This window comes from Daucus carota, chromosome 7 (genome assembly GCF_001625215.2).
Source record: "Daucus carota subsp. sativus chromosome 7, DH1 v3.0, whole genome shotgun sequence".
NCBI lineage: Eukaryota > Viridiplantae > Streptophyta > Magnoliopsida > Apiales > Apiaceae > Daucus > Daucus carota.
This window is the reverse complement of record NC_030387.2, coordinates 18,477,611-18,549,699: the sequence shown is the minus strand read 5'-3', so window position 1 is coordinate 18,549,699 and position 72,089 is coordinate 18,477,611. Positions and strand designations below refer to the sequence as shown.

Sequence of the window (72,089 nt, the reverse complement as noted above, 5' to 3'; positions counted from 1 at the left end):
TACCTTAATTAAGTATTTTATAATAAAGAATAAGTATTTTTAATGCATCAATTAGTAGAATCGTATATAGAAAATTTAATACATCAATTAGTTGAATCGTAAGTAATGTATCATTAAATTTAATTTTATTAAATTAAAATTTACTTTAAAAAACACATAAGAAAATCATATTATATATAGATATACATAATATATTATATATAACCAGCTAAATGAAACACCTAATAAAATATATTTTATTATGGATAAAATGCTTATAAGAATCTTAGTAAAAGAATAAATAATGTAAAGATTTTACAAAACATCTCCGAATATTTTTTACAAAATCTTCTAATATTTTAAATCTTGTACGAAATTTGAAAATAGTAATGAAGATATTTTACTAAGATTCCGTTAAGTGTTTTTTCATATTTTAATTAAAAGAAGAATATGAAAAATATGGAGCATTATATATAAGTTTCATATTTCAATTGAGAAAAAATACAAAAGATATAGAAGCATTAAATCAAAGATACGAAAGATATGAAAGCATTAAATATGAATCTTAATAAATACAGATAAAAAACTTAAAAGAATCTTAGTAAAATAATAAATAAAGAAAATATTTTACAAAATATCTCCGAATATTTTTTACAAAATCTCCTAATATTTTAATCTTTTACGGAATCTAGATATAGTAAGTAATGAAAATATTTTACCAATGGATATTTTACTAAGATTCCAATAAATATTTTTCCATATTTCATTTGAGAGAAGAATATGAAAAATACAGAGGATTATATATAATTTCCATATTTCAATTGAAAAAAAATAAAGAAGATACAAAAGCATTAAATCAAAGATATGGAAGATATGAAAGCATTAAATAAGAATCTCAATAAATATGGTAATAAATTGTGATTGATTTCTTGTTTTTTGATGGTACATAAATACCCTCAGTCTCGCTAGATTTGATTGATATTATAAAGATATTATTTTTGAATAGTATTAAATTGAGATTTGCAATCAACAGTGAATGGAGGAGTTCTCTGGTTCTCTTGATTATTTGGGTTCTCTCAGGATCCTACCCCAAGGTTCGAGGGAGAACCTCACTATCAAGAGAACCGAGAAACTCCTTAGATGCCGTTCATTCATTAGATAGAATATATTTATTACCATTTTTAAATTCAATGAGAATATGTCCAAATCTAATATTAACAAGGGCAATTTCGGACAAAATCTGTTTGTCAATATTTTCATATCTTATAATTTTGGTATTTTCCACATCTCAAGCTGTAAAGTAAATAACGCAAATTATTACAGAATCTGGAATCCAAATCTTGTATTTTTAAAATATCTTCTATTTTTGGTATTTCTGCCAACTCAACATATCCATCATTAACTTAAATCAATTCACATATTTTTGTTTGTGTAAATCTAGTCCCAATTTACAGATAACCTTAAGATATTCTAAATTATTTTAAATCAAATCCTACCTTATTTAAAAAGAACACATAACAAAATCGTATATTATATGTTAATAATTAAAGAAAGATCTAATAAAACTTTTAGTAGAATCTTGTATCTATTAAATAAACTTAATCAAATATTTGATTTATCTTACCCCTAAAATTTTTAGTAGAATCTTAAAATATTTATTAAAAACTTAATCATATAGTTAAAAAAGTTATATTAAATTTTATATTGTTAATGGAACCTTTATTACAATATCAATAAAATTACTAAAAAAATCTCTAATACACATAAAATATATTTAATATTAAAATAGTAGAATTATAGTGAAACACTTAATAGTATCTTAATATTATCAATGTGACACTGAGCAGAGTATCAATAAATTTTTTACTAGAATCTTAATTTACTAGAATCAAATACACATTAGAAATATATCATAAATCTTGATTATCAAAATAGAAAGTTTATTACATCAGTAAGTAGAATCTTCATTAATGTATCTCTAAATGATTTTAATTTAAATTAAATTTTATTTGAGAAGATCACATAACAAAACTATATAATATATATGACCAAATAATGAAACACCTAATAAATTTTTTAAATAGAATCTTAATGTACTTATTAAAATACATCTAAATTATATTCAATTAAATTTTTTATTGATGTACCACCTAATAAATTTAATAATGAAACACCTAATAATTTTTTTAGTAGAATCTTCGTTGATGTACCACTAAATTATATTCAAATAAATTCTATTTTATTTGAAAAGAACACATAACAAATTTATATGTTAAATATGATCAACTAACGAAACACTTAATAAATATTTTAGTGGAATCTCAATGCACTTATTACTTACACTTATCACGTAATTTACAGAATTATATTAACTTTTATATTGTTGGTAGAACACTTATTATAATTTTAATAATATAATATTAAAAATGTCTCACACACAATAATATTATATTAAAAAAATCTTACTAGGTGTTCTAATATGTTAAATCAGATAATAAAAAAAATCTATTAACTATGTTCGAAAGTGTTTAAATGCCTTTTACTAATATTAATTAAGTATTCTATAATAAAGAAAAAATATTTTTAATGCATCAATTAGTAGAATCGTAATTAATGTATCATTAAAATTAGTTTTATAAAATTAAATTTTACTTCAAAGAACACATAAGAAAATCATAGTATATTATATATAACCAGCTAAATGAAACACCTAATGAAATATATTTATTAAGGATAAAAAACTTAAGAGAATCTTAGTAAAATAATAAATGGTGAAAATGTTTTACAAAGTATCTTTGAATATTCTGTACAAAGTCTTCTAATATTTTAAATCTTCTAGGGATTCTGGAAGTAGTAAGTAATGAAAATATTTTACTAAGATTCTGTTAAGTGTTTTTTTATATTTCAATTAAGAGAAGGATATATATGGAGCATTATATATAAATTTTATGTTTTAATTCAGAAAAAATACAGAAGATACAGAAGCATTAAATCAAAGATAAGGAAGATAAGAAAAGCATTAAATATGAATCTCAATAAATACGGATAAAATACCTAAAAGAATCTTAGTAAAATAATAAAAAATGAAAATAGTAAAATATTTTAAATCTTTTACGTAATCTAGAATTAGTAAAGAATGAAAATATTTTACCAATGGATATTTTACTAAGATTCTGTGAAGTGTTTTCCATATTTCATTTAAGAGAAGAATATGAAAAACACATAGAAAGATATAGAAGCATTAAATTAAAGATAGGGAAGATATGAAAGCATTAAATAAGAATCTCAATATATATGGTAATAAATTGTCATTGATTTCTTGTTTTTCGATGGTACAGAAATACCACCAACATCGCTAGATTTGATTGATTTTGTAAAGATATTATTTCAGAATATAATTATAGTAAGATTCTTAATCAACGGCAGATGTAGGAGTTCTCTCGGTTCTTTTTGATAGTATGAGTTCTCCCAGGATCTTACTCCTATATATATATATAGGGAAGATGCTAAGAAAACTCAATTTATCAACAAAACTTAATCACCGTTGATCATGTATGTGTATTTAATGATATACTGTATTGTACTGTATTGTAATAATTAATTATGTCAATCAAATCTAGCGTAAATAAGGTAATTTTGTAACATAAATATATACCAAATCATTCCCACATAAATATATGGATTCTGCATATTTGAGTGAACATTTATTAGAATATCAAGATTAATAACAAAGTTGGATCAAAATTATATCATTTTCAAAAATTTGTCATTTCAACATAATCTATCCATGTACAATAATTATAAATAAACTAGCATAATAGCCCGTGCGAGGCACGGGCAGCTAGTTTGAAATGTTGTATGAAACAACCAAACAGGTGAAGGATTGTCGCTCAAACAGTTGAAGGTTGTTGCTCAACGAAATTTTATTTGTAAAGTTTGTTGTTTAGGTGTGTGAAGTCCCGTGACTACTATTTTGTCGTTTTTATTTTAACCCTGTCATTTTTTGCGTATACAGTGAAAATGTAAAAATGTAGAGCTTGTAGATCTACATACATTTGTTTGTTGCTAACAGAAATATAGTCTAAGAAAGCGTTGCACTGACAGGAAGGAATCAATCCTCTGATGATACGAATCATATTTCCAGGCTCGGCCAAAAGCAGACTATTTCGAACAGGTAGTTTTGCACTTCGGTGAAACAAAAAACAATTTGAAACCTCTCTAATTTGTAAAGCAGAATCTTGTATGAGGCACCTCTCCAGGTTGTAAGCATTCCATGAGCTATTTGGAGGCGCTTGTCGACATATTAGGATTGAAAATGTGATTAACCACTTGACCCAAAAAATTGGGGCCCTTTTTGATGTGAAATCCAACTTCTGACAGTGTTAGTTTGTTATTTTGTTCATTTGTCGCAAATGTTATCATATTTAAATGGTCACAATATTCTTAAATTTTCCGCGAGACTCATTGGTTTTTATGAAAACCCAAACCAGCAATTTTAGCGTGGAACTGGGATATACCTGCAGTAATTATGGATCATAGTTATATCGAAAAGCATATAATAAAAGGTTTTATAGATCATAGGTGCCAAAAATAACATATAAAAAAGTTAGAAGCTATATATTTAATATATTTACCCGGTAATGTGGTTGAATGATTGAATCATCGGAATTGGCGGATGAGCTTTTATTATCACTCAAGCTCCGCCGAAGGAAATAGAGATGCAATATCAGACAATATCCATATCCTCTTCTATGAGTTAGCGGTGAGCATTGACACGATCATTCTCTTCCTGAGTGAAGGACAATGAGGATGAAAATTTAGATTAATTAGGCTGATCACTGAAGTTAACTCTGCTACAAGATATTTGAAGTGTTGTTACCTTTAGGATAACATCACCTTCTTCGTCTGAATGTCAGTTCTTAGCCTCAGATACTGACGATTCCCTAGAATTGTTTCACTGGCATTCCTTGTCTGAAATTGCTCGTTTTGTTCATAAGTTTCCTCGTAGTCGTCAAAATAGTCGTCAACTGTATGATCTGGACTTTCTCTGGCCGACCCTTGTATTTTTATCTGGAAAGGCCTGTGATGCTGAGCTGTTTTGTACTCGTCCATTAGGAGCACGTTCATGTGTGAATGATTCAGAAGGCTCCATTTCAGTTTGCTTAGAGCACCTGAACCTGTTGAAACTGAAGACAAAGGCAAAGCTGTTGAGCTTCTTATGTTTAGTGATGAAGACAGTGTATCTTTCCTGAATCTGCTGGTTCCCATGCACAGACTCCTCACCCTAAAATGATGTATAATTGATCAGCAGATGTCATCAACAAAATTTAAAAATCTATTCGGGAAAAATGCAAACCAACTAATATTTTCTAACCGAACTCGCATTACCTGTTCTGTCAAAAAAGAAAAAAGAAAAAGAATTCACATTACCTGTCAGCATATCTTAATGTGTTGAGAGTACGTTCACATGATCCTGAGTTTGGGAAAATGCAAAATATCATTACAGTGTGTGGATCACTAAAAAATGAGTCTCTAAGAACCTCAGCTAGCTTACTCCCTCTGAAGGGAATATGACCCTGATCGCTGTCAAGTGCTCTAATGCATTCATTTAGTGCACATAAACTTTTACTAATCTCAGCGCCTTCCATTCTACAATAGAAATTGACAAGCATTGTTACTCCGCAGAGCATTTAGCCCACATGATACTTTAAGGGAAATATTATCTTCTGTATAACTTTTATCACCTTTCGGATGATGATATCTACTTTCACGAGTACATGGGCAGCATACAAGTGTTCCACCAGACCAAATCCAAGGAAAAGGGTAGATTCTGACTTCTTCAGATTTTTTCTACGACTTCCTTGGCAGATTGCTATCATCAACAGAGGCACATCTGTACATACTTGCCAACAAGACGAGCAGGCTTTGATTCCATTCCCTCAACAATTTTTTGATAGCAAGCCGCAGTATAGCATGATCATAGAAACCTACTCCAATTATAACCTGGTACTTGTAACCTTGCACTATCGAATGGCAGTAGCTGGCATATTTATCATGTGATTGAGAGGATTCCTCATTTGCACCAGTTGTGCCTGTACTTCTTGTTGAATTGCCTCTCTCAGTTAAGTCCATGACTGTATTTACATGCAGTACTCCAAATTCCTGGAAGCCCACAATGCGGACCTGTTGTTTCCCATCTTCCCTTATACAAAGCTTTCTGCAAACATAATTTTCAAGGTTACGATGCTTAGTTAGTATGTAATTATGTAGAGTCTCAAACTGACAGGCTCAGTTTCGATCATTGACAAGATCAAATAGCTTTCCTCCATATATTTCAAAGAAACTGACAAAAAACTGATATGCCTGGTTCTAGTCATTTTTGTGCATTAGCCTTACTATATCTTCGAATGTCTTAAGTGGCAGCGGTTGCGTTGTAAAGGTCTTTCCACTCCTTGAAACATGTCCAAAAAAAAAGGAAAATATATTTTATTGATTAATTTGATGTTGATAAAGATTATACATTGATTACACAGGGTTATCCGGACAAGCTAGTAAGCAGGAAAATACAAAATAAGATCAGTGGCCAAACATGTACATACGAAATTCATCCATTCAATAAGGAAACGACAGAGATACAATAATCAAGAACACTGTCACTAAACTCAGCAGTGCTGTAAAAAGTATCATAGAGGTGGACAGCAAGTAGGAAGAAGAAAAAGAGGAAGGGGAGGAATCTGAAAAAACCTGACATCATGCCTGTCCGGCCAGAACATGTCAAAGTAAATGAACAAAATAAACAGTATGAGAAAAGTCATGAATATTATTAAAAGCCATTTTGAATAGCTGATATTTTTTTTTATCATTATTTAATAACAGTAACTATTTTTCTTCAATAAGTTATAACTTATTTCAGGCGAAATATTTTTAACCATCTCCTAGATAGAGCTCATATGTATGTGAATAGGAGTAATTTCATAACATGAAACGAAACAAGAATAAAATTAATCAAATATAATGCAAGTCCTTTACTCCGATCAAATTTGTAGATTTCAAAAGCCTTTCATCAGTAAATATTACTAAATTTCTACACCAGATTGTTTGCTTGATTCATGAGTGGTGTGTGGTGGGCGTGTAGTACGAAGAGGATCTCACATACATAGGCCGAATGATCCATGTCATGTTACAATAAGAACATTATGGGAGGGACTTTTATGTGCTTTTAAGCCTATTTTTGTGGCAAACTCCCCTGGTTAGCAAATGAAAGAAACCCGGCAAGTGTTGACGAAAAAACTCGGGGCTTGTAAATATGCACGTGTCAAGAGATGTATTGCTTGTATCTTTAGACTGCAGAGATATTACCATGCTTATGAATTCACAGTTATTTTGATGCACACTCACTGATATCTGTTCACTTTAGGTTGATTTTCCCACCTTTTAAAAAATATAATTTTAGATAGCGTCCATTTTTAACTAAATTTGATTATTTATGTACAATGTTTCTTTAAATTTGTCCCAAATATCATGTCCCCAGTGTATCCGGGGCAAATTTTATGCTCCAACAAAGTAAGGTGTGAGGTTTAGTTGTACAAACCAGTAAGATAAACGAAATTGGGTAATCCCCGGGCCAATCAGCAGAGAATGGAAAAACTGCTGCCTTGTCTTCTTCTGGCAACTCTGAAATGCTTTGCAGCTGGTCCATGAATTATGTTGCTATAATCCTAATTAGTATATTACAAAATAATATGTATAATATAAAGTTGAGGCAGTATCTAATAAATGACATAGTATCACCCCATTCTGAAAGCAAGAATACCCACCCTCCTCATTCATAAAACCAAACAAATTCAAATTAGAAACCGCAACTCTTATTTCGTCAGGAAAAAACATCTTAGGTTGCACTCGGGGCTATATATAAAGTAAGAGACAATCACTTCTTTCATTTTATGAGCTTGATAACCTACGTGAGGGGTCCTACAAATACAGCACTCTAATCATGTAGCTACCCAGGAACAACCTCACCCTGTGGACTTCTGACATTCGAGAGGATGGAGTATCACAGGAATTGTCAACACCTATTTAATCACAATCATATCCACCTTAACGCTTATTATAATATATGGTTACAAGTGTACGTACCTAGATCCTGAAGACAAAGAACTATGGTTCACAAACTTGCAAGAGTATTAGGCTTGTCCGCTTAGAAGCTGGAATTGGAATTAGCATTATTTTATAAATAAATATAAAAGCAGCACTATGTTATTATTGTAATGCTAAGGTTTTTTATCACATTCGTTTTAATTCTTTAGGGGCTGTAGAATTTTAGTGATGCTGGCTGATTTTTATGTTTGACACTCTACTACAGAGCCTTAAATTGTATGTCAAGCTATTATCCTCTTCTTAATTCCCTTATTACAAAGTGGTGTCGATACATACCAATCCTAATATCTATTAAAATTTTGGTATGTAAAATGCAATCTAACACAAGAAATATAAATTCTAGTCAGTTAAATTTTTTTTCTTACCTATTCGAATTATAATTGAGGAAGGTACACTTTTCAAACTAAATATTATTTTTGTTGTTGTCAGGGAAGAATTTCACAAAGGTCTAAATAGGATTTTGCTTCCTAATCTATAAGCCTCTTGATAAAATTAACTTGTACTCCGAATGGATGGTACTTATACGTCCAACTTGCCTGCACAGCTATATAGTTTATACCAATAATGCTTCCTCTATATGTGCAATAAGTGAACATTTACACATGGAGAACATGCAATTTTAGCATACAAACCTTGTTGGCCAGTTCGCCGAGCATTTTGCCTCCACTTGGATAGCCTTCTCCTTTCCACAACATCCTCGGAGATGGTGACCTTGGGCCGCCCAATTTTTCTAGTAGTTTGGTCAATGAAGTTCAAAGGGCCATTCTCACAGGCACCTTGGAATGTAATACGTCCTTCTACAGATTAAAATCAGACCTTTATTAAACAACTCACTGATCATTAACATGAAATCAGTTTTAGTTTTAACCTGTATCTTGGAAAATAAAAGATATTTTTTTCTGACACACGAATATAGCCACAAGGCCCAACAAAAGTTCCACTAAAATGAACAACCAGCGAGAAAATTAAGCCAAACACTTCCTGAAAACATTAACGAAAAGGCAGGCATACAACTAATTGCAACCTGCAAAATTTAAAACATTGTCTAGTTGTCTTACAAGCAAACTCAGACAATTCTATTGGACACTATTGCATGCAATATATACATGGAAATTGTATTTAGCCATCAAAATCAACATTTTTTATGGTGCCTGAATACAGGACCGAGTAAATTTATAATTAAGAGAGGCACATGTGATTTTTAATCATCAGCATGTGATATGCACAAGTGATTTTTGAATGAACATCCAACTTACAGTTTTTTTTTTTGAAAATTCCGACTTACAGTCTTAAGTAGACCGCACAATCCTCTTTCCTCGCACATAAGTATAACACAACCAAAATAGCTCACAACAAATAACCCTGTTGGAATTTTCAGTAAAAAAATAAAATAATAATATGCCAAACAAACAAACATATTTATCAAAGCATCAACACAGACTTCTTCGTATCAATTGCCACGTATGTAAAAGTCAGGATACCCACTGTATTAAGCCTCACTGAACGATCAATCACTACTCATTCAGTGCAAACCAATAAAGCAGTGCAAAAATAGAGATTAAAAATCATGTTCACCATTCATTCACAATCAAAAAGACCAAAAAAAAAAATGGAACTGCAGCAAGACATCAGTGTGTGCAATATTAGTTCAACCTACGAATTAGGAAAAGACATAAACTCACAAATTTTCAGAAGCGGCCATGTTAATGGGATGAAAGAAGGTTCCCGTGCTTTATGATCTCAGAAAGAGGGGCATGGCCGGGGCGTCATTGGAGCGGAGGGGAACCCGCAGGAAGGGGAGACGACCCGCCACACTTGAAATCGATTACATGAACATAAACGAGATCTTTAATTGCCCATAGAAGCGAAACGGTGATCTGAATTGAGAGAATTAGAAGGCTTGGACACAGCATATAGGCGACACTCCACCGCAAGCAATGGCCATTGTACAGGCACGGTTGTATAAGTTTGTTAATAAACTGAGGTTTTCATATAGGCTTGTAACAGATATTTGCTTTGGAATTTGCATCGGAATCAGGTAATTTATTTGCTCAGGAGTTAGGTTCGACATGTACCTATTCTGCTATAATATATATAAGTAGAAGTAGATTATGTGTAATTTCATATTATTATAACTCCTTTTTCATATTATTCTATTATTTTTATCATAAAAATATCTAATATTTACGGGAACACTACTATAAAATTATCTATAACAACAAATTATGATATTATTTTTAGAGAAAACTGCACTTTGTGTACCTGTATTTTAGGGCATCTTGCACTTTCAATACTCGACTTCTAAATCTAGCACTTGCAATACTAACATATTAAAGTTTTGATTTTTTGTGTACATCCGTCAATTTTGTCTAACAGCGTTAAGAAAGCTTGGGGAAATTTTGTCTTTTACCATCTCCTTCCCTAATAAAACTTAAAAAAGCGCAAGTTCAGATCAGTTACCAAAAGCCAGACTATATCTCCCAACTTGATCCGCATACACATACATGTTATATACATAAAAAAGAGCACCAATATAACACTCATCATCCACTTTTCTCACCCTTTTTCTTGTACAAAAAGTTAACCCACCCGATTCGGTCGTATCCAGGGTTCATTCCTCTACTTTTAATTAGTTTAATTTAGCCCCCAGATTTAAATATGTGTGTGTGTGTAGAGAGAGAGAGAGGGGTGGGGGGAGGGGTATATATATAATAATTAATTAATCAGAGGGGTGATTGAAGATCAATGAATTTCATGATGAAGTTAGTGTGATTCGCGAGGTTGATGTTTGTGACGGCGAATCTTGGGATTTACCTGGTTTTTTTTATTCATTCATGTGTTTTTTAGGCTTAATTAGTTATTGATTTTTTAATGTGCTTGTTTTTTATTTTGAATTTGGGGGTTTTTTGTGTGTATATGTGTATTGAACAAATTGCTAGAAGTTCAGTTAGTACAAAGCTACGGTGATTAACAAGAGGAAGAAGACATTAGTCTTCTACGTGTCGGGCTCGTAAAGATGAGAGAACTCATTGGGTGATTCATGAGTATTGGCACACGTCCGGACCAAATTCACATTTGAAAGGCCTGTAATAGGTATCTGGACTAAGCTTTTTTTGTTTAATTAGGGGAAGGAATGTTAAAAGACAAAATTACCCCAAGTATTCTTAACGCCGTTAGACAGAATTGACGGATGTACACAAAAAATTAAAATTTTATTATGTTAGTATTTCAAGTGCTAGATTTAGAAGTCGAGTATTGAAAGTGCAAGACACCTTAAAATACAGGTACACAAAGTGCAGTTTTCTCTTATTTTTATATTATATTAGATACATTGTAAATGAATGTACAAATGAACACTTACCAGAATCTTAATTCGAATTATTCGTCAAGTAGACTTATATTAAAGCGAACATTTTGAAGAATCTTAATTTTTAACTAATAAAATTCTCAAATAATTTCATATTAAAACATGTGAAATCTCTAAATATAAAAAGTCTTTAAATGAATGTATTAAAGAATCTTAATTTTTTTATCAAATATCAAAAGATTCTCTAAGATATTTTTTTATGATAATAATAAATATTTGTGCCATGCAAGATTCTTTTAAAATTTGAGATTTTTCTTGAATAAATTATCTACCTTGTGATATTTTTTTGACCGTTCTAATATTTTTAATAATTGCATTGAGCGATATTCTTTTGACCGAATTCCATTGAGTGTGAAAAATATAATTCATATCAATGAGTATTAAGACCTTATTAAGTTTCAAATTTTTAATATTTATTTTCAGAAAAACATTTAATAGAACAGTACGAGTGAAAGACTTTAAATATTATATATAATTTTCATCAAAAGAATCTGCATAAAAATATGCATCAAAACACATAACGAAATATGGTTAAATCTTATTAGTATCTATATAATTCTTAAAGCATGAGTCATTTTTTAAGGCTGCTTTGGTAATTTCACATTCTCTTGGATCAACCCGTTAAGCTCCGGATCGACCCAGCAGCTTTCTCATTCAAATTAACACTATGAAAGCATATTTCGGGTTTTTATCGACCCACCCGATTTCCACTGGATATGCAGCATGTTCCTGCCATATCAGGAGCGTTGCATTTAATGTTGTTCCTTCGATCATGCCACTCATTACGCTTTTTGTATGACAAGACTAATTATTTTTGGTATGTTTTCAAAATAAAATTTATACCTAAATTTCAGTATATTCTACAAGGAATACAAAAAATCATATGTGACAGAAAACAAATGATGTCCTAATCATAATGAGATGAGATTTTTGGTATGTTATCAAACAAATTTCTATATAGAAAATCATGTTTACTGATATTATTGACTAGAATATCCATTAGTGATACGGTGTTTTTATTTGTGAGTTCCTTTTCATTGAAAAGAATATCAATCATCAGTGATCTTCTTCAACATTCCTTCTAATTTAAATACTTGATATCTTTGTTATTATCAATTAGCACGACAAAATTATCAAATTATGAGCTGCTTCTACTCTAAATCTTTCTTTACATATCTTTATACAATTTAGTTGAAGCAGCTGTGATATCCTTCCGATTGAATACAGAAGGAATACATGATCAGACATGCAAAATCAGTGGCTTTGACCGTGTTTCCTCCTTTAATACATCAATGCTATAAATAAAGATGCAGAATTGTCATCTTTCTCCAAGGCTCCTGCAGGACACGCCAATCATACAGGTTGTGTTTTCTTTTGTCATAGTTACTATGTTCTTGAGTGCTTTCTTTCATACACACTCCTCAATGTGCTGACCCCGTATTTTTACATATAATCTCTTCCAGTGATGAGCTTCCACGAACATATCTTCTCTATTGACACAAGTAAGCTGACATGGACACTAAAGGTGAGGGTTACAAGGATGTGGCCGACACTTGATAATCAAGGCAACGTTGTTAGGCACAATATGATTCTTCTGGATTTTTTGGTAAGCGTCTTTTTCCCTTTTTTTGCATGGTCGAAGTGTTGCTTTACATTTGAAAACTATCCCAAATTTGCTGGACATGCACATTCACGCAATTGTAAAGCCAGAAATATGGAATCAAATCAATCCAAATGTGCTTGAGGGAGATTTATTGTGACAGTCCAGGAATCCGGGGGTCTGGATTCTGACGTCACCACACAAAACCATTTTAAACACTTTTGAAAACCTGTATTTTTGAAAAGGTAATAAAAATCAAAGGATTTAAATTTTGAAAACTTTAATAAAAGATTTAAAGAAAACACTTTAACCCCCTAAAAACAGGATCGCATCCAGGTTACAGCATTGAAATTAGAATCAACCATTATCAATAAACAATATCTTACAATCACAGATCATCTTCGATAAAAAGAATCACTGTCAATCTATTTCAATTATGACTTACAACTGAATCTCATCAATACAATTATATCTAGAACCAACCTAGACAATCTCCCTGGACATTCCACTTGTCCTCTGGATATTCTATAACTCTAACTCCTCGCTTAGCCTTAGCCATACTCGCAATCTCAATCAAGCAATTCATCTTTAAGCTTTTTTGAAATGGTTAAAAAGGAATAGCAAGGGTGAGCAACAATGCTCAGCAAGTGTATATAAGCAACAATCGTCTTGAAATATCTTATCAGGGTTCACAAGTTCAGGATATGTAATGAAACCTTCACAATTTTTATCAGCAATTGAAATCAGAATTCAAACTTATAGAAGAATTGTCGAATTGGATTCATCACATTTTTACTTAAAAACCAAAGGTTAGGCTGCTGATCAGTCACGCACTAACCCCGAACATGGCACACAGCCCTGTTCTCTATACTGGATCCAAGGCACACATTGGCCTATACTTGACCACGAATCTGGTCCACATATTTTATAAAAACTAATCCAATTCTAACAATTTAAATCATTAGACAATTCAATCAACAGAACAGAGTCATAATCATTATCAACAACAGAATTATTCCAAATCAACTTTCGAGAATCAACATTTCATAAACCACGGTCCGACTTTTGATAAATCATAGTTCAGGAAATTCCTAACTATTCAGTATCCTCCATTATCGGCTAAGCAACTGAATTTAGCCTGATAAACCAGCATGACAATGGCGGGTTGAATAATCAAGAAGATCCCAACTCATTCTAGGTTCTAACTATCACTGAGCAACCCATGCTTCAATGACGGTCTGAACTTCGAATTAATTTGTAAAGCTGATATTTTTAAAATCTTGAGGATTGGAAAGAATGGATCAGAATACTTGTAATAGAAATTGAGAGTATTTGGGTGTTTGGCTTTTCAAAAACTTGAAAGTAGAAAACAATCATGGGTTTCATTCTCAGAAATAAGAGTTTATTTGAGAAGGGTTTTAGTATAAACAATATCATAATCTGGACAGAATAATCAGAACCTGCAATATATATATATGAGGAAGGATTTAGGAAAAACTTGCCTTAAATCCGATTCCACACACAGCTTAGTCTTATCTTTCCATCTCACAATCTATGCATATCATAACCTCCCGACCATCTCTGGATATACTCTATTCGTAATACGACTTTGTTTCTTCGATTCGTTTCTTATTCGCTTTGCAACATCGTTTGATCTTTTGAACGTCTTCGATCGTACACGTTTCGTCCGAATCCTTTACGAGAATAAGATAATACCATAATCACTAAATAATCTATCGCATATACATATCACGTATATCGATACCCACTTATATATATCCCTTTAAACCTATCACATATCAGTTAACACGTAATTATGCTTCAGCTTTAACATGTATTCAAATCATATTTCACATATCGTATTTCAGTTTAGTAATCATATAAATCCTATCGAAAATTCGACAGCGCCTCGTCTATTTATAAGACTTTCCACCTGTCAACTTATCTCAACCAACAACCCAATCAACCATTCTAAATTCCACAATTCATGTGCTTTTACCCAATATCAATCAACTCATAACACTAAGTCATATAGATCGTTCATTACATGTGTATAATATTAGGAATAGACACGTACAGCACGTAATAATCAATTGATAGCAACAAGTCACATATAACATTATAATCACATTCTAAACTCGACCATATTGTCATATTATATTAAAATAGACTTTATAAGCTTTCACCTCTTTTTCGTTTCACTCGATTCTGAATTACGGATCAAAAGTTATGATCAAAACCGTTTCATGACTCTCCTATCAGCACATAACACGTCAACAGATAGCAGACAACATATTTCACACAAGTCTTCCCACTCCAATTGATGTCAAATCCAGTCTCAGGTTAAAAATGATTTTTCGGAAATTTTCTGGAATTTCTAGACATTTTTCCGAATTAAAACGGGTAAAAGAATCCATTTTTGAATAAAAAATCAAGTCCGATTGCTCAATATCGGATCCAAAAATCTTTTGGAATTAGTTAGCGAGCCTCGAACATATTTTAGAACAATAATTCAAAGCTCGAAACTATTTTTTGGAATTTTTAAATAAGAAGGAACAATTAAATCTAATTAATAAATCAATTAAAATCAATTAATAATTAATTAAATAATTAATCAATTAATATTCAAATTAATTGACAAATTAAAATAATTAATTACTAATTAAAATTAATTAATAAACTAATTTTGATTTATTTTTAAATAAAGGAATAATTAAAAACTATTTTTGAAATTTAAAAACATTTTTAAAATAAAAAGTTTTATTTTGTAAACTTTTGAAAGTTTCGGCCAGGGTTTAAACTGCAACCTTTTAAAGTTACAGGGGGTATTTTGTAAGATTCAAAACTTGGGTACAACAACTTTACCATCTTCCAAAAGCTCCAGATATGGTCTAAAGCTTCCCAGGAATTGATTCCTTCAATCCATCTCGCCAGAAACCACCCGAAGCAGCCGGAATTCGGAAAGAAAGGTTCGCCGTCGGCGAACTTATCCCAGATTCCGGCGAACCTATATCGACTCCAACACACGATTTAAAGACCTGAATAGTTTCCCCTTAACATAACAAACGTACTGGTAAGACCAGATTCTACTCAGATTCAGCGAATCAAAAAGCCGGCCAAAACATGAATATTCCGGCAAGCTTCATTAAGAACAGCAGTTCAGAATCAAACTTACTTTTAACCATGTTATCGAGCTCGGTTTTTGACATATAATATACCAAATTGATGAGCAAAACACGTACGACAACATGAAATCATCAAATCAATCAAACAATCACGTTCGCAAAAATTCATATTTCAAATTATTTAAATTCGTAATTAAAAAGCTTATTTACCAAAAACCTGTCGATTCAGCACAGATATGGATGACTGCAGTAGATTCTACGCGTCGAGAGCTTCGTTTTGACTATTCATACGTCTCCATCGGATTCCAATAACGCCTTCAAATCCTCGTTTGATTGTGAAGAACACGAAGAACACCCGTTCGTTTTCTCTCGGTATTTGTGCAGAGAAACTGACGAAATGATTGTACGTGCGAAAAACTATAGAAAAGGCTATTTATAGAAGAAGATAAGAGAATATTCCTTGAATATGCTTTGAAATATTCCTAGAATATGTTTCACGTATTTCGAGACAACCAGATAATTATTAACTTTAAAAATATTAACAAAATCGTACCGGACCATTTACGGGGCAAACCGTACTCCGGATTGAAAAAGTTAAAACACGAAAAATGCTCAGAATGTCCCAATAGCTTAATGGCGAAATTTTCCTGAACGCCCGCGGGGTTTAAAATGCTAAATAACTATTTTAATATAATTAATACTCAAACGAGATTAAATCCATAAATCGATTATAAAATCACGTAGCAATCCAAAAATCGATATGAACATATCTAAATAAACTATATTTTATCCTGATCATATAGAAATTGAAATATCTTGTTAGGCCGAATTAACTCACTATATGAATCAATATAGTGAACACAATCAATAACAAAATACTCAAACAAGAGAATCAACAAAGTAAACTCTTATTCACAATACTCAGTAGGTTACAAAAACTCTCTTAGTGATTTATATCTTATTACTAAGAGCTGCTGGGTTACAAGAATAATGTTCTCGATGTTCTAACTCTTGTAGAATAAACCCTAATCTGTGTTTATATACACAGTTACATGATATCTACTGATTGATTTATAATTATCTGCTTCCTAAAATAATCTAATCAGTAGCTATCCTTCTGCTGTCCTGATTTGCACAATCTCCCTTGATCTTTATCTTCCTTGTTTAGCCAGATCTGCTCCTGAAAATCAGCCGCCTGCAAACTCTGATCATCGATAAACTCTGATCCAGCTGGCAGTCGTTAAACTCTGATTTCTAGCTAAACTCTGATATTTGCTTATGCACACTAAACAAGTTAGATACCTGTGACATCATCAAATATGTAACAATCTCCCCCAACTTGTACATTAGACAGAATGAACAAGTTATATATATATATATATATGTACTGATGATGTCAAAAACTATCAAGGACAAATGCATAAGATAATCAATTTACAGAATTAATTACAACTTACAGAACCAGCAGAACTATCTATCAAATCAACCTATATCCATAGCTTTCTCTGACAAACTGGTTGATCAGATTTTCTTCCTTCAGCTTTAAGGTCTGTATCAACTGGGCTTTAACATTTCTGAGTTCTTCAGTTTCATCCCCAGTCTGATAGATAGCTGCTCTCAAGGCATTCACCTTGCTTCTTTCCATTGCCTCTCCCAGCTGAATCACCCTTGGTCTGTCTGCATCATTGTTGTAACCCAAGATTCTGGTGTTTGCAATAGTCTCCATCACAGAGCTATTCTTCTCCATACATATTTCAGAACCATCATCTTGAGCTATCTTTGGAATGTATTCTTCATCAGACTTTATCCCATAGAATCTTCTTTTCTCATTAATAGTCCTCTTCATCAGATCAGACCATCTCTGAGTAGCTTCATTCTTGATTTCCAGCATATAGTGAAAGTGTTCAAGCTCTCTCAGAGATTTCAGCAACAAATCAGCTTCTGAGACTCTGTAAACTCAGCCAGACTCTAGAAATATAGCAATTTTCTCTTTGTCTCCTGTGCCATCATGAGTATCCATGAGGATCTGCACTGATTCTACTTTGTCTAAGTCCTTCTGAGTGACAGCTTCCCCCACTTTCTCAGTCAGAGGATAAGGATCTCTGAAGGTGGTTGCTGAACTTGTTTGTATCTTCTCCTTTCTGTGACCTAGACCAGCAGTATCATAAGCTTCCTTTCCTCTGGTTCCATGAGTTCTGATCCTGGTGAGCATTGGGCTTTCCTTGTACAGACTTGTACCAAGGCTTCCAAAGAGACTCTTCTTTTTCTGGTCTTGAGTTTTCTCCGACTTTATCTTCAGCCAAGAAACTGCAGCATCTTCAGTCTTAGTCTTCTCTTCTGTTACTGGAACTTTAACTTGAGCATTGTCAGAGGTTAAAGTTATATCAGAGATTGATTTGTCTTCACCCTTTCTTCTTCTGGTCAATCCAGCTTCTTCTTCTTCTGTTTGATCAGAGACATCAGTGATTATATTTGCATTCCTGCTTAGCTTTATCATCCTCTGAGAAGGATTCTCTGATGCTATCTTGATCATTGACTTCTTTATCACAGGAGGAACAGGAGGAACTCCATCAACAGGTTTCTTCCCTTTGTCTTTTGAATCAGTCTCAGGTAGAGTTTGAGACCTGGTTCTTGGTCTGTTGATATCAGTGTAGTTCACCTCACTAGTTACTATCCCTTTTTGCTTTGGATTCTTCTGTTTCTGTGAGGGATCAGTAACTTGTTTTTGCTCATCAGACTTTGTCTTGCTGATCTTCTTCTTCTCAGCAGCTAGTCTTTCTTCCTCAAGTCTGATGGCTTCTATATCCACTCCTGGATTTTCCTTTTCAAATATTTTCCTTGCTACAACTTCGTCAATAGCTTGCAAAGAAGGAGATTTGTAGAATAGGGTGGTTTCTCTGCCTCTGAACTTCAGAGTTTGGCAGAACTTCTGAGATTCAGGATCTCCAGCTTCAATCAACTTATCTGATTCAGGAATCAGATCTTCTTTCTTCTTCTTCTCAACCTCAGAGTTCACAACTGCAAGTTCTTTAGATATATCATCAGAAATTCTGACTGCTTCACTTATGCTCTGAACTTGAGACATAACAGTCAACTCCATAGACTTGTGTTTTTGTTGAGAATCTCTGGGTCTATCAGAGTTTGCTTCATTATTACTCCTTTCCTTCTCTTTGATTTGTAGCAGCTTTAGCTGCTTGTCAGCCATCTCCCTATTGCCTTCTTCATCACCATCTGGCCTTCTCTTTGTCATTTGCTGGTCAGATTTGCATTTGTCTTTAGATATTTTCTTCCCCTTTTTGACATCAGCAGAGGTAAGAAATTGAACCAGCTGAGCTACAGAGGAGCTCAAATCAGCCAGAGTATGCTGCATTGATGTTTGGGTGGCCTCAATAGAGGTCAGTCTGTCTTCCACAGATGGAGGTGGAGCTCTGCACATTCTCTTGAAATATGACATTTGACAGACTTTTCTCTGTGCAGAAATGGGATGTTGGATTGGAGATGCATGAACTGGAGTAGGAGTAGATTCTCTGACTGGTGACAGTGCATGTACTGGAGAATCAATTCTGACTGGAGTTGATTCTCTGATTGTATCAGAGATTGGAGAAGCAGAAGCTAGAATTGGAACAGAGGTGACCTCCGTTGTATCATCATCATCATCATTGACAAATATACTCAGAGTATGAGATGCCAGAGCTTCTGTGGCTGCATCAGAAATTTCAGCTGTAGGAACCTCCTGAACAGGAGCTGCAATATTAGCCTTAGTTTGAATCAGAGAGTCTTGAATCATTTGCAGTACAACCTCTATATGTGCATCTTCTGATTGGCTTGGAATATCAGGAGTTTTATCTCACACAGGAGTGTCAGCTGCAGTGATGTCTTCATGTTGAATCAGAGATTCCTGATTCAACTTCAACACTTCATCTGATTTGGCCACTACTGGTTGATCATTACATGCAGATATTGATTCTGACATTTTAATGTCAGCTGCCAACAGTTCAAGTGGAACTGCAGAAATAGGTTCAATCATGACTGGCTCTGCACCTGAAGGTTGATCAGAGAATTGGATCAAGGCCTGTATGAGATCCTCTGACTGAGGTGTCTCAACAGTCAGGTCAGTTATATCAGTTGGCTTGATCTTCTTCCTCTGTTTCTTAGCTGGTGGAGGAGGTGGTGGTGCTTCATCAGAGTCAGAGTCTGATATTTTCTGCAAGAATCTTCTTTTTCTTGGAGGAGGAGATGGTTTACTTGGAGACTTTGAAGATCTGAGAACCCTTTTTGGTGAAGTTGTTTCAACTGGCCCTTTTTGGGAAGGACCAGAGGTTAAGGTTTGAGCAGATTTTACAACTGGCCCTTTTTGAGAAGGACCAGAGGTTGGATGAGCATCTGGTTGAGCAGATGAAGAGGGAGGATGTGGTATATTCTCATCAGAGAATAATGGTTCATACTTATCTGGCATAGCTACCCTTAACTTATCCTGTACTGTTACAGGAATAGCAAACACTGGTGCATTGGGTTTCTTGCTATCCTTTTTAATGAGATCAGTAAAGGCACGCTTAGTAATTTTAAATGGCAACTCATTTCCAGATTCAGGCATAGGAACATTAAGGAAGCAGTAAGAAAATATGAGCTGACAGAATCTAGCATAATAAATAACATTCATATTCTCTTGTCTCCTATCATCCATAAATCTTAATATTGAAATAGCAATATCAAATTTAAGATTGTGGATCAGAGAATACCCAATCTGTTGACTGAAACTAGGAATGGCATCAAAGTTGCTGCATTTGTTGCCGAAGGCCCTGGTGATGCAGTCATAGAAAAAGCTCCACTCCTTGCAGAGATGTGGACGCTTGAGTTCCCCCATCTTATCTGTACTAGCTGAGTACCCAAGAAAGATTATCATATCTCTCAGAGTTTGAGTGGGTACTGCGGAATCGAACTTATTGTGTTCAGGAAGATGAAGAGCCTTCCTGATTGTCGCTGGTGAGACAAAATATTCTTCACCCTCATAATCACAGGTCAAGGATGGAGAGCCATGGTCACGTCCATCATCATAGCGTGCCGTCCTCCAGAATGTGAGGACCTGTGAGGGAGAAATAGACTCTGGTTGAGTCAGAGCGTACATTAGCTCGCTGTGAGCCAAAAAATCTTGAATCAGATGAAATTCCTTGGGAGCTTCATCATTATCAAGGATGGCAGCATAATTGTTGGTGACAAACTTCGCCCCATTGAACTCAAATGTTGTTGTCGACATAATTTCTGAAAGAAAATGAGAGTTTGAGAGAGTGTATATAACGTGTTTGATGAAATGCGTAGAAGAAAATGAGAGTAAAGTTTGAGAGAGAGAGGGTAAAAATCGTGTGATAAAAAGTAAAAAAAACTTTTTAAAAACTGATATATATCTGTGTGTGCACGATTCACCGAGAGGAGACAGTAGTGGGACACGTGTCATGTGTCTAACGGTAACAAGAAAGATAGTACCTGAGATAACCTCTTCTTTCTTTTCTTTTGTTTTCTTTTGTTTTGTTTTGTTTTCTTTTCTTTTCTTTTCTTTTTTGAGAAGAAACACATTTTTGTTGATCCATATCTGAGACTTATTCACTCTTAGCTCATAAGGGGAGTAAATCAAATTCTTCACTGAGTACATGTCTAATATTTAAGAAGTAAGGCAGTCTAGGTAATAGCTTTAAATCATGTTTTGTGTATCATAGATTTCCACATATGTAATATCACAAAAATCAGACTTTAGAGATGTTCATGACTTAATTCAAGTATTTGCAACATATTCTTCCCAGGAAATTCTCTTATCAGTGAAAATTCATGTCATCAAAGTTTGTCAGGTCAGAGTATAAACATCAGAGTTTGTCAAATCAGAGCATAATCATCAGAGTTTAGATCAGAGAATAACAGATGCAGATGTGGATCAAGTATATAAAAGTAATTAATAACAGATATTTTATTACGAAATGTAGCAGAGTTTAGAGAGGACCAGAGATCATCCCTAATTCGTTTACAAGTCTTGTAAATGTTGCTTCAGCCAAAGGTTTGGTGAAGATATCTGCTAACTGCTGATCTGTTGGAACAAAGTGAAGTTCTACTGTTCCTTCCATCACATGTTCTCTGATGAAATGATATCTTATGCTGATGTGCTTGGTCATGGAATGCTGTACTGGATTTCCTATCATGGCAATAGCACTTTGGTTATCACAGTAAATAGGGATTTGAGTAAGAGATAACCCATAGTCCAACAGTTGATTTTTCATCCATAAAATCTGAGCACAGCAGCTTCCTGCAGCAATATACTCTGCCTCTGCAGTAGATGTGGAAATTGATTTTTGTTTCTTACTGAACCAAGACACCAGTCTTCCTCCAAGAAATTGACAACTCCCACTTGTGCTTTTTCTGTCTATTTTGCACCCTGCAAAATCTGCATCAGAGTAACCAATCAGTGTAAAGTCTGATTCTCTGGGATACCAGAGTCCCATCTCAACTGTACCCTTGAGGTATTTGAAAATCCTTTTGACTGCTATCAGATGTGGTTCTCTTGGATCTGCTTGAAATCTTGCACAACGACAGGTAGCAAACATGATATCAGGTCTACTAGCAGTTAGATATAGAAGTGAGCCTATCATACCTCTGTAGTTAGTAATTTCTACTGGTGATCCAGTATCTTTATCTAACTTAGTGGCTGTTGCCATGGGAGTAGTAGCAGCTGAACTATCCTGCATACCAAATTTCATTAGCAGGTTTCTGGTGTACTTAGACTGATTAATGAAAATTCCCTCATCAGTCTGCTTAACTTGTAGTCCCAGAAAATAGCTCATCTCTCCCATCATGCTCATCTGATATCTAGATTGCATAAGCTTTGAGAATCTTTCACAGAGTTTAGGATTAGTAGATCCAAAAATGATATCATCTACATAAACTTGAACTAAAAGCAGGTCATTACCATGGTTGAGATAAAACAAAGTTTTGTCTATTGTACCTCTGTTGAAACCACTGTCCAAGAGGAATTGAGCCAGAGTTTCATACCATGCTCTTGGTGCTTGCTTTAGTCCATACAGTGCCTTATCCAGTCTGTAGACATGATCTGGAAATTTTGTGTCCACAAAACCTGGTATACTTCTTCCTCCAGCTCTCCATTTAGAAAGGCACTTTTCACATCCATTTGAAAAACCTTGAATTTCTTGTGTGCTGCATAGGCCAAGAAAATTCTGATTGCTTCTAATCTGGCAACTGGGGCAAAGGTCTCATCATAGTCAATTCCTTCTTGTTGAGAGTATCCATTGGCTACCAGTCTGGCTTTATTTCTGGTGATTATTCCATCACTGTCTGTTTTGTTTCTGAACACCCATTTGGTACCAACTATTGATCTGTTCTTTGGTCTTGGTACTAGTGTCCAGACTTTATTTCTCTCAAATTCATTTAACTCCTCCTGCATTGCTGTTACCCAATCAGCATCCTTTAAGGCTTCTTCCACTTTCTTTGGTTCTGTCTGAGATAAAAATGAGTGAAATAAGCATTCATTTGCTGTTGCAGTTCTGGTTTGTACTCCGGCATCTGGATCTCCAATTATCAGATCTGGTGTGTGAGACTTTGTCCATTTCCTTTCATGTGGCAGTTGACTTCTGGAACTAGATCCTCCCCCATAATCCATGCTGTTTCCAGTGTCATTCTGATTCTCTGATGCCTCTCCCCCATTATTCATGCTATCTCCATGAGTATTCTGAGTTTCTGATGCTCCCCCTGAAGATGTGTTCTCATGATTCTCTGATGTAGAATGATCAGAGTTTGAGGAGTCAGTATCAGAGTTTGTGTTTACTGCTGAGTCTTCAACATTTTCATCCAGATTTTCATTGTGAAAGTGCTCCCCCTCAACATGTGCTTGAGGTTGGTGAGTTGGAGTGACATACTCTGATATGATCTCAGAGTCAGAGTTTATGGAGTCAGAGAATGCATCTTCATCTTCAAATCTCAGTTGCTCATTGTCAGCAAAATCTTCCATTCCAGTAATTTTCTTGTCATCAAAGGATACATGAATGGATTCCATGACTACCTTTGTTCTCAGATTGTAAACTCTGAAGGCTTTTGTTGACAGAGGATAGCCAACAAAGATTCATTCATCAGCTTTTAAATCAAATTTGGTTAACTGTTCAGGATGATTTTTCAGAACAAAGCATTTACACCCAAATATGTGGAAGTATTTGAGATTTGGTTTTCTGCCTTTGACCATCTCAAATGGAGTTTTCCCATGCTTATTTATCAGAGTTGCATTCTGTGTGAAACAAGCTGTTTGCACAGCTTCAGCCCAGAAGTAAGTTGGCAGTTTTGCTTCCTCCAACATGGTTCTAGCAGCTTCAATCAGAGTTCTGTTCTTTCGTTCCACAACACCATTTTGCTGAGGTGTTCCAGGTGCTGAAAATTCCTGCTTAATTCCATTTGCTTTATAGAACTCTTCTATCTTAGAATTCTTGAACTCAGTGCCATTATCACTTCTGATGATCTTGACTGCATCTTTAGAAATTTTGTCCAGTTGTCTGACATGCTCAATTAAAAGAGATGATGTCTCATCCTTGCTGTGTAGAAAATATACCCAAGTATATCTGGTAAATTCATCAACAATGACTAGAGTATATCTTTTCTTTGCAATGGACATTATATTTACTGGTCCAAAAAGATCAACATGAAGCAGATGATATGGCTCAAGAATTGAGGACTCGGTATTACTTTTGAATGAGGATTTCCTCTGTTTTGCCTTCTGACAGGAGTCACAGAGTCCATCTGGAGTACAAACTGATTTGGGAAGTCCTCTCACAAGATCTTTCTTCACTAACTCAATTATATTGTTGAAGTTCAGGTGAGATAGTTTCTTGTGCCAGTTCCAGCTTTCTTCAATACTAGCTCTGCCAAGTAGACAGATTGCAGAGCTTTCAGAGTTTAAAGAGAGCTTGGCTTCATAGATGTTTCCATGTCTATATCCTTTCAGAACAACTTTCCCAGTGCTTTTGCTAACCACTTCACAGTGTTCTTCAAAGAAATCAACATGATACCCTCTGTCACAGATTTGACTTATGCTGAGCAGATTGTGCTTAAGTCCTGAGACCAGAGCTACAGATTGAATGATGACATTTCCAAGATTGATATTGCCATATCCAAAGTTTTCCCTATGTTGCCATCTCCATAAGAAACATTTGGGCCAGCCTTCTCCACAAAGTCTGATAGCAGGGCTTTATTTCCTGTCATGTGTCCTGAGCATCCACTGTCCAGAACTAGGATGTTTTTCCTGTTGCCCTGCAATCACATACACAACTAATGATTAGTTTTAAGGACCCAGACTTGCTTGGATCCTTTGTTCTTGTTAAGTTTGTTAACACTAGCAGCGGAAGATTTATCAGAGTTTAAATCAGAGTTTGTGCTAACAGACTTTTTAACAGAGTTTAAACCAGGAGAATCAATCTTTTTCTTCAAAGAAGGTTTCAATTCATAATAATCATAGTATAAACTATGGTATTCCTTACAAGTGTAGATGGAATGCCATAAACTACCACAATGAAAACAAGGATTTTCTGGTCTAAATCTAGTATTCCTAGTCTTAACTTCTGATTTGGGAGACATAACATTTATCTCCTTATTCTTCCTGTAAAAAGAAGCAAGATGATTAGGATTACCACAATTATGACAAGTTTTCCTAGGAGCATTTGGAATAGGCATATAATTATTGCTTTTGTTTATTCCTACCTTCCCATTTCTATTTTTCCTAGGTTCCTTAATCCTGTTTTCTTTCTTAACCTCCTTGAGCTTATGCTTAAGCTGTTTCTGAGTCATTAAACCAATATTGACCTGTTTAGGTTTATCAGTCTTTGATTTGTCCTGAGCCTTTGATTCTGCAACAAATCTTACTCGAGCTACCTTAGGTCTCTCAATTTTAATGGTTTCTTGTTTTTGTGATTCAGCTTCATTTTTATCAGAGTATCCGAAACCTTTCTTCCAGTTTCCACTTTCTAAGATATTCTGAGTAGTCTTTCCTGAGTTAGTCCAAGTTCTGATTATCTCTCTTTCCTTAGCAAGTTCTGATTCAAGAGAAGCTTTTTAAGAGTTCATTTTTAACAAAAACAGAGTCATCTCTTTCCTTCTGAACTTCTAGCATCTGAACTAGTTCTTTCTCAAGATAATCATTCCTTTTCTTAACTTCTAAGATTTCAGATTTTAGTCTCTCATTTTCTAAAGTTTGATCTCTATAACTAACATGCATATTTTTGAGAAACAATCTTAACTCAGTTATATCTTCAATGTCAAAAGCAAGAGTGGAATGAGGTACCTTAGATTCAACAGCCTCAGTGCTGTTGTCCATGTTTGCCATCAAGGCATAGTTGACTTCTTCCTCTGATTCTGATGAGTCTGCCCAGCTTCCTTTCTTAGTGATAAAGGCTTGTTCCATTTCTTTCTTTGCTTTCTTGCACTCAGTTGCAAAATGACATTTCTCACCACAATTGAAGCAGGTGTACTTAGACTTATCAGCTTTTCCAGATTTTTCTTCTTTGCCTTCATTCCTTTTGAAGACCTTCTTATCAAAGTTTCTATCTTTCCTTGAGAACTTCTTCCCTTTATTGAAGTTCTTGTAAGCCATCTTCTTGAAACTTTTAACCATCAATGCTGCCAGCTGCATCATCTCAGTATCACTGTCATCAGAGTCTGAAGGTATATCAGTGTCTGAGTCATCATCAGAGTTTGATGACTCAGCATCAGACTTTGTGACATGTGCTTTTCCCTTGCTTTTCACAGCTGTTTCTCCTTGAACTTTTAGAGCAACTGGTTTGGGTTTCCCACCATGTCGTTTGTTTTTTTGCTCCATCTCAAGTTCATAAGTTTTAAATCTTCCAAAGATATCATCCAGAGACATCTCTTCAAGATCATGATTATCTCTTATAGTGGTTACCTTCAAATCCCACTTTTCAGGAAGAGCAAGTAGAAATTTGAGATTTGAGTCTTCCAGGTCATATTCTTTATCCACTAGAGATAAGTCATTCAGCAGCTTAACAAACCTGTCATAAAGATCAGTCAATGATTCACCAGTTTTTGAATCAAAGTGTTCATACTCTTGAGTAAGTATGGTCCTTCTGTTCTTTTTGATGGCTTTGGTTCCTTGACACCTGATTTCCAAAGCATCCCATATTTCTTTTGTAGTCTTACATCCAATCACCCTATTGGACATAGCATTATCTAGAGCACTGTGCAACAGGTGTTTTACTTTTGCATCCTTGCTGATTGATGAGATGTCCTCAGGAGTGTAGTCCTTCTTTTCTTTGGGAATCATCTTCTGGGGTTCATCTCCAACTGCAACAGAGAGCTTTGTGGGCATATGTGGACCATCATAAATCTTGTCTAGGTACTCTGGATCTGTGGATTCCAGAAACATAACCATCCTAACCTTCCAGATAGGATATTCAGATGCCCTGAGGACCGGAACCCTAAGTGATTCATATCTACTGTTTGAAGCTTGTGATTTTTCAGACATGATTGTGTGATTAAGATCTCACTGTAGGTATATCAACAGAGCTGGCTCTGATACCACTTGTTAGGCCGAATTAACTCACTATATGAATCAATATAGTGAACACAATCAATAACAAAATACTCAAACAAGAGAATCAACAAAGTAAACTCTTATTCACAATACTCAGTAGGTTACAAAAACTCTCTTAGTGATTTATATATTATCACTAAGAGCTGCTGGGTTACAAGAATAATGTTCTCGATGTTCTAACTCTTGTAGAATAAACCCTAATATGTGTTTATATACACAGTTACATGATATCTACTGATTGATTTATAATTATCTGCTTCCTAAAATAATTTAATTTTCTGCTGTAATGATTTGCACAATCTCCCTTGATCTTTATCTTCCTTATTTAGCCAGATCTGCTCCTGAAAATCAGCCGCCTGCAAACTCTGATCATCGATAAACTCAGATCCAGCTGGCAGTCGTTAAACTCTGATTTCCAGCTAAACTCTGATATTTGCTTCTGCACACTAAACAAGTTAGATACCTGTGACATCATCAAATATGTAACATATCTCAAATCCGAACACATATGAGCAGTCAATTTAATAAACCAGATAACACAAATCTCACAATTATTCATATAAATATCACATACTATTCATAAATTATTAGGAAAATACCCAAATGTTCCATATTTTATTCTGAGAATATGAAAATTGATTGCAACATATATAAGCAATCAAAATAGAAAACTAGTTACCGTATAATTTACCAAATATTCATATAATATTCGGAAATAACCATAACTAATTACGCGACCATTACACACGTAACACTTAATCATGTAATACATATCTTCACATATCGACCATCTAACTTTTGAATAACAAATCTCTGTATTTCCAGAAATAATACTTGGAATGAGTTTTGAAAGGACAATCATTTTAAAATATATAACTCATTCCGATAATATCAATAATTAAACTCACAGTGCTGGCACGTATAAATAACAATTACAGAAAACCAATTTACACTAAAATTCATCCAATATTCACATTTAGTTATCATAACTAATTAAAATCACAATTCACATGCAACACTTAGCCATGTAACAATTATAATCACATACCAATCTTTTAAATCTTTAAAATCAATTATATGAAATATAGTTTTGAAAAGACAACCCTGTGTTGATAACACAATAAACCGAAATTTAAATATAAAGTTTTGAAAACACATTAAACTGGAATAAAATATTGAACTTTATTCCTTTCTCTCTAAGAATATTACTTTCATAATGATAAACAATTTATTTAAAATCCGGGTCGTGAAAATATACGAAATCACAGAAGAAGAATGCATAATGTGTTTAAACCTTATAATTCCACACCACAATTATGCTCATACTACACAGACCATTCATCTTATCTAGAAAAAAGTCAATTAAAGCCAATAATAATATTCAAAAACTTATTTCTATATTAATAAACTAATTCTGAAAGTCTGGGATATTACATTTATACATTATAAGGAATTTCCAGGTGCTTCCTGCACAGGGCCGTCTTAGGCCAGTAAGAATTAACAAATGTATTTTATTGATCCAGACCACCACCATTAATGCTATTCCCATCGACGACTTTGCTATTCGTTTGCATAAGTTTGAAATTGCACCACTCTCCATTCTAGAGGAACTTATTGAATCTGATGATCCAGAGTACAAGCCATGTTATGCAGCAGGTATGAACAATTTTATACATTATAATACCTTATGTACTATATCAGGTAAACAATATATTGATGTTTCGAGCAGACGTGGTGGGAGTTCTTCATGCGCTACAACCTATCCGGATTATAAGGTCAAGTAATATTGACAAGCATGTCGTCTGTTTCTCTATATCCGATGGCAGGTTTATTTTTTTCGAAAGCTCTATCACGTGCTAATTACTATCATTTTATGTCAACTATACTATATTGGACGAATTAAGTTTTTCACTGTAACATGTAGTGATTCGTTTGGGATTTTACAAGGATCTCAATCCCGGTTCATTTCTTTGGGCCACCAAACGAAAACACTGAACAACTATACGGCCATGATCTTCAGAATTAGATAATAGTTATTCTTGCATGTGTGAGAATTAGTCATTTTGGAGGTAAACATCTTTCACTCTTGAACTTTATTTTCAATCCATATATGATTCGTTGATCACATTCATGGGTGTAATGATCTGTCACCATTTTCAAAGAGAATCTACATCACCAACTTGCCTGGCTCAAAGATTTACATTAATCTCCAATATCATGATGTTACTGAATTGAGGCAGAGGTTCAATAAGTTATTTTTTTTTAATTAGAAATTTATTTCATAAATATCACAATATCACTAATATAAAAAATGATCATACTAAGTCGTGTTGTTTTCATGTCTTAGGTTGGCAGAAGATGAAGACCAGAATTTGTAGATAAAAATCTGCAATCGCATGTTATCTGCTTCTATATAAGATTACATTCCTTGAGTCCTGGAATATTTCTATAGGTTGCCCTTTTAAATTAAAAATAAATATATTATCATTTTGTTAAGGAGTTGTGATGATTCTGTTTCCTTTGAATAAGGATATTTACCCAACGTATTCTTAATCACAATTTTGATGTAACAGTTTATCAACAAATCTATTGGAGATAAATTGTTTATTTTAATATTTTAATTATCAGTTCCAGGTTCGTTGTTATTGTTTCTCTTATTTTGTTCTCCCATAATCTGGGCCTTGATTTTAGCACCTCATCCTACAATATAATTGATAAATTTCAACCAAGTCACTGAGATTGATACAGAATCTTCCTCTTCTAAATTATAGCCCATGATCAAATAATATATTTAACGTATCAATTATCAAAATGTCCACATCAAAAATTTATATTTACTTATAAGTATTTAATTCTATAATATATAATATATAATTATTTATATTTATTTATTTATATAAATATGTGATGTATATATGTATTTATTCCTAAGACTAATTTTCATTGAGTTGAAGGTGACTTAACACTTGATCATTGCTATATTTATTTGCTTTAACTTTTCAAGTACGTTTTCAATATAGAAAAAAAAAGTACTTCTACACGTTATTTTTAATAGGTAAAGTTTATATCGAAGAATATAAAGTTTATTGTTATAATTATAAAAAAAATTAATTTTAACTCAATTATGTTGAGGATTCTCATAAATCCATTTGGAGAAACATATGATCCACTTAATTATGGTTATTGATCAATAATATACATATATCCATATCCATATTCTAGATTTGTTGAAAAGACACCACACACATGACTTCTAACGACCAGATTCATTGTATCTTTCTATCGCACATGTTTTTTCCTACATTTTAGGCCTTAATTTTAGCACATCAACCTAAATTTTTTTTATAAACTTCAAGAAAACCATTGAATTTTATAATTGATCTTCTTCTCCGAAATTATGGTCGAAGATTAGAAATCGAGATTATCTGAAATGTTATCACAAGCGTGAATTATAACAACCAGGTTCTTTTTTTAATTCTATCACCTATGTTGTTGTCTTACATAATAAGCCTTGAATTAAGGACATCATCCACAAAAAAATAATTGACAAATCATTGTATTTGATAATGCATCTCTTTCTCCTAAATTATAGCCAAAGATTGTCCCTTAAATGATAACTAAATTAGAGAGTTAGAGGACTAGATCAAGTTATATATCTTACGATAAATTATTCAGAAATAAATATAAAATTTCCTAAAAGTTTAAAATTCGAGATATATTTTACAATTTCTCTTCAAATCAAAATAAGATTCTGAGTTGGTTTTTTTCGTAATGCGCGGTTTTACTATGTTTGTCTTTTGAAAGTTGAACTTCTTGCTTTCAATTATCATGATGTATCTTTACTATATCTTTTTTTCTTTGGTTGCTATGTTTGCATATCTCGAATAAGTTACAGATTAGTGCTTACAAGTTGCAAAACAATGGTGACAGCTACGAAATATGCATATTCAGTAATTTGAACTCCAAAATTTTTATATTATTTTATTAAATTTTATAACTCCAAAAATGTGATTTTTATAACCATGTTGTTGTCCTACGGCCTTGATTTGACCACATCATCGACGAAATAATTGATAAACTGCAAAAAAATCATTGTATCTAATAATGCACCTTCTTCTCCTCAATTATAGCCCAAAATTATGTACACGTGTATATACACTTTACTGATTGTGAATCATCTCTTGACTCATGCACTTGCATCATTTAAACACTTGCATTATTTGAAAAACTATGATATAAATATAGGTATCTTGGTCTTTATTTTTCATCGATCTTCTGACAATACACATCCTCTGTAATTATCTTATATTTCTAGTAAAATTCTTTAAGCTGATCTTTTTCTTTGCTATGGAGGACCATCAACATATTGCATTGGTCAACGAGTCCCAGACAGATTGGATCATAAAAGTACGAGCAACACGAATTTGAGCAGCGAAAGACAAAATGGTGACATTAGTTTGCATCATTTGATTCTTCTTGACTGTCAGGTATGAAATGTGCTGATACGTTTTTTCATAAATTTATTATTATTTATACGTGTTATGCGTTATTCTATACAAATTATTTTACAATTACAGAACAATCACATGAGTGCCACTGTTAGGCCGGATGTTTGGGAATTGTTTCGTGATATATTTCGCGAAGGCGGTTTATACCTTATAAACAAGATGGTTGTGCGACCGGCATTTGGTTATTATCGGTCTGTGAGTTCGGAAAAAAGGATCATTCTACTTCCATCAACCATGGTCACTGTGTTGAGCGATGATGGTGTGATTCCGGATCATAAGTTTGAATTTGTTCCTCTTCAAGATCTGAATCCGTATTCAGTCGATCCTTTTCAGGAACATACACCAATTTTTTCACCAGGTTGTTATACTGTCGTAAGCATAAAAATTACATTTTATGATATTGTAACACGAATTTATAAATATTGAAATTTCATGATTAGTTAATTATTACAATTGGTTTTGATTGTGATGATATGACAGTTTAAAAATTATTCTGCAGACATTATTGGAGTTCTTGAGAACCTTCAACCAATACAGACTCTTCAGACCATCCATGTTCCGAGAGAAGTTGTAAAGTTTGTAGTCTCTGATGGAAGGTAGTATTTATTTCTATGTGTTATTATGTTACCGATACCAGTAGCAATAATCAGGCAATGATAATTATGTTATATGTTCCATATGTTGTGTAATTATTTAAAATTATATAAAATTATATATTTTACAACTGTGTAAAAATATATATTTATATAATTATATAACAACATAACAACATATATTAATATAATATATGATTTAAGAAATAGGAAGTGGAAGTTGTGATTCACACTAATCCTTAATATTGTTAATCCTTAATATTGTCACAGTACCAGACACCCGGTAAGCTTTTTTGGGCCACTTGATGCAAACACGGCGCAACTGTATAATCACCCGCCTACGGAATTGCCGAGGATTCTAATAATATCAAGTATTAGGATTACCAACATCATGGGTATCAATTAGAAAATTACTGCTAAAAATTATTGCTGGGTGATGCAATTATTCATATAAAAGTCTATTTCGCTGTATTTTTTAGGTAAAATGTGTATATCCAATTTACCGTATTCGCGTATATACATCGATCTCGATCTTCCAGAAGTTTCCTACTTCAAGCAGAGGTAATTCTTTACTATTCAAATTGTTTGTTTTCCTATAGGTTGTTAGCACTTCATTAGTGTGTAATGGTTTGCGTTTTTTCGGTACTTCAATTGTTATTTTCAGGTTGGTGATGGAAGGATACCAGCCTCTGATCTTTCACGGATGATGATGATCAATGTCAAGAGATTTGGAGATTTTAATGTGTAATTCGAAACAATCTTTTTGATTATAACAGTAATGGTTTCTTATGCATATATTACTGCATCTAATCTTTCGTTTTACTGCTTCAAGGTTATTTTTAAATTGTATTTTTGTATATTTAACACCTTAATTTTGTCAATAAAAAAAATTGCATAAATATAATGCCAAGTCATTAGTTTTATATACTTTGATTACTCATACAATAGCAAGATTACTCATTGCAATATGAATTTTATATGAGTAACAAGATTTAAAAAATTATAGCCCATGATCAAATAATATATTTAACGTATCAATTATCAACATGTCCACATCAAAAATGTAATTTACTTATAAGTATTTAATTCTATAATATATAATATATAATTATTTATATTTATTTATTTATATAAATATTTAATGTATATACGTATTTATTCCTAAGACTAATTTTCATTGAATTGAATGTGACTTAACACTTGACAATTGCTATATCTATTTGCTTTAACTTTTCAAGTACGTTTTCAATATAGAAAAAAAATACTTCGACACGTTATTTTAATAGGTAAAGTATATATCGAAAAATATAAAGTTTATTGTTATAATTATAAAAAACATTAATTTTTAACTCAATTATGTTGAAGATTCCAATAAATCTATTTGTAGAAACATATGATCAACTTAATTATGGTTATTGATCACTAATATACATATATACATATCCATATTCCATATTTGTTGAAACGACACTATGACTTAAAACGACCAGATTCATTGTATCTTTCTATGACACATGTTTTTTTCCTACATTTTAAGCCTTGATTTTAGCACATCAACCTAAAATCTATATAATTCTTAAAGCATGAGTCATTTTTTAAGGCTGCTTTCGTAATTTCACATTCATTTGGATCAACCCGGTAAGCTCCGGATCGACCCAGCAGCTTTCTCATTCATGTTAACACTATCAAAGCATATTTCGGGTTTTTATGCGACCCGCCCGATTTCCACCGGATATGCAGATGTTCCAACCATATGAGCGTTGCATTTAATGCTGTTCCTTTGATGAAGGCATTCATCACGCGGTTTCAATCGTACCAAGTGCCACTGATCAAGACGCTTCCACGATATTTGTCTCCGCGGCATCGTAGGTATATTCACCGGAATTCTTGGAACAGAGTCCTCCTTCTTCGCCTCCAAGATCATCAGGTATTGTTTGCTCCTTTACTTTCAAACTGATTTGTATCTTAAGTCGGATGAAGCTGCATTGTTATTGGTTTTGGAATGCTTTGCAGGATGTTCGATCTGTGCACGGGTTTCTGGCCATACAGTGTTGTTTCAGATTTCTGCTGGTATTGCTGATCGACATCGGTTCACTGAGTCCAGGTCAAGATCCTTTTCCATCCGGTGATTCTGATGTCTATTTATATCATAGTTTGAATTCTTCATTCTATATCTTTATTAATGCATGGGTTGTTAATCTATAATTGATAGTTTTCATTTGTATTTAGCATTCCTACTGTTTGATATAAGTTCAGAGGGAATTTTTCATTATTTTTTCGTGTTCAACTTCATCATTTTGATTCTTTGAATACAATTCAGCTGTATATATTATATATATTATTGACCAATTATATTTTTTTGATTGAATGAATAAATGATTTGTAGGTATGGATGGAGTAAGTTATGCACATATAAGATATACAAGCATAATCACTGTTGCATATTATGCAGCCTTCCTAAAAAGAGACTTTGTGGGAAGAATTGAGCCTACATTAAAATTTCTCAGTTCTTCACCTGGACAGATGAGTATATGCAGAGAGAACGAAAATGTCGTAGGCAGACGGGAAAAAGGTATTTGATTCATTCCTCAATTATTTCAATTTCTTATATTTGTAAATTATAGATGCATTTGTTCCTCTTCATATTGGTTTCATATTGTGTTGAGCACAAATTTTTGAAGTAAATTTTGTTTAACGTTAACATCCTTATATTGTTTTATTTTAATATTATGCTTTAAATTGGCTTCATATATTGATGTATCATTGTTTAATTATTAGGTTAATGGTTGCTTGATTGATATTCTTTCATGAAGTACTGCTGTTGATTTGGTCAAGAAACTGAGGGATGAGTTTCAAAATTATGATATGGCAAGTGAAGATCTTTTTGATGGGGTATTTCTATGATTCTCTCTATTATCAGTCAAGCTATTATTATGATTTTATAATAATCTTAATCGGGATAGCAAATAAGTTGTTGCTTATTTCATGATCTTGATCATAGGATATGTTTTTTTTTTGTCAAGTTGCTGAGACAGAGCCTGTATATTTGCAAATCGTTCTCGATGTAGTTCAGGCCTTCAAAAAATATTTGATATTTGATTTATGTCCTTCACGAAAAAGTCTTGACTTCCTCCTCACAACTTGGGCCAAAGCCAACGGTTTACAAAGTTGTTACTCAATGTGGCAAGAATATGAGACAGTAGGCCTTCCATGTAATGTCCTAAGTCTTTTAAAGTAAAAGAAAGCAATCGTCTTATTGTTTTGTCATGTATGACATAGTACCATTATGATTGGATTTATGTTAGCAGCTCACCTTCAAGTAGAAATTAGATTAACTTTTTAGCATCATCTTACCAATTTTCCACATTTTTGTTGAGCTTATATGTTATGATTGCTTTTACAGGATGTACCAAGCTCTTTTGGCTTTGGGAGATCATAAATCTGCCAGAAAACTGTTGAGGAAGATACTGATATTTGATCCGCATGTCTGCTGTGTCATTGATTCATCACAGAGACAGCCTATGTACGCAGGGCAACCAACTCTAAGGTGCCTACAGCGAATACTAAAGCGAAAGAGGAGACTGTGACAAGACGACCAGGAAAAAATCTAAGAAAATGAAAAAGAATAACCCACTACAATCTTTTGTAGATCTCGGAATGAGGCAGCAAGAGACAATAAATTATGACAGTTGCAATTTCTATTCTCTTTGCTGATTTTGATAATCTTTATAGGATTAAAATACTTCAAACACAAACAAGACATGCTGAAACGAAGGTCAGGAAGCTTATATATGTACGGACCGATGTTACAAGAGCTGGCTATAATTGGAGTGAAGCATTTAAAAGAGATTACAAAGGTAGGTTTTCTTCTGCTTAACAATTAAAAAGTTCTTTCTGTTCTTGGTTTCATGCAGCATGTATATTAAAACCTTTACCTTCACTATAGTCTGTCACATAAATATACCAGACAAGCATGCATGCAACTTCGTAACATGATATCACTGTTGAGTATACAACAACGAAAGCAAAACCCAAAAGCGAATAAACAAGAACAAGAAAATAAACGACAATCACACAAGACAAAGATATTACGTGGTTCGGAAAATCCTACTCCACAAGCCACACTAATTTTATTGATCTCTCACAATTTGTTGTGTTGTGATTTTACAATTACATGGGATTATTTATAAGAGAAGAAACTGGCCTAACCAAAATAGGAGTCTAACTTTGAAATATCTAACTCTAATAGGAGTCCAAATATTTCTAACCATATCCTATTCCGAATCTGACTCCACAAACCCAACAATCACATGCCGCAAGGCACACCCTCTTTGTATAGTGAAAGACAAGGCGACTTGATAGAGGTGTGAGCCTCGCCTACCGAGACACAAGCTAGGCGTCTCATTGAAGTGAATCCCATTTTGACCAGCTTATTATCTACATATTTTTTGTTGGAGTACATTATAAATTCAATTATTTTTATTGTAGTAGGAAATATATTCAAAATTTCGTCGAGAATTTATCCGATAGAAATTTATCTCTAAAATAGGACTATAAATTTTTTTACTTTAGTTTGAGTACTTTTGAGCAGGAAGTTATTATTATTGTTTGTTGAGTGCTTACCCTAAATAAATTAATTTATTTCTATTCTCATTTCTGATCTATTTTGGGAATACTATCTTTTTTTATACTGGTGTTAGATAAGTGAACTTAAGCTGCCTGCAAGAGAGAAATCCTGGTATATTCAGAGCCGTCTGTCCAGAGCCATCTACAAACTAAGAAGTAGAGCAGGACAAGGGAGCCTCGGTCCTTGACATAATGAAATTTGAGCATGTTCTACTGGATATTGGGCTGCTTGAGAAATCGGAAATGTTGAAAGGATGCAGGTGATCCTTCTCTACTTATTTCCTTTTTATTTTGGGAAAAAGTAGTAATGACCCCAGCATTGTTAGGTTGTAGTTACATGTAGTTGTTTGGTTTATTTGCTTTGGAAATTTGTGTTAAAAACATAATGATACCAACATTAGAATGCTTTCTGCACTTCTTAACAGAAAAAATATGATGACAAGTTTACCTCTTCTGCCAATTAACAGAACACGGGCATATCATACCACACATATATCCACTTGATGACATACAATGTGCATAATTTACTGCATTTTCTTCTATTCCATTTAGGTATGAATAGTAATTACAATATCAATATATTTTGATGACAAACAAAATGAATTGATATAGAAGTGAGGGAAGAAAGACTTACTTTGATCCAAAGTAGGTACTGGGATAGGCTTATTAGTTTTTATCTTTCGAAACAAACTCTGAGTCATGGCTTAAATCTTCTGTTAATTTCTGCAGCTCACCAGATATGTTTATCAGGGCACCATAACAATCCAGACACACTTTCAGGATCACGTGCACAAACGATCCTCACGGCAGAGTTCCAGAATAGAGCAGTCAAACTATCTGGCCTGAAAACAAACACTAGAGTCTGTAAGCACTGATCTTGATTCGAATTGTCTACTTTAATGCAATCAGATTGGTGTATTTTATAAAAATGCTATTGTCACCAGCAGAGGTATTGCTTTAAATTTATTTTGTATTAGTTCGATTTTAGATGCGTCCAACATAGAAGATAAAGTTTGTAAGCAAATGACTAATCAGTCTTTATAGAGATTTATGTTTCAAACAAGAATAAAGCTTAGGTATTTGGAAATTTACGGGTTATTCTGTTCATGTTCTTCAATTGTATGCATGTTCTAGAAACTCTTAACTACATACTGGCTTCAATTCTGTGTGTAGATCCTAAGAACAGAATAAGGATCATCTTCCCACTGAATATTCTCTAATGATCTCATTCTATAAGGGATCCTCTGGTCATTGTTCTTGCACCTATCGGCTGTATAATTCCCTTCACAGCCTGTAGGCCAGCTGTCAGGACTAACATAATCAAATCCGGGTACACATTCACATTTAGGTTCATTATCAGAGAGAGTACGAAATCTGTTTAGGCTACATATGCCTTTAGGATCACATCTGTCTGCCAAAGATTGCCATACAATTAATGAGCCGTTTCCTTTCGTATCGAAACTCAGTGAATATTGGCGAAGGATACCATCAGGATCAATTTTCATGAGGTAAACTCTCTGCTTCTCAGAAACCCATCGGTTAGATATTTTACAATCTGCATCTTGCGTCTAAATATTCCTGTGGCATAATCAGATTTTGACCTGCTTGAAAACAATTCCTGACCATTTGAAAGATTCTGACCAGGTAAGATTGCCTCTGTTGGGTGATCAAAACTCTGCCATATTATCTTTTGATCAGAATTATAGAGCACAAAGTTGCCGGTGTCTAGCATGGAAACATAAGAAAAAGATTTATCAGGTGAAACATTATCCGTACTTGAGTCTGGGGATTGCTGTAGGAGGATGAGCCTTCCATTTGCAGTTAATCGCAAAGTTACATTATCAGAGGACAGGAGGATCATCTCTGTTGAAGAATTAAATCTTTTACAATTCTCTCTAATCAGTATAGTGGCTTGATGGTCTATATATTAGGTAAGTTTCTTCATTTTTAAGTTAGTGTTCTTATTTCAGAATGATTAGAGTTTTGGCTTTTCTGGTATGCATATTCTAGCTAGCTCTACCATGTGCCCTGGGGTTTATACAAAACAATTACATGTGTCAAAGTAAGGTATGAAAATATTATAATTTCTCCATTTGTAGTACTATACATATTTAAGTATATGGAAATGAAATGTGACAGAGGCATTTTAACTCTTTAACCCACATGGTCCTGTTTTGGGGGCAATTGGATGATATGAACAGAAAATTAGCAACTATTAAGCTAAGCTACTGGATCAACAATTTGCGTATAATATATGGTTGAACATTTTGTGGAATCATCAATATTAAGAAGCTCAACTGTCCACAAACAGATATGACAAAAGAATTGGCGAAAACAAAAGGGCTAAAATCTTGCTGCATAGTAATAGGAAAATGCATCCTTAACAATAATATCATTATATCAAGGTGCAGTATTATATATGAACCAAGATTACTTCACAGGTAAATAGCATTACAAACCTGTCTTTGAGCTACATATTTTTTACCAAATTCCTCATCTTCTAACAAATCTTTTTTGAGATCTGCCTTCACATCTTCTCTCCACTTTTTCCAACTATATATGATGTAAATGGTTGCTATAGCAGCTCTCGGGGGAACAACTTCTTTATTTCCAAACATCCATTTTGACTCAATTTTTGGGTAAACCTTGACAATGTCAGCTCCTGGGCTATTGACGATAAAACGTTTCTCATCACCAAACCTTTTCATATTTTTGCTGATTCCAGAATTTAGATTCCTTTGCACATCTCTCTCGAGTCTTCAAGTACTTTCTTTATACGCTCAACAAAATCAGTAGAATCTTGATCAAAAGGAAGTTCATTATCATCATTTTCCATGACACTTGGCAAAGTCATTTCTTCCCAGAGTTGCCTTTGAGTGGATTTCAGCTCATTCTGAATATCAAGTCTAGAGAGCTTTGTAAGAGAGCTTTTTGATACACTGCATGCAAGGACACAAAACGCCAGCATAAATACAGAGATTGTAGGAATCTTGACATGTTAAATTACTGACAAGGAACCTAGCTAATTGAATCCATCTTGAATATCAAAATTTCCAGAAAATTAATATATCGCTTTACTCAGTCCATGCATATGGAATCATTATACCCAGGTCTACGCAATTCCTTGCAAAATCATATTACCTGTCCATAAAAAAAATTACCATAATACAGTCAATTGAAACAAGTACTTTCTATCACTAGCGGTAGCGATCACAAAGTACAATATAGTTCAGAATCACTTTAATAAATATCATAATGTCTCCATTTGTAGTACTGTACATATTTTATGCTAAGAGCTAGAAGCATGTTCATTCATTTATGTCTATGCCCCTTATAAGTCTCAGATTTTTGAGTGCTTTTCAGGTCGCTGACCAATTCTATGGCATGCTGTATAAGCACTGCAACAAAGTGCTGATCAATTTTATGCAATATGCAGGCTGTTGTGATGAAGCATTTTTGGATGTCCCAGATCCTAAGATAGAGGATCATCAAAGTATAAAGCAACACTAATGTGTGAATAATGCTTGACTAATGTGTTATTGTACTGGAGTTTATTGTGCATAGAATTTGTGCACCTTAGATCAACCAGATAAAAATGATGGAGTCACTTATGAACATTTGTAGTTCACGTGTTTTACTGCTTTTAGCCAAGCCAAGTGCCTGCACCGGCATGCACTCTTTTTCTGCTGGTTTGTTGATCAAGAATTTGTGTGTTTCATTAATATTACTCTTTATTTAAGGATAGATATTTGGGTCCTGATCTATGTATTTTTTGTCATCCTATGCTTTCATCCGGACTACATCTTTTTCACTCACTTTTGCAGAGTGTGGTAATATTGGAGATTTTATTTGATTTGATTATATTATTTTTGAGGTGAAATGAGCATTGTTCTTTTGTTTTTCCCGGTTCGTAGATCAGTATTTTGTATATTTACATCTTTTTTGACTGAACTTTATTTACTCTGTTTCATGTCTAAAATAATATGCAATCCATCAAAAAATTAATGTACAGATCATCAAATCATACATTATGATTTATGTTTAACTCATTTTTATTCTTCATGTTCAGGAGAAATACATATATAACTCTAAATGTTTTTTTATTTAATATTATGCCTGAAATTATATTTATTCAAATAAACATAAAGTTTATTACAAAAATGAGACACAATTATTATTAACAAAAGACGAGTTTATTATATATTTCTTTATTCTTACAAATTTATAATACCTATTATTTTCATAATTATATAAAAATGGATAATAAATTCACAAATGAGCGAGAAAATAAATAAAATTAGTGTATATTTTATTCAGTTACTAATAATAAATTATTGATTATCCATTAACTTTACATAATAATAAATTCGAATTATATAATTTTCTCAATTTTCTAATTTATTGATCATTCATTAATATATACTCCCTCCGTCCCACCCAATTTTTTACATTGAGTTTGGGCACGGAGGTTAAGAAATATGAAAGTAGTGGAAAAGAGAAAGAAAAGTAAGTGAAGTGGTGAGACCTATTGATTTTTTAATATATAAAAGAGAGATAGTTGAGTAAAAGTAGTGTGAAAAGGAAGAAAAAGTGGGAAAATGGTGGGACCCATTAACAATTTTAGGAAAGTTTTGTCATGTAAAAAAAATGAGTGGGACAGCTTAAAAAGGAAACTGTAAAGAATCTGGTGGGACTGTTGGAGTATACTTTCGTGATTATTTAATTTATATTTAATATTATTTATACTTTTCCGATAGATAATATACTTATCCAAATTAATTAAAATAAATTACATACATATATATATATATAATTGATATTGATACATACTAATTGTTTTATATTCCGTCCATATAAAAATGCGTTGGTAAGACAATGGTTGTAACTCGAGTATCTTACTCTTACATACGTTACTTTTCATAAATTACATCTCATATCATGCTATTTGTTAATAAAAAATATATAGGTTAATTAAAAAAAACAAAAACCATACCCGTGTGCTAAGCACGGGCCAAAATCCTATGAAATATTTTTATTTAAATAAATTTTTGAAGAATAAGTATATATTAATTTAAATAACTTAACAATAATTTTTTTTTACATACAGTTTATTATAATTTTTTGTTATTTTGTTTAAGATACAAGGCGTCGTCGATAAATTTTAATTATATAGTCATTACTATTTTAATGTATTTTATGATTATTTTAGAAAAATTACCTAATATTTATTATTATTTTAACTGTAAAAATAATGATTTAATTATAGATCCATAAACTTATAATTGTTTACTCCAAACATGAAATATTATTATTATTTTAAATATTTGTTTATATTAATGATACACTAATGAAAAATCTATTCCGTTATAAAATCAATACAGAATCTATTCCATTATGAATAATTATCACGTACATCTCTTTATTATCAATTTTCAATATAGGCAATAATTATAGCATATAATTTTAGTAATGTAACTGAATTATGACTACATACGTATTCCTTTATTGATGTATTTCTTTAATGTTAATTATTTCTTAACTTATTTATCAATTTTTATTCAGGACGGGAGGAAACTCTATCATCAACATATTCACCTTAATTTTATATTTAAGGAATGGATGGAAGCTTTATAATCATCCTAATCATGTTAAGTTTATAATTATATATGTTTCTAAATACAAAGATTTATATAGTCCGCGTCGTTGTAATTTCTGTTGCGTGATTTCATTTCTTTCAATCAACATTCGTATAAAACGTTCATATTATCTTTAACGTCTACAACGTAGTGATCGCTAATAACATAACTCGAGTATTTTGAGTCTTACATACATTGTCTTTCATAACTTATATTTCATATCATATTGTTTGTTAATAAAAAATATATATAGGTCAACCAGATAAAAAAATAAAAAATCATACTCGTGTGATAAGCACGGGCCAAAATCTTATGAGCATATTTTTTATATAAATGACTTAAAAATAAATTTTTTTACATACACTTTATTATAATTCTTTAATTTTATTTATGATACGAGGGGTCGCCGTTAGGCGACGCCGAGAAATTTTAATTATATAGTCATTACTATTTTAATGTCTTTTATAAATATTTAAGAAAATATTATATAATATTACTATTTTAACTATACAAATAATGATTTAATTATAGATCCATAAACTTATAATTTTTTATTCCAAACATAAAATATAATGATTATATTAAAAAAATGGTTAAACTTAATGATACTAATGAAAAATCTATTCCATTATAAAATCAATGCATAATCTATTTCATTTTAAATTTTTATCACGTATATATTCTTATTATCAATTTTCAATATATGCAATAATTGTAGCATATAATTTTAGTAACGTAACTGAATTATGACTACATATGTATTCCCTTATTGATATATTCTTTTAAGGTCAATTATTTATTAACCTATTGATCAATTTTTATTAAAGACGGGAGTAAACTCTATCATCAGCATATTCACCTTAATTTTATAATTAAGATATGGAGAGAAGCTTTATAATATGCCTAATCAGGTTAAATTTATAATTATTTATGTTTCTAAATACAAAATTTATATAGCCCGCGTCGTAATAATTTCTGTTGCGTGATTTTATTTTTTTAATCGACATTTGTATATATTATCTTTAATATTTACAACAACTTATCGCCAATAACATAACTCGAGTATCTTGATTCTAGTATCTTGATTCTTACATACGTTGCATTTAATAACTTACATATCATATCATACTGATTGTTAGTAAAAAATGTATATGTTAACTAGGTGGAAAAAAACAAAAAACATACCTGTGTGCTTAGCACGAGCCAAAATGTTATGAGCATATTTCTATTTAAATAAAAATTTGATGAATGAGTATATTTTTATTTAAATAAATTTAGAATAAAATTTTTTACATACGGTTTATTATAATTTTTTGTTATTTTATTCACGGAGACGCCTAAAATTTTTAATTATATAGTCATTACTATTTTCATGTCTTTTATAAATATTTTAAAAAAAATTACCTAATATTTTTTATTATTTTAACTATACAATTAATGATTTAATAATATATCCATAAACCTATGATGTTTTATTCCAAACATGAAATATTATTATTATATTAAATATTTGATTATATTAATGATACTAATGAAAAATCTGTTCCGTTATAAAATCAATACAAAATCTATTCTATTGTAGATATTTATCACGTATATCTTCTTATTATCAGTTTTCGATATAGACAATAATTATAGAATATAATTTTAGTAATGTAACTAAATTATGACTACATATATATTCCTTTAAGGTTAATTATTTCTTAACCTGTTTATCAGTTTTTATTAAGGACGGGAGTAAACTCTATCATTAGCATATTCACCTTAATTTTATAATTAAGAAATGGATGGAAACTTTATAATCTGTATAATCGGGTTAAGTTTATAATTATTTATGTTTCTAAATACAAAAATTTATATAATCCATGTCGTTATAATTTTTGTTGCGTGATTTTTTTTTTAATCGACATTCGTATATATTATCTTTAACATCTACAACAACTTATCGCCAATAACATAACTCGGGTATCTTAGATTCTTTACATACGTTACTTTTCATAAATTACATCTCATATCATGCTATTTGTTAATAAAAAATGTATAGGTTAACCAGATAGGAAAATAAAAAATCATACCCATGTGCTTAACACGGGCCAAAATGCTATGAGCATATTTTTATCGAAACAACTTAACAATAAAAGTTTTTACATGCGGTTTATTATAATTTTTCTGTTATTTTATTTAAGATACGAGGGATCGCCGTTAGGCGACGCCGAGAAATTTTAATTATATAGACATTACTATTTTAATGTCTTTTATACATATTTTAGAAAAAAGAACCTAATATTTTTTTTATTATTTTAACTATACAAATAATGTTTTATAGGTCCATAAACTTATAATGTTTTATTTCAGATATGAAATATTAATATTATATTAAATATTTGTTTATATTATGATACTAATGAAAAATCTATTCCGTTATAAAATCAACACAGAATCTATTTCATCATAGATATTTATCATGTATGTCTTCTTATTATCAATTTTTAATATAGACAAAAATTGCGAGGTCATCACGATGATGATGACTTTTAACGGCTAGGTTCATTGCAGACTTAACATCACCAAAAAGGATCTGATCAAAATTTTATAATACACATGTTCGGTTTGTTTAATTAATATTTTGATTATTCACATGTATCCAAATTTGAGGATTTGTTTGGTGTGCATGATTATTAATATCGGTTGCATGTTTTTCTCTAAAGTAATATAAGACGTTTATATTATCGTAACGACTACAACCCACGGGGTGAATTTTACATAAGACGAGTATTCTAACTAAGAGCAACTCCAATGCCCCTCCCTCCTTACCTAAAACATGCATAGGTGGACAATTATAGGGATTGGGATAAAAAACGGAGCCTCCAACCATCTCCTCCTTCCCCAAAATTTTTAGGAGAGAGAATTCCCAGCCCCTTATTTGAGGGAGCAAATTAGGCTCCCCTATATCTGCCAGCTCAGCTTTTGCCAGACCTTTTTACATTTTATATGCACTCAATTTCTTTGTTTTTTGAGTTCTTAACTTAAGACATTTCAAGTATCAATTTATCATGTATAGGGGATAATATAAGGAATATCGTTGGAGTGAAATAGTTTTTTGAACCCTAATATTTTAGGTAATGATTATTTTAATATATTTTAGAAGTTGAAAATGAGGAATGCCATTGGGGTTGCTCTAATAAATATGTTAAATTTTATAACTTAAAACTCATAATAAATAGTTTGATTGCGTCGATTACCCGTCAGATTTGAGATTAATCACGACATAAAATATAAGTTAAGCTGGATAAAAAATCATAGAATCAATACCCGTGTGCGTAGCACGGGCAAAAAATGCTAGTTAATTTATAAACTTCAAGAAAATCATTGAACTTTATAATTGATCTTCTTCTCCGAAATTATGGTCGAAGATTAGGAGTCGAGATTATTTGAAATGTTATCACAAGCGTGAATTATAACGACCAAGTTCTTTCTTTATTTCTATCACCTATGTTGTTGTCTTACATAATTAATAAGCCATGATTTAAGCACATCATCCACAAAAAAATAATTGATAAATCATTATATTTGATAATGCATCTCTTTCTCCTAAATTATAGCCAAAGATTGTCCCTTGAATGATAACTAAATTAGAGAGTTAGAGGACTAGATCAGGTTATATATATTACGTTAAACTGTCCAAAAAAAATATAAATTTACGTATATTTTTTTATAATAAATAATAAATATTTCTTTTATAATATATGATATATAATATATATGGAAAGATTTCTGTACAAGATCTGTCTATTTCTTAGACTGATTTTCATTCAATTGAATTTGACTTAACAATCCTACCGTTCCTATACAAAACTTATTTGTTTTTTTTATTAGAAAATGGTAATTACATTTATATTTTTTTAGCAAATTATTTAAGGGTCTTATATCGATGCGACCTTTAAATTGACTTTGTGTCCTGGTTTTTCAACAAAACTAATTACCATTTTTTGATATGTAAAATAATATGTTTAAAAAAATAGATACTCAGATATTGTTTGCAAAATTAAATTCCGTGTAATAAAATCCACAGCGGTATTGAAATAAAAATGTAAATATTTTTTATACTTTATTTTCGAAATGATTATATGCAGTAGAATATCATCGTGATATAATTTTAGTGTAAAGATATGTCTTTCAAACTACGGAGAAAGATTTATGGGATATTCCCCGTTCTTTAAATGTCATGAGAGATCTTATGACTATAATAATCTAAGTTACAAATTACTTACATTTAAATATGGTTATCAATCATCTTAATTGATCTGGTAAAAAAAATAAGATCAATTGCATATATACCCTTCTGACATACCTGTTAATAACTACCACAATATTTCATATTTATAAAAACATGTCTATTTCCAGTTAATATCATATCTTGATCGTAATAAATTTGGTTGGAATATCAAAACTGATTTGCTCGAAATTTCAAGATCAACGATTATACAACACCATCACTCTATATATATACAACTATTTATACCACATATAGTTGTCATAAAAGATCCACAACAATGGATAGTTGTATACATATGCTCAACAACTCAACGCTTGAATAGAGAATCACAGTGCGTGTTACAAGGGTTTGGCCAAGAATTTATGAGTTAACAGAGGCTGTTAGAGGATACAACTCTATTCTCCTTAATCGCCATGTAAGATGTTCTCCTTAATCTGGTATACATATTACAATTGCCTACCACTTTTAAAATTTTATTAGATCATAAATTGTTTATCAGTACTTCTTTGGAAAAAAATAATTTACATACGTTGCAATTTATTGATAATTGTTTTTGGTGTTGTGAAACACATAATCATCGTATTCATGCACGGGTTAACAATGATATCTGGCAGTCTCTTGACGGTTTGATAGTGGAAGGAGGCCTCTATGAAATATCAACCTTTACTCTCACGAACTCTTCTGCCTTTTTACGGCCCGTTTCTTCTACAAGATCCATTCGTTTCTTGAATGTCACCACTGTCCAGCCATACATGGATACCAGCCGTAGCTTTCCAGAACATGGTTTTGAATTTGTATCGGTCGATGAAGTACAACGTATTACTGAAAGAAACAATGCTGATGAATTACCATTCCATACCATAGGCATGTTATGCAGTCAACTTTTTATTCCTCCAAGCTATTCTTTTCTCATTGTATGATACATTTATGGTATTGTTTGGCTACAAATGTGATTGGTGTTGTCGAGAATCCTGGCCAGGTGTCAATGATTCGAACCATCAATGGCGATCGTCATGTTGATGTGCTCAAAAATATGATTTCACTCGCAAGTGCACGATCCCGTTTTAGTAATATAAGATTCGTTCCAAGGACTAAATTTATTTTCGCGAAAACTTAATTTTTAACTTAATCAAATTAGACCAAAAGATTTTGAGAATTTTTTAAATAAGCTAAATGACAAAATAAAAGTAAGAAACTAATTAACTTAATTTTTTTTCAATAAACAAGAAAAACAAGCTAACGAGATTAATAAAAAAAAAGAAAAGAAAAACTACTACGTCAGTTCGTACGTGAACCTGCCGCGGCAAAAACCAAAACAATGAAACGGCAGATGGTGGTCACGTTCATTCAGTATTACATATATATAAAAAATAATAATAAAATGAAAATAGCAGCGCGTTGGAAACAGAGGACAGACACAAATGCGAGATAGCAAAGCAATGCCGGAAAGAATGGTAGCCACCGGAATAGCCTAAATCTCACCGGAAAATTAATTTAACCGGATAATCTAGCCATTCCAAATATAACAAATCAAACCCCACTAACCTCTAAATCAAATTCAACAATAAATTCTACACTAAATAGCTCCTAAACTACCCATTTCTCACCAAAACAAGACCAAAATCAAGCCAAAACAACTCCAAAATACACCAAACTTTAAATCTAACCTAAACATAATATTTCAAACACAAACCCACTAACCTCAAGTCAAAATCATAAACTAAAATTTACACCAAAAAGCCCTCAAAAATACCAAAACCAAGAACAAGAACACTACCAAATCATATCAAACTAACTCTAAATCCAACAAAACTTCAAAACTAGCTTATCTACCATGTCTCTAACAAAACCCCATCAAACTACAAACCAAAATATCAACTAAATCATTGAACCCACTAATAATATTGAGAATTAAAAGGGGCTCAAGCTAAATACTAAAAAGGTAAGTTTAACATATATAATAAAGGCTCCTTTAACCCACAAGTGGTTGGCATAAATGCCATTTTATCCACTTGTTGAAGGCAAAGTTGGTCATAGCCATAAATTTCAACAAGCTAAAGATGTAGGAGATGATGAAACTAAACTTGAAATTATATTAAACAAGAAAGTGTATACAATATTTGAGAGATTACAATTTGAAAAAGAAAGCTAGAAAGTGATGAAGGAGGCTACTAACAACTAGGTAAAACTAGGGTAAACTATGGTAGACTAAGTTGGTGGCTAATGAGAGAAGAGGATGTTTATATAGGCCAAGATTAGGGTTTTAGGGGTAGAAGGGTCCTTGTGTTCTGATTTTCTTTTCCCTTTTTTTCTTCTTCTTCTTTTTCTTTTCTTTTTCTTCCTCTTTTTCCCTTCTTGCACCTTTTTGTTCCTTTTTCTCTTGAATTCTTGATTTCTCTAAAAATTCCTGAAAACAAAACAATTAACTAATAAAATACGAAAACAAGCAATAAATCGGTAGTTAAAATGTGCAAAATAATGGACCTATCAAACGTCCCCATACCTAAATTTTGCTCGTCCTCGAGTAAAAATCAAAAGAAAATAAAATAAACTAAGAAAACTAGATGCGATTCCTAGGCTCCTTTTCGTAGGCGTGACGGGTGATTTTAGGTTCACCAACCCGTTAAACTCGTAGACGATCTCTACAAGAGGAGTTTTGTCTCCTAAGGGTTTACAGAAGATATACCCATAAAATCTTCGAGACATTCTAGCAAGTGTCTACTCGACTCTACTCTAATCAAGATACAGTTGTCTCTAATCTACTTGCATCGACACAAAGATTTACTAGAAATCCAAGGAGTGTAAGTGTTTTAAGGCCTTTGATGGATCCTAATTGTCTAAGAACATTTTCTCTTTTTCAACCAATTTTGAACTGACCCAATCTCTATCGAAACAAATATCTAGCCAAACTTCACAAACTCTTATTCTTCTCTTTTTCTTTTTCTTTTTTTTCTTGTTTTTTTTTTTTGCATTGACTTTCTTTTGTCCGTTTTCTTAGGCAAACAATGTTACCCATGTAGCGAGCTTTAGGTCAGTGACTCCCAAACCAAACGGTCTTAGGGCACTAGGTTTTGAAATCCCCCTACGGACTTAATTGCTCGAGTAACAAAGGCCACAAAACGAGACTAGCCAATCTACTTTTGCCCATTTATCTAAAGATTTTATCTATAAAGAACAATGGGTATTGAAGTAGTTATTGCTTTTCTTTTTCCAATTTTTTTTCTCTTTTTTTTTTCTCTTTTTTTTTCTCTAAGGTTCGATTCGACATTGTTTCAACATGTGGGTTCTCTCTCAGGTATCGAATAATATCACTAGACAATCTCTCCATCAAAGGTCTTGTGCCAAGTGTGTGCCATCTTGGAATTTAGAGTACAAATTGATCGATACAAGCTTCAAAAAGACAACCTTACTCAACTACGTTCAAATTATCTAAAAGACACTACATATATATACTTTTCGAAAACATGCTAAACACCAACTACTCCTAAAGTTCGAGTGAGGGAAAGACAACTTAGCTAAAATATCTCTATTTTTGGAATTTTCTAATTTTTTCATTTTTTAGGGATTTTCATTTTTTAAGAAGGGATTTTCATTTTTTAAGAATTACACTAAAGCCCTCCCCATACCTAAATCATGCATTGTCCTCAATGTATGCAAAAGAGAGAGTTGAAATGAGAGAGTAAAGAGGAAAAATACCTGAATAGGGGATGAAGGGGGTTTTTATTAACTACTGAAGCAACTTACATGATCAAGGGTCGATGAGGTTGATGACCTCTTCCTCCGAATCAACAGGCAATTCTAAAAATGGTTTAAGACGTTGACCATTAACTTTAAAAACATTACCATTTTTAGGATCCTGAATTTCAACAGCACCGTGAGGAAACACAACTTGAACAATGTAAGGACCGTCCCATCTAGAACGCAACTTACCGGGAAACAAATGAAGCCTAGAGTTGTAGAGAAGAACTTTTTGGCCGGGAGAAAAGGATTTTCTCAAATTGGTTTTATCACGGAAGGCCTTAGTTCTTTCTTTGTAAATTTTAGCGTTTTCGTAGGCATCATTTCTAAGCTCGTCCAACTCGGTCAATTGTAACTTCCGATGACTACCGGCGGTGGGTAAGTCGAAGTTCAATTCTCTAATGGCCCACATGGCCCTATGCTCTAACTCAACCGGCAAATGGCAAGCTTTACCATACACGAGTCTATAAGGAGACATTCCTAAGACGGTCTTAAATGCGGTCCGATAGGCCCATAAGGCATCTATCAATTTGGTTGACCAATCCTTCCTATTCGAGTTGACCGTCTTTTCTAAGATTTGCTTAATTTGCCGGTTTGACACCTCTACTTGGCCACTAGTTTGAGGATGATAAGGGGTAGCAAGCCTATGAGTGATGGAGTACTTCTTAAGAAGTGACTCGAATTGACGGTTTTTAAAATGCGTCCCTTGGTCACTAATGATAGCCCTAGGTGTTCCAAATCGAGAAAAGATATTCTCTTTAAGGAATCGAAGGACAACTTTGTTGTCATTAGACCGGGTCGGAATAGCTTCTACCCACTTAGAAACGTAATCAACCGCGAGAAGGATGTAAAGGTGGCCAAACGAATTAGGAAATGGGCCCATGAAATCTATGCCCCACACATCAAAGAGCTCTATAACAAGGATTGGGCTCATAGGCATCATGTTCCTCCTAGTGATTCTTCCTAAATGTTGACACCTATTACAAGCGGAACAATACTCGGCGGCATCCTTAAACAAACTAGGCCAATAAAAACCGCATTGGAGGATTTTAGCGGCGGTCTTTTTCGCACTAAAATGTCCTCCACATGCTTGATCGTGACAAAACGAGAGGATGCTATGAAACTCACTATTTGGGACACACCTCCTAATGATTTGATCGGGACAATGTTTAAAGAGATATGGGTCGTCCCAAAAGAAATGTTTCACTTGAGAAAAGAACTTGGCTTTATCATTTTTGGACCATGTCGAGGGAATGTCACCGGTTGCTAAGTAATTGACTATGTCGGCGAACCAAGGGAGAGTGGAAATTGAGAGAAGGTGTTCATCGGGAAAGGACTCGCTTAAGGGCAAGTCGTTAGTGGATTCAACCACTAATCGAGAGAGGTGATCGGCAACGACATTCTCACAACCTTTCTTATCCCTAATCTCTAAGTCAAACTCTTGGAGTAACAATACCCATCTAATCAAACGGGCTTTTGAGTCTTTTTTAGAGAAAAGGTACTTAAGGGCGGCATGGTCGGTGTAAACAATGATTTTGGACCCGATAAGATAAGAGCGAAATTTTTCTAAGGCAAAGACTACGGCTAGAAGTTCCTTCTCGGTGGTAGAGTAATTGAGTTGGGCATCATTTAAGGTCTTACTAGCGTAGTAAATAACATGTGGCCTCTTATCTATTCGTTGTCCTAAAACCGCTCCTATGGCATAATCGGATGCGTCACACATAAGCTCAAAAGGTTGACTCCAATCGGGAGACTTCATGATCGGGGCCGAAGTCAATTCTCTCTTAAGGTCTTCGAAGGAATGAACACACTCACTTGTGAACTCGAATTTGACATCCTTAGCTAAAAGGTTGGTCAAAGGTCGAGCCTTTTTGCTAAAATCTTGGATGAATCTACGATAAAATCCCGCATGTCCAAGGAAAGAACGAATTTCCTTAACGGACTTGGGAGGAGGGAGATTAGCTATTAGGTCGACCTTAGCCTTGTCTACTTCGATTCCCTTTTCAGAAATTTTGTGTCCTAAAACGATTCCCTCCTTAACCATGAAATGACATTTCTCCCAATTTAACACTAGATCAGTTTCCTCACATCTTTTCAACACTCGATCTAGATTGTTAAGGCATTGGTGAAAAGATGGTCCAAAGATGGAAAAGTCATCTATGAAGACTTCTAGAAAGTCACCTATCATTTCCGAGAAGATGCTAGTCATGCACCTTTGGAATGTGGATGGGCCCGTGGTTAGGCCGAAAGCTAGACGTCTATAAGCGAAAGTTCCAAAAGGGCAAGTGAAGGTGGTCTTTTCTTGGTCCTCGGGTGCGATTGGGATTTGAAAATATCCCGAGTAACCATCTAAGAAACAATAAAACGCATGACCCGCTAACCTCTCTAGCATTTGATCGATGAAAGGCAAAGGAAAATGATCTTTCCTAGTGACGGCATTGAGCTTCCTAAAGTCTATACACATTCTCCAACCGGATTGGACACGGGTTGGAACTTGCTCATTGTTCTCATTGGTCACCAAAGTAATGCCCGACTTTTTAGGCACTACATGGACGGGACTCACCCACTTGCTATCGGAAATGGGATAAATGATCCCATTGTCTAAGCACTTAAGAATTTCTTTCTTAACTACCTCCATCATGGGAGGATTCAACCTCCTTTGAGGTTCTCTCACGGGCTTTGCATCTTCTACCAAATGAATCCTATGTTGGACAATCGCCGGGCTAATTCCTTTAATGTCCGAAATGCTCCACCCTATCGCTCCCTTATGCTTTCTAAGGATTCCTAAAAGTTCTTCCTCTTGTGACGTAGTCAAATTAGAGGCAATGATGACGGGGTAGGACTCGTTAGGGCCTAGAAATGCATACTTAAGAGTGTCGGGAAGAGGTTTGAGTTCTAACTCCGGCGGTTGTGACTCAACGGTTTTCTTTGGTAAAGGCAAATGCTCGGGTTCAACATCACGCTCTTGAGTCGGTGTAGGAATGGTGGATTCTAACATTTGGTTGACCTCATGTGTGTAGTCGGAAACATCCCAATCCTCTCCAAAATGTTTTAAGCAAAATTCAAGGGCATCTTTGGGATTCATGAGATCTTGATCAACTATTTCATCAATTAGATTAACGTCCATAGGTTGATCATAGAAATCATCGGATTGTTTCCCTACATGAAAGATGTTGAGGTCGATTGTCATGTTGCCAAATGTTAGCTTCATTAATCCGTTCCTACAATTAATCAACGCGTTGGATGTAGCTAAAAACGGTCGTCCTAGGATAATGGGAATTTGATTCTTAGGGTTCCTAACCTGCTCGGTCTCTAGGACGACAAAATCTACGGGAAACACGAAATCACCTACTTTAATTAGCACATCCTCGATCATTCCCTTAGGAATTTTCACGGATTGATCGGCTAATTGAAGTGTGACATTGGTTTGTCGGAGCTCCCCTAAACCTAAGGCTTGGTAGACAGAATATGGAAGGAGATTAACACTAGCCCCTAAATCAAGTAACGCCTTATCCACAAAAGTTTCTCCTATGACACATGAAATTGTAGGACAACCGGGGTCCTTGTATTTCACGGGAATTTGGTTTGAAAGAATCGAACTAATGTGAGAGGTAAGGAAAGCTTTCTTAGGGACATGGTTGGTTCTCTTATGGGTACATAACTCCTTAAGACACTTAGCATATGAAGGAATTTGTTGAATAGCATCTAAAAGGGGTATGTTGACCTTGACTTGCTTAAACACTTCCAAAATCTTCTCCATTTGAGCCGATTGCTTTGGTGAAATAAGTCTTTGAGGGTAAGGGACTCTTGGTTTATAGACTACTTCACTTTGCAACTCGGGTTCCGGGTTTGGGTCACTCGACTCCTCACGGGCTTTTGAACACTCGGGTTTGTCATGATTAATGGTAGTGCGGGGTGGACTTGGGTTAGAAGTCGAATCCCCTTTCTTACCGAGGTTCTCACCAACTTGGGTATCAACTTGTTTACCCGACCTAAGAGAAATGACCGAATGCACATTATCCGGGGGTCTTTGATTAAGTGGAAATTTTGGGTTCGGCTCCGGTTGACTAGGGAATTTGTTCTTTTCTCGTTCACACAACGTGCTCGCTAATTGACTCAATTGGGACTCTAACTTAGAGACGGCTTGCACATTGGAATGCAAAAGTTGCCTATCTTGGGTTAAAGTTTGCATGAAAGTTTGTTGGGATTGGGTCAAGTTGGTTTGCGATTTCACTAAGGCCTCTATGCTCTTTTCCAAGGAATTGAGTCTCTTATCCGAATCATTAAACCCGGGAGGATTCAACGGAGCTTGACTCGGGTTTTGATAATTCGGAAAAGAATTGGGATTGGGCCTAGGAAAATTAGGTTGTGGAGCTTGAAAATTTTGCCCTTGGTTCCACGAGAAATTCGGGTGATTCTTCCACCCGGGGTTGTACGTTGGTGCGAACGGGTCATTTCTAGGCTTGGGTTGGAACATCGCGTTCACTTGCTCAAAATCTTGAGATTGTTGGATCTCGGAATGGGGAGCATTATAGTTCGGGAACATAGGCATAGATGAGGGGCCACTATGAGACTCTAAAGCCTCGAGTCTCTTAGTAAGGGTAGCTAATTTGGCATCTGTTGCCACATTGTTTCCTATCGAGTGCAAACCCCTAGAGCTAGACGCCTCGATCGACTTTTTAGGTTCCCTAGTAGACTCCCATAACATTGTTTTCTCGGCTAAGTCCTCGAAAAATTCCCACCCTTGGTCCTCATCTTTCTCCATGAATTTGCCTTGGCACATAGACTCTAACAAAGCGGTTGTTTGACTATCTAAGGCCTCGTACACAATTTTACAAAGTCTCCATTTCTCTATTCCATGGTGGGGGCATTGTGATAAAAGATTTTTAAAACGATCAAAGAATTTCCAAAAAGACTCATTTTCCCTTTGATGGAATTGATTTATTTCATTTGTAATACGAGTCGTTTTGTGGTTTGGAAAATACTTTTTAAGAAACATTACCACAAACCCCTCCCAAGTGGAAATAGAATTGACGGGTAGACTATACAACCATTTTTTAGCATTTTCTTTTAAAGCAAAGTTGATTAGTCTAAGCCGAATGGAGTCTTCACTCAATTGTTGGAGTTTTTGCAAACCGCAAACCTCCTCAAATTCTTGAATAAAGAGATATGGATCCTCACCATCACTCCCTAAAAATTTAGGCAACATGCTAATGTGATGTGCCTTAATTTCGAAATTATTCCCATTAACGGGAGGAAGGGTGATACACGATGGTTGAGCAGAACGGGACGGGTAACATCGGTCTTTAAGAGACAATGCCATGTTTACTATCGGTTCGCTAGCTTCTATGGGTTCGGAGTCCGAAGAGGACGAGGGAATCTCGATTATAGGTCTCACTAATCTAGATGACTCGTTCCTAACCCAAGTAGTTCGCATAAACAAGATAGTAAACACGTAGCAAGTAAGTGCGAAAAATTAAAACACACAAAAGAAAGGGTGTAAAAGTGAAAGAAAAAAAAAAACCTAAATCTAGGGTTGCCTAATAAAAGGAACTAGACCTTGCTCCTAACGTTAAGGACCACCAAAAACTCGATAAATCCAAAATTATTCGGACCGGTCTGGCCAGTTTGGAGCAGGCATTGCCAAGAGGCCAATCTCCGCGCTTAGACACCAAACCCTAATCGGCCAGGTAAGCTTTCGCTTGCCTTAGACACCGAAAAGTCGGAATAATTAAAGATTACCTCGTCTTTTAGGTACCTTCCTAGTTGAGCGCGAAATCCTAGGGGCTAACGTCTAATTCAATTTTATTAAAGGCTAGGTAAATGCAAAATGAAGTAATTAAATTGTTGTGGGCCAAGGAAAGAGTGATGAAATCCCTTCCCTTATCTTATGAGTGGTTTTGCCCTTAAGATTTATTTAAAATGATGCACCACACAACGGGATAATAAAAGCGATAAACAACTATGGATGCTTAAACTACGTGTTTTAATCTAAAGAAAAGAAATTAACGTACCTTTGGGTCCTCCAGCGATCACCACAATTAAAGGTACGAAAATTTAAAAACAAAAATTAAAATCTAAATGATGTGCCCTAAGTGATTAAATGCATGATGCAACACATATGTAATTCCAGCAAATATTTTTGGATTTTAATATTTTTAATTTTTTTGTGATTTTTTTAATTTTCAATTTTTTTGTGATTTTCTAAATAAAATAAATTGAAATAGGAGAGAGATACAAGTTACCCAAGCAAGCTTCCAATACTCCAAGAATATTCTCCACTTATCCCAAGCTAGCTCATAATCCTCCAATTTCCTAAAATTCAAACAAAAAGAAGTGAGAGAATATAAAAAAAAACTAATCCGAAAAATTAAAAATTAAGGCGCGAAAATTAATTTTAGTCCCCGGCAGCGGCGCCAAAAACTTGATGTGCTCAAAAATATGATTTCACTCGCAAGTGCACGATCCCGTTTTAGTAATATAAGATTCGTTCCAAGGACTAAATTTATTTTCGCGAAAACTTAATTTTTAACTTAATCAAATTAGACCAAAAGATTTTGAGAATTTTTTAAATAAGCTAAATGACAAAATAAAAGTAAGAAACTAATTAACTTAATTTTTTTTCAATAAACAAGAAAAACAAGCTAACGAGATTAATAAAAAAAAAGAAAAGAAAAACTACTACGTCAGTTCGTACGTGAACCTGCCGCGGCAAAAACCAAAACAATGAAACGGCAGATGGTGGTCACGTTCATTCAGTATTACATATATATAAAAAATAATAATAAAATGAAAATAGCAGCGCGTTGGAAACAGAGGACAGACACAAATGCGAGATAGCAAAGCAATGCCGGAAAGAATGGTAGCCACCGGAATAGCCTAAATCTCACCGGAAAATTAATTTAACCGGATAATCTAGCCATTCCAAATATAACAAATCAAACCCCACTAACCTCTAAATCAAATTCAACAATAAATTCTACACTAAATAGCTCCTAAACTACCCATTTCTCACCAAAACAAGACCAAAATCAAGCCAAAACAACTCCAAAATACACCAAACTTTAAATCTAACCTAAACATAATATTTCAAACACAAACCCACTAACCTCAAGTCAAAATCATAAACTAAAATTTACACCAAAAAGCCCTCAAAAATACCAAAACCAAGAACAAGAACACTACCAAATCATATCAAACTAACTCTAAATCCAACAAAACTTCAAAACTAGCTTATCTACCATGTCTCTAACAAAACCCCATCAAACTACAAACCAAAATATCAACTAAATCATTGAACCCACTAATAATATTGAGAATTAAAAGGGGCTCAAGCTAAATACTAAAAAGGTAAGTTTAACATATATAATAAAGGCTCCTTTAACCCACAAGTGGTTGGCATAAATGCCATTTTATCCACTTGTTGAAGGCAAAGTTGGTCATAGCCATAAATTTCAACAAGCTAATGATGTAGGAGATGATGAAACTAAACTTGAAATTATATTAAACAAGAAAGTGTATACAATATTTGAGAGATTACAATTTGAAAAAGAAAGCTAGAAAGTGATGAAGGAGGCTACTAACAACTAGGTAAAACTAGGGTAAACTATGGTAGACTAAGTTGGTGGCTAATGAGAGAAGAGGATGTTTATATAGGCCAAGATTAGGGTTTTAGGGGCAGAAGGGTCCTTGTGTTTTGATTTTCTTTTCCCTTTTTTTCTTCTTCTTCTTTTTCTTTTCTTTTTCCTCCTCTTTTTCCCTTCTTGCACCTTTTTGTTCCCTTTTCTCTTGAATTCTTGATTTCTCTAAAAATTCCTGAAAACAAAACAATTAACTAATAAAATACGAAAACAAGCAATAAATCGGTAGTTAAAATGTGCAAAATAATGGACCTATCACATGTCCATAAATTTCGAGTCACTGATGGACATATATTTGTTCGAGTTACCCTGTTTGGAAGCATACTGCAAACCAGCAACATGCTAATTACTGCTAATCTGCAGACTCCTGTTGTTATTGTGTTGGCCGGATGTGAGACTTAAGAGGATCCTAGGTTATTTTCGTTGATGTGTCTCTTACATTCATTCATGATATAATATATGCTAATTGTGACTAACAATAGGCCTTTTATCATGAAGGTGATGAAGGTGTAGACAACTACCATTTGATGGCATGCCCATGGACTCGGATTTACATAAATATGGATACCGATGATTCTCGTGACATGAGAAATGAGTTAGTTGGCATTACTCATTAGGATTATTAAAGTAAAATTTTCAATAGTTAGAGTACGTTCATACACTTATTGTTTGAAATTCATAGGTACTGGCGTAAATTTTTGGGAATATGACACTACATTCAACGCATGCGTCGTCGTCAATGAGAAAATGATTTCCCGTTGATTTATCTTCTTTGGTTTTGAAATAATTATTTATTACTGTAATAATTCTGCAATTGAGCAGTACAAACTTTGCACTAGCTATTTTGGCCTTTTTGGTTGTTTGAAGATTGAACTATGAGAGAATTTACTCTTATTGTGTTTGGATGTTTTAATAGTAAATTTTATAAGTTTTGTGGACTATATTTGTGTAGAACTGATGTTTGAATTCACTCATTCTTATATGTTTCTTTGGACTATAATGTAGTTTTTTGGATTTTTTTTGGTTGTGTTGTAATTATTTTGGAAATTCAGTTCAAAAGATTTTAAAACTAATTATCTTGCGAACACATTCAAAATATTAAAATAAGTTTTTATAATCTAGGAATTTTCGCAAAAAATGTTATAATTTTATTTTAGAGCGGGTAGTACTAATGTCGAAAAATTATAAAAAAAAAATTTAAACCTTATTCCAACATTTAAATTTTGAAAAATTTTAGGAGAAATCTAAATAAGAATTTAGAATTAAGTTTAGATTTAATATTTAATAAATATCACCTAATTCAACTCCACGTCAATGACACCTATATTAAATTTTGTTATGTGATATAATTTCCATTATTTATTGAAGCACATCAGAATGCTTAATCACATATCTTTTGAATTCCTAAAATAGTGCATAATCAATACCTGCAATTATGTTTGACAACCATTTTACTTTTTATTAATATCTAATGATACACTTGAATTTCTAAATATGTGCAATAATTTCCTCTTCAAATTAACAGTAATCTATATCAATCAATATTAATATTAAAGCATGAACTTTTAGCTTCCTCCACAAGCTAAGATTTTAAGGCTGTTCTGGTAATTTCACATGCTCCTGGATCGACCCATTATGCATTTGGAGCAACCCGGTTTCTGTCCAATACAAAATAAAGCTTTGATAGCTGTTGATAGAGGAATTTGGTAATCAACAAAGATGAGGTTCATGGCCGGAATCAAGATCTGTGACGGTGGTTTTAGCTGCCGGAGTGTGGTGGTTGTGTGTTTTAGGGGGTGGCTGAGATTAGGGTTTTGAGTTGGTCTCACGTGCTCTCAACTCATGATCCCCTAATGTGCCTACGTACCCCTATATTTATAGGGGATCAAGCCATACGTAGTTCTATTGAACCAAGACTCCTAGTTTGATCAGGACTAGGTTTCTTGGGGATAAGACCAACCTTGGGCCGGTGACTTATCACTTAGAGTTCTACTCCAGTTAGGAATTAAGCCTTGAGGCAACTATCTTAGACTCCTAGTCCAAGTACATCACGGATACGGCATCATCTCCACTACGAGAGATGACACTAACCGCTACTTTTCGTAGCATGGAGGAGACATCGGATAGAGCCGTGACCCATTCCTTGAGGTGTAGGGACGCGTCCTTACCCCCTAGCGAAGGTTCTCACTAAGAGGTAAGACAAGTAAGGAGCCAAAATAACACGATCGTCTCAGTCCCCCAATGAGGGCTAACTCACCAGAATACAGGACCTAGACATATGATCGGCCTTCATGTCACCCCTGAGGGCCTTCTACAACCATGATCACCCCAAGCCCCCGCACGAGGACAACCCGGCAGATAGCAGGATTGGGGATTATAGATCACGCCCGGTCGTAACCCGGGAACTACCAGATGAGCCTGATAACTTCCAGATGAGCCTGGCACTAGTCTTCATATCCCTCGGAAGGGTAGGTCTTCGTATCCCTCGGAAGGGTCGTCATTGAGACTCACTCTCTCCTTCACATATATTATTCAACTATGGACGCGACCCCGGAGGGCGCGCCCTGACCTTCAACCGCAACAATTGCCCATCGTAAACATGCTAACATGCTACGCCTTGGGGGCCGCGCCCTCCGGGAATTCTCCGCAAAGGGCGCGCCCTCCGTCTTGGTGTAGTGGCCAAAATCGGCTATAACAAGTACTCCCCAAATTTTCTTGATATTGAAGATATCAAGGGAATTTTCATATCGTGCCGCACACATTTTTCTGAGGGCGCGTCCACACATAGGGGCGCGACTTAAGCCGTGCATTATTCCTCGATATTTCAAGGTGCGGGCTGTGCACATGCCTTGCAAACATATAATGTCAGTGTTTTTGGACATTTAGCAAATTGGCCAAGCATATGAGGCTGGCTAAGCATGAGGCTGGAGCGTCTCTATGATGCGCTCATAAGTAATCAGCAATCCTTATGTAGATAAAAGAAAACAAGGGGCGCGGCCTATCTGTCGTTGACAGTGGCGCAACTTTGCTTATTCCTTTCAAAGGACACATTCAAGCATAACATTCGCGCCAATGAACAAAAGAAGGGCGCGCCTTTGCGGTGCGAAGGTTTGTGGCTATTTTTCAGCCTTAGTGTGTCCATGATACCTAGGAACAGTACATATAAGGCGCGACTTACAGAATGGCGCCGCCTTGTTATAACATGACCCCCTTTTTTATCTTTTTCTAAAGAATTGCCTAAGCAGAGGGCACGACCGATGGCGCTTCCTTTCTTGCAATATTTCTTTTCTTCCAAGGACTGTATAAGCAGAGGGCGCAGCCTTACTTGTAATGTGGGCTCTTTTGATCTTTTCCAAGGATTAAGTAGAGGGCGCGGCCTTTGGCGCAGCCTTACTTTTTCACGCGTGAATCACTTGCTTAAGAAATTCAAAAGGACCACTCCCCAGTCCATACATCATCCCATGTGGGGCATCACGAATCTTATCGTGGTTTATATAACTCCGGTGCATCGCACAGGTCCCAGAGCTTATAGCTCAATGGGGAATTAATAGATAAGTGTTATCCAAAGCATATCATGGATATGTAAGATCCAGAGCGTATCATGGATGCGCAAGTATAATGTCCAGAGCGTATCATGGATGCGCAAGTATAATGTCCAGAGCGTATCATGGATGCGCAAATATAGTATCCAGAGCGTATCATGGATATGTAAATAATCATAGTATCCAGAGTAGATCGTGGATGACATCCAAAGCGTATCATGGATAGTTAAAATTCATAGTACCCAGAGCTGGTCATGGATAATTAGGTAACCTCTAAAAGGCCTTAAGTGTATCATGATCAAAGACCTTGCAGGTATCATGCTACGCTCTTGTAAAACGGAGGGCGCGTCCTAATCAAGAAAGACAGCTCCTCTAGAATGTTGGACTTGACCTGCACTCAATCATGTATACGACTTAATAGTGACGGTCAGTGTTACCTCATGACGCGCCCTGTTAGGGGGGAGGCGCGCCCTCTTAGGAAATATTAATCCCAGCACACGACTTAGGAACTCGGGGAGCGTCCAACCAGGAGAAGGCACGTCTTTGAAGCATCTTCCTTCTCAACGTTTTTATCCTGGGGGCGCGCCCTCATGCGCTTCCTCAAGTGATGAGTACTCCCGGGAGGGCGCGCCCTAAGGAGGGACGTGACCTCTTCAAGACTAGTGAGCTCATTTCTGAGTATTTTATCTTCACAAAAAACCATATGAAGCAATTAATGCATCAGAAATACCTGAGGGCGCGCCCTGTCAGAGGGAGGCGCGCAATTCGCTCTCTGATAGAATACTGGTTAGATATGGCGTACCCCTTTATGAGGGCGCGCCTTGTTAGAGGAAGGTGCGACTATTCCTCATGGCGAAGAGGTGTATTCCTCATATAGGTAACACCATATTACCTGTGATTTTATACATGCAGTAGTCTTAGGGAACCAAATACTGAGGGGGTTTAGGATTTACCTGAAGGCGCGCCCGGTCAGGGGAAGGCGCGCACCCTTACGACTTTTCAAGCTAGGTTCCATCTGAATAGCTTGCTCCTCATAACTTCCCCTTTCATATCTTCACATGTGGTCAGGCCTACAAGATACGCCTCTCGTGAACTTTGAATCATTCGCTCAGGAGAGGGCGCGCCACTTCTAAAAAATCTTTGAGACTTCTATGGAAGCGAACTCCTTAAAGCGCGCCTTGTCGGGGGAGAGTACATCTTCCAAGTATTCTTGTCATTTTTCATTCTCACTTCATCCAGGGGTGCATCTTCTTCGATAAAGGCACTGACTCATGAAATTTCTTGAAATTTCTCCTATGCTATTTGGCGTGTTCCGTGTGTGATCTCCGCGGACTCTCTGTCATTTATATACCCATTCAGACGCGCTTTCATCAAACCCATTTTCCTTTCTTTCTAATTTTTCCAACGCATTTGCTTCTAGCTTCCTTTCCTGTCACAGACATGTTAGTTTGCAACAATACACATATGAAAATATTTGTTAAGACTAGCAACACAAACGTCAAATTACTAATATAACATGCGAGAATATTATTATAATATTATCTATGAAAATTATTAAAATATTTAACAAAATAAACACAAAACTCAAGAAGTTTTTTTTTTATAACTAAAATATCCTAATGCATGCAAATATATTTATATCCATATATATTATAAAAAATAATAAAAGAAAAGAAAGTATACATTATATAAAAGAAGAAAGAAAAGAAAGTACGTACTATATACAATAATAAAAACAAGGAAAGTCATACTTAAAAATAAGAATATGCATATATAAAATAAAAAAAATAATATACAAATATATTATATAAAATAATAAAAGTAAGAATATAAAAATATATTAAATAAATATAATAAAAATAAGAATATACAAATATATTATATAAAATAATAAAAACAAGAATATAATAATATATTAAATATATATATATATATATATATTATATATATAATAAAAAAAAGGAGAAACTTAGCTTTGCGTTAGCCTGGCCGGTGCGGAGTGCGATCCAAGCTGAGAATGTTACGGCCTCGTGAATATTAGTCGTTCGTTTCCAGGGTCTGTACATGTGTCTCTAGTCAAACCACTAACCAATTCTATTAACACTAACTTGTTTGCCTCCGCTAACATCCTACACCCATATGTCATCAGGCCTAAGCCTTGTTTTATGTGGTAGTTTTTATACAAAGCACTTACATCCGCCGCGAACCATGTGCGCATATAATTTATAACTCCGATAAAACTGTAGGTATAATCTCACTGTTCACCACCGAAAAGTATTTTTAAAATCTTAAATTTGGTTTAACATCTTTCCTCTTAAGATGTAGATCTTGAATAGCCCCTCCTTCTAGCGCCAATTTGTTGATAGAGGAATTTGGTAATCAACAAAGATGAGGTTCATGGCCGGAATCAAGATCTGTGACGGTGGTTTTAGCTGCCGGAGTGTGGTGGTTGTGTGTTTTAGGGGGTGGCTGAGATTAGGGTTTTGAGTTGGTCTCACGTGCTCTCAACTCATGATCCCCTAATGTGCCTACGTACCCCTATATTTATAGGGGATCAAGCCATACGTAGTTCTATTGAACCAAGACTCCTAGTTTGATCAGGACTAGGTTTCTTGGGGATAAGACCAACCTTGGGCCGGTGACTTATCACTTAGAGTTCTACTCCAGTTAGGAATTAAGCCTTGAGGCAACTATCTTAGACTCCTAGTCCAAGTACATCACGGATACGGCATCATCTCCACTACGAGAGATGACACTAACCGCTACTTTTCGTAGCATGGAGGAGACATCGGATAGAGCCGTGACCCATTCCTTGAGGTGTAGGGACGCGTCCTTACCCCCTAGCGAAGGTTCTCACTAAGAGGTAAGACAAGTAAGGAGCCAAAATAACACGATCGTCTCAGTCCCCCAATGAGGGCTAACTCACCAGAATACAGGACCTAGACATATGATCGGCCTTCATGTCACCCCTGAGGGCCTTCTACAACCATGATCACCCCAAGCCCCCGCACGAGGACAACCCGGCAGATAGCAGGATTGGGGATTATAGATCACGCCCGATCGTAACCCGGGAACTACCAGATGAGCCTGATAACTTCCAGATGAGCCTGGCACTAGTCTTCATATCCCTCGGAAGGGTAGGTCTTCGTATCCCTCGGAAGGGTCGTCATTGAGACTCACTCTCTCCTTCACATATATTATTCAACTATGGACGCGACCCCGGAGGGCGCGCCCTGACCTTCAACCGCAACAATTGCCCATCGTAAACATGCTAACATGCTACGCCTTGGGGGCCGCGCCCTCCGGGAATTCTCCGCAAAGGGCGCGCCCTCCGTCTTGGTGTAGTGGCCAAAATCGGCTATAACAATAGCTATTCTTGGATCATTGAATGACCCGACCCATACCCATTCAGCTTGGAAGCTGATTTCTTATCAATTCAAATCAATTAATTTGAAATTCAAATGAATACCTATTTTAAAATAGTTCCATCAATCACGCATTTATTTACTCATCACACCTTTTTTTAAGTCTTCATCTTCATGATTTTGTAATCTATTTAAGCGTGTAATTGCGGGCTAATGGATTATAAAGATTTGTGAGTTGTCTTATTTGTCGTTGTTGATCTCTTCTTTTCTTTTGAACTAATCTACTCATGTCATTCTACTACAGGTCATTGAGGCATTTTTTGAATCTTATGACTGGCTCCAACCGCGTCTTATGACTTTCCAACCGCGTCTCCAATCTCGGACAGATTATGAGGTAGTGTTACTTTTCTTGGCTCTAATCTTGAACGGGTTCTGAAGTTTGTTGTTTGAACGTTGTAAGTATCATAATCAGTACATGATTTTGTATTTAGCGTGTTTGATAAGTTGTTACAGAGAAAAGCTGAGAGATCTGTCCTCGCGATTTTTATTGATTTCAAGTTCCAGGATTTCGAGAAAAGGTTCGAACACTTTTTTGCAAATGAAAGATTTGTGTTGTGATATAGAACTTGGTATTATTTTTTAAAAATCATTTTTAACTTTTCATGTTGGGATTTGTGTTTTGCAAAAAATAATCTTAGTGTTTTGTCTTTTAATTTTTTTGGATTCAATGTATTTTGATTTTGTTATAGTTTGTCATGTATGATTTCTGATTTATGGTTAGTAGAATACATATTCATATGTCATAAAGTGTTTGTTAGAATGCCTAAACTAAACAGCCTATTCTTTGTGTTGTTTGATTCATTTAATATATTTTTTATTCCTAACGTGTTAATCTCTTGAAACTCTATTTGTGTTTCAGATTAATATTAAAAGAAATGAATGAAGATCTTCGAGTGATATTGGTTCAAGTATTACAAAACAATTTTATTTATTATTATAGATGACATGATAATTTGTAAAAAAAATTACATTAAGATGACATTAAAATTTACATTAAAATTTATAATTTGAAATTCAATATATACCTATTTTAAGGCTGTTTTGGTAATTTCACATGCTCCTGGATCGACCCATTATGCATTTGGAGCGACCCGGTTTCTAACCTGTACAAAATAAAGCTTTGATAGCTATTCCCGGATCATTGAATGACCCGACCCATACCCATTCATCTTGGAAGCTGATTTCTTATCAATTCAAATCAATTAATTTGAAATTCAAATATATACCTATTTTAAAATAGTTCCATCAATCACGCCTTTATTTACTCATCACACATTTTTTTAAGTCTTCATCTTCATGATTTTGTAATCTATTTAAGCGTGTAATTCCGGGCTAATGGATTATAAAGATGAGAAAAGTGCACTTTCTGTGCCTGAACTTAACCCATTACAGCACTTTCAATACTGTACTTTAATATCCTACACCCGATGTATCGTACTTCTCGATTTTATGCAGTTGGTGTACTTCCGTCATCTCACGCATAACGCCGTGAGATTAAAATGTAATTAGCAAGGTTAATTTAGTCTTTTAAATAATTAACACACATATATTTGGAGTGACCCAAGCACACCGTTTCTTCATCAATGAACCATCAAACGAGCTCTCAACCGCTTCGAGGGCATCCACATTGCCTCCCTCACCCCCACCGATCCTCGGAGCAGACTGCTTCCTCAAATTGGGCACACTCCTCCTCACAATCCTCCCAGTCGAGGCTCGACTCTGACACGAATCAGTCGAAGCATCCGACGAGCACGAAGCGTTCATCGACAAGCTCGGCCTGAACACCTTATCCCCTCCCCGCTGCTTCCTCGGAATCGACGGCATCAGCTTCGAGTCCGACGACAATGTCGGAGACTTCTTCCCCCTAACTTCACTGATCTCCGACAATGTCAGAGACTTCTTGTCCATTCTGGTGGGTTGCTTAGTGACCGGTTTGCGCGACTCGGTGACCGATCTGGCGGTGTTTCCGGCAGGGCCGAGAACCGGCCGGAGCGACTCGGATTCGGCTAAATTCATCGGTGTTAGATAAAATTAGGGTTTCTAATTCACTCAATTGAGAGATGAGATGAATTGGGGGAATGTAGACAAACCCTAGGATATAAATTGAGGTGATTTGGGTGATTTGTGCAAGTGTAATCTTTGCTTCGTTGCCGTTGTTAGCTTTTTCCTTCTTCTGACATGACACTATATGTGTGTTAATTATTTAAAAGACTGAATTAACCCTGCTAATTACATTTTAATCTCACGGCGTTATGCGTGAGATGACGGAAGTACACCAACTGCATAAAATCGAGAAGTACGATACATCGGGTGTAGGATATTAAAGTACAGTATTGAAAGTGCTGTAATGGGTTAAGTTCAGGTACACGAAGTGCACTTTTCTCTATAAAGATTTGTGAGTTGTCTTATTTGTCGTTGTTGATCTCTTATTTTCTTTTGGACTAATCTGCTCATGTCATTCTACTACAGGTCATTGAGGCATTTTTTGAATCTTATGGCTGGCTCCAACCGCGTCTTATGGCTTTTCAATAAATAAGATGACATGATAATTTGTAAATTATTTTACATTATTTTTTTATAATTTCCTTCCGTATTGATAGTGATTATGATGTATATATGTCCTCCACTGTATTTATTGAGCCTCTTTTAGTTATTGAGTTTTCCTTGCAGCTGCTGAATAGAGATTTTTCATTCACGCCACTATCGGATGCTCATCGTGTGAAGATTTATACTCACTTTTTCTCAACATCTGCTTTATTGATCTAGAGTGTACTTCTTATCGCGGGTCATTGTCTTTTGACAAGAGCCACCGAAAATGAATATGACGCAATTTCCATCCGGATACATGAATCTAGCCTGCTATAAATCATATGTAAATAGGAAAAAGTAGTCAGAATATATTTGATTTTCAATGATTTTGGCATTTATTATTACAATCTTTTTTTGTATAATATGTAGTGGTTTCCATATTCACTATATTCAATTTTCAAATCTAGATTTTTTTTGTTATAATTTCAAATTAATGGAGTCATTTTTCATTCCACAATTTTAGCTCTTGATAAGGAAGGTTTTATATATTAGATTATTTTATATTCGGATACATGGATCTAGACTGTTATAGCTCATATGCAAATAGCGAAGTCAAACTTTATTTGGTCTCTACTCATTTTGACATTAATTACTAAAAGGCTTTATTATTTAATTTTTGCGGTTTCCATGTTAATTATATTCAATTTTCAAATCAAGACTTTTTGTCATAGTTTCAAATTAATAGAGTATTTATTTACTCCATAATTTTAGCTATTGATAAGAAAATTTTTATATATTCGAATTTCAAAATTTTTTGGATGCATGGGTCTAACATGCTATAACCCATTTATAGATAAGGAAAAATAGTCAAAGTTTATTTGATTTAACTGATTTTGGCCGTTATTATTACAATCCTTTTTTTTTGTATAATATACACTGGTTTCCAAATTCAATATATTCAATTTCCAAATCAAGACTTTTTGTTATAATTCCTAATCAGTGGAATACTTTTTAACACCACAATTTTAGCTCTTGATAATGAAGTATTTATATATTAATTTTTTTTATATTTTCCGATACATGAGTATAGACCTCTATAACTCATAGCAAGTAAGGAAACGTAATCGAATATAATTTGATTTTTACTTATTTTAGCATCTATTACTACAATATTTTTTTCATATAATTCGTGCGGTTTCTATTTTCACTATATTAAATTTTAAAATCGTTTTTTTGTTATAATTTTTGATTAATGGAGTATTTTTTCACTCCACAATTTTAACTCTTGATAATGAAGTTTCTATATAATAGACTTTTTAAATTTTCATATACATGAATCTAGCTTGCTATAACGTATACTCCCTCCGTCCCAAAATACATGTCACTTTGAGTTTTTTCACGTAATTTTAGATGCAAAAATAATATACTTCTACATATTATTTTTCAAAATTTTCTTTTCTGAATAAAAATGTAGATGTTAAATTTTTATTCAGAAAAAAAAATTTTGAAAAATAATATGTAGAAGTATATTATTTTGCATCTCAAATTACGTGAAAAAGTATGTAAATAAGGAAACACAGTCAAAGTTTGTTTGATTTTCAATGATTTTGTCATTTATTATTACAAGTCATTTTTTTATAAAATGTAGTGTCTTCCATATACACTATATTCAATAAGCAACTCAAGAGTTTTTGTTGTGATTTCAAATTAATGGAGTCCTTTCTCACTCCATAATTTCAGCTTTCGATAAGGAAGTTTACATATATAAGATTTTTAAACAAAATTATACTCGTGCGCGTAGCACGGGCCAAAATGCTATTAGCTTATTTTTATTTAAATAAAATTTGATAAATTACCAAATTTTCATTTAAATAACTTAACCATAGAAATTTTTACATACAGTTTATTATAATTTTTTGTTATTTCATTTAAGATACGAGGTGATGCCGCCGAGAAATTTTGTTTTCTATTCAAAATATAAAAAAGTCGAAACATTAATTCTAGAAAATATTATGGAATGAAAAAGTCTTATAAAAACTCGAATACTGCTCTTAATAATAAAGTTTTTATATATTAATTTTTTTATATTTTCTGATACATGCGTATAGACTGCTATAACTCGCAAGTAAGGGAAACATAGTCAAACATAATTTGATTTCCACTTATTTTAGCATTTATTACTACAATATTTTTTTCGTATAATTTGTGCGGTTTCTATTTTCAATATATTCAATTTTCAAATCGACTTTTTATTATAATTTCCGATTAACGGAGTATTTTTTTACTCCACAGTTTTAACTCTTGATAAGGAAGTTTGTATATATCAGACTTTTTAAATTTTCAGATACATGAATCTAGCCTGCTATAACTTGTATGTAGATAAGAAAACATAAGCAAAGTTTATTTGATTTTCAATGATTTTGGCATTTATTATTACAATCTATTTTTGTATAAAATATAGTGGCTTCCATATACACTATATTCAATAAGTAAATCAAGATTTTTTGTTATAATTTCAAATTAATGGAATCTTTTCTCACTCCATAATCTCAGCTCATGATAAAGAAGTTTTCATATACAAGATTTTTCAAAAACTTTCGATACATGTATCTGGACTGCTATAGCTTATATGCGAATAGGGAAGTCAAACTTCATTTGATTTCCACTGATTATGACATCTATTATTACAATATTTTTTCGTTTAATTTATGCGGTTTCCATGTTTATTATATTCAATTTTAAAATCAAGACTTTTTGTTTTAATTGCATTATTAATAGAGTATCTTTTCACTCCACAATTTTAGGTCTTGATAAGTAAGTTTTTATATATTTGACTTTTGAAATTTTCGGATAAATAGGTCTATCCTGCTATAACTCATATGTAAATATAGAAAGGTAGTCGATGTTTATTTGATTTTCGCTGATTTTGACATTTATTATTACAATTCTTTTTTCTAATATATGTTCAGGTTTTCATATTCACCACATTTAATTTTCAAATCTAGACTTTATTTATATAATTTCATATCAATGGAACACTCTTTTTACTTCACAATTTTAGTTCTTGATGATGAAATTTTTATATATTAGATTTTTTTAAATTTCCAAAGGATCTAGCAAGCTATAATTTATATGCAAATAAGAAAACGTAATCAAACTTAATTTAATTTTCACTACTTTTAGCATATATTACTACAATGTTTTTTCGTATAATTTGTGCAGGTTCCATTTCACCACATTCAATTTTCATATTAAGATTTTCAGTTATGGTTTTTGATTAATAGAGTATTTTTTTCACTCCACCATTTTAACTTCTAATTAGGAAGTTTTTATATATCAGATAAAAAAACAAAAAATCATGTCCGTGTGCGTAGCACGGACCAAAATGCTATGAGTATATATTTATTTAAATAAAAATTTGAAAAATGAGCATATTAGAAGTTTAAATAACCTAACAATAAATTTTTTTACATACAGTTAATTATAATTTTTTGTTATTTTATTTAAGATACGAGAGGTCGCCGTTAAGCGACCGGCGACCCTGAGAAATTTTAATTATATAGTCATTGCTATTTTTATGTCTTTTATAAATATTTTAGTAATATTTACCTAATATTTTTAATTATTTTAAAAATTGTAATAATGATTTAATAATAGATCTATAAACTTATAAATTTTTATTCCAAACATAAAAAATTATTATTATATTAAATATTTGGTTATATTAATGATGATACTAATGAAAAATCTATTCCGTTATAAAA

General features: G+C 33.8%; 2 protein-coding genes across 7 annotated transcripts; one reads left to right on the top strand and one right to left on the bottom strand.

Annotated features, from left to right (window-relative positions):
• The first annotated feature begins 34,479 nt into the window (after positions 1-34,479).
• Positions 34,480-41,303, top strand: LOC108192615 (uncharacterized). Of its 6 annotated transcripts, XM_064081817.1 has the most exons (10): positions 34,481-34,840; positions 34,927-35,017; positions 35,300-35,485; positions 35,692-35,805; positions 36,317-36,770; positions 37,614-37,799; positions 38,269-38,403; positions 38,713-39,047; positions 39,184-39,470; positions 40,903-41,303. In XM_064081817.1, exons 1-4 carry the CDS (start codon positions 34,667-34,669, stop codon positions 35,694-35,696), a joined length of 456 nt encoding a protein of 151 aa, XP_063937887.1. In that variant the 5' UTR covers positions 34,481-34,666; the 3' UTR covers positions 35,697-35,805; positions 36,317-36,770; positions 37,614-37,799; positions 38,269-38,403; positions 38,713-39,047; positions 39,184-39,470; positions 40,903-41,303. The 6 variants fall into 6 exon arrangements, with proteins under 6 accessions (XP_063937886.1, XP_063937887.1, XP_063937888.1 ...); XM_064081816.1 differs by lacking the exons at positions 38,713-39,047; positions 39,184-39,470; positions 40,903-41,303 and adding an exon at positions 35,937-36,125 and having other exon boundaries at positions 34,480-34,840; positions 38,269-38,656; XM_064081818.1 differs by lacking the exons at positions 38,713-39,047; positions 39,184-39,470; positions 40,903-41,303 and having other exon boundaries at positions 36,317-36,460; positions 36,646-36,770; positions 38,269-38,656.
• Positions 40,268-67,812, bottom strand: LOC108192228 (uncharacterized). The gene is made up of 2 exons (XM_017373452.2): positions 67,367-67,812; positions 40,268-40,478 (listed from the first exon to the last, which is right to left on the bottom strand). The coding sequence occupies exons 1-2, from the start codon at positions 67,810-67,812 to the stop codon at positions 40,268-40,270; spliced, it is 657 nt and encodes a 218-aa protein (XP_017228941.2).
• Between the last annotated feature and the right edge of the window lie 4,277 nt (positions 67,813-72,089).

Coding starts and splice junctions, on each gene's coding strand:
- LOC108192228 (XM_017373452.2), bottom strand. CDS start 67,812: ATGAATTTAGCCGAATCCGAGTCGCTCCGGCCGGTTCTCGGCCCTGCC. Junction 40,479..67,366: donor GGTTCATTGATGAAGAAACG/GTGTGCTTGGGT, acceptor CCTTGCATGCAG/TGTATCAAAAAGCTCTCTTA.
- LOC108192615 (XM_064081817.1), top strand. CDS start 34,667: ATGAGCGTTGCATTTAATGCTGTTCCTTTGATGAAGGCATTCATCACG. Junction 34,841..34,926: donor TTCGCCTCCAAGATCATCAG/GTATTGTTTGCT, acceptor AATGCTTTGCAG/GATGTTCGATCTGTGCACGG. Junction 35,018..35,299: donor CATCGGTTCACTGAGTCCAG/GTCAAGATCCTT, acceptor AATGATTTGTAG/GTATGGATGGAGTAAGTTAT.